This window comes from Triticum urartu, chromosome 2A, assembly GCF_056163025.1.
Source record: "Triticum urartu cultivar PI428250 chromosome 2A, HENAU_Tu73, whole genome shotgun sequence".
NCBI lineage: Eukaryota > Viridiplantae > Streptophyta > Magnoliopsida > Poales > Poaceae > Triticum > Triticum urartu.
Genome location: NC_141874.1, coordinates 122473764 through 122544287, shown reverse-complemented (window position 1 = coordinate 122544287; position 70524 = coordinate 122473764). Strand labels below are relative to the sequence as shown.

Below are 70524 nucleotides of genomic sequence, written 5' to 3'. Positions count from 1 at the left end.
TTAAATCTTTTATGGACACCGATACTTTCCGTAAGTTTAGCACTAAATATGGACTTGACTCTGAGATAGTAGCTTCTTTTTGTGAATCTTTTGCTACTTATGTTGATCTCCCTAAGGAGAAGTGGTTTAAATATCATCCTCTCATAGAAGTAAAAGTAGCTGCACCTATTAAAGTTGAAGAAAAGACTGTCACTTATAATGATCCTATTGTTCCTACTTCTTATATTGAGAAACCACCTTTCCCTGTTAGAATAAAGGATCATGCTAAAGCTTCAACTGTTGTTCGTAAAAGTAATATTAGAACTTATACACCTCCTGAGCAATTTAAAGTAGAACCTAACACTGCTATTGTTAAAGATCTCTTGTCTGATAATATTGATGGGCATGTTATTCAGTTCGAAGGTGAAACTGCTAGAATTGCTAAACCTTGTGATAAGGATAAACATAGACCTGTGGTAGGCGTGCCTGTTATTTCTGTTAAAATAGGAGATCATTGTTATCATGGCTTATGTGATATGGGTGCTAGTGCTAGTGTTATACCTCATGACTTATACAAATAAATTAAGAATGAAATTGCACCTGTTGAGTTCGAAGATATTGATGTTACTATTAGACTTGCTAATAGAGATACTATTGCACCAATTGGAATTGTTAGAGATGTTGAAGTCTTGTGTGGGAAAACTAAATATCCTGCTGATTTTCTTGTTCTTACTTCTCCGCAAGATAGCTTTTGTCCAATTATATTTGGTAGACCCTTCTTAAATACTGTCAATGCTACCATAGACTGCACTAAGAATATTGTTACTGTTGGCTTGGATGATATGGTTCATGAGTTTAATTTCTCTAAATTTAGTAAACAACATCGTGAGGAAGAATTACCTAGTAAGGATGAAATTATTGGTCTTGCTTCTATTGCCGTACCTCCTAGTGATCCTTTAGAACACTATTTGCTAGACCATGAAAATGATATGTTCATGAATGAAAGAAGGGAAACATATGAAGTATTCTTTAAACAGGAACCTATTCTGCATCACAATTTGCCTGTTGAAATTTTAGGAGATCCCCCTCCACCCAAGGGTGATCCCGTGTTTGAGCTTAAATCTTTGCCTGATAATCTTAAATATGCTTACCTTGATGAAAAGAAGATATATCCTGTTATTATTAGTGCTAACCTTTCAGAGCATGAAGAAGAAAGATTATTGAAAACTCTAAAGAAGCATCGTGCTGCTATTGGATATACTCTTGATGATCTTAAGGGCATTAGTCCCACTCTATGTCAGCATAAAATAAATTTGGAAGCAGATGCCAAACCAGTTCATGATCCTCAACGCCGTCTGAATCCTAAAATGAAAGAAGTGGTAAGAAAAGAAATACTAAAGCTTCTGGAGGCAGGTATAATCTATCCCGTTGCTGCTAGTGAGTGGGTAAGTCCTGTCCATTGTGTCCCTAAGAAGGGAGGTATTACTGTTGTTCCTAATGATAAAGATGAATTGATTCCACAAAGAATTATCACATGTTATAGGATGGTAATTGATTTCCGCAAATTAAATAAAGCTACTAAGAAAGATCATTACCCTTTACCTTTTATTGATCAAATGCTAGAAAGATTATGCAAACATACACACTATTGCTTTCTAGATGGTTATTCTAGTTTCTCTCAAATACCTGTGTCGGCTAGAGATCAATCAAAGACTACTTTTACATGCCCTTTTGGTACTTTTGCTTATAGACGTATGCCTTTTGGTTTATGTAATGCACCTGCTACCTTTCAAAGATGCATGATGGCTATATTCTCTGACTTTTGTGAAAAGATTTGTGAGGTTTTCATGGACGACTTTTCCGTCTATGGTTCCTCTTTTGATGATTGCTTGAGAAATCTTGATCGAGTTTTGCAGAGATGTGAAGAAACTAATCTTGTCTTGAATTGAGAAAAGTGCCACTTTATGGTTAATGAAGGTATTGTCTTGGGGCACAAAGTTTCTGAAAGAGGTATTAAAGTTGATAAAGCCAAGGTTGATGCTATTGAAAAGATGCCATGTCCCAAGGACATCAAAGGTATAAGAAGTTTCCTTGGTCACGCTGGATTTTATAGGAGTTTCATTAAGGACTTCTCAAAAATTTCTCGGCTTCTGACTAATTTATTGCAAAAAGATATATCATTTGTCTTTGATGATGATTGTGTAGAAGCATTTGAAATACTTAAGAAAGCATTAGTCTCTGCACCTGTTGTTCAGCCACCTGATTGGAACCTACCCTTTGAAATTATGTGTGATGCTAGTGATTATGTTGTAGGTGCTGTTCTAGGGCAAAGAGTTGATAAGAAATTAAATGTTATTCATTATGCTAGTAAGACTCTAGACAACGCTCAAAGAAATTATGCTACTACTGAAAAAGAACTCTTAGCAGTTGTATTTGCTTGTGATAAGTTCAGATCTTATATTGTTGATTCTAAAGTAACTATTCAAACTGATCATGCTGCTATTAAATATCTTATGGAAAAGAAAGATGCTATACCTAGACTTATTAGATGGGTTCTCTTGCTACAAGAATTTGATTTGCATATTGTTGATAGAAAGGGAGCTGAGAACCCCGTTGCAGACAACCTGTCTAGGTTAGAAAATATTCTTGATGACCCACTACCTATTAATGATAGCTTTCCTGATGAAAAATTAAATGTTATAATTACTTCTCGTAGTACTCCATGGTATGCTGATTATGCTAATTATATTGTTGCTAAATTTATACCACCTAGCTTCACATACCAACAAAAGAAAAAGTTCTTCTATGATTTAAGACATTACTTTTGGGATGACCCACATTTTTATAAAGGAGTAGATGGTGTTATTAGACGTTGTGTACCTGAGCATGAACAGGAACAGATCCTACACAAGTGTCACTCCGAGTCTTATGGAGGACACCATGCTGGAGATAGAACTGCACATAAGGTATTGCAATCTGGTTTCTATTGGCCTACTCTCTTCAAGGATGCCCGTAAGTTTGTCTTGTCTTGTGATGAATGTCAAAGAATTGGTAATATTAGTAGACGTCAAGAAATGCCTATGAATTATTCACTTGTTATTGAACCTTTTGATGTTTGGGGCTTTGATTATATGGGACCTTTTCCTGCCTCTAATGGATACACACATATTCTAGTTGCTGTTGATTACGTTACTAAGTGGGTAGAAGCTATTCCAACTAGTAGTGATGATCATAACACTTCTATTAAAATGCTTAAAGAAGTTATTTTCCCGAGGTTTGGAGTCCCTAGATATTTAATGATTGATGGTGGTTCACACTTTATTCATGGTGCTTTCTGTAAAATGCTTGCTAAATATGATGTTAATCATAGAATTGCATCTCCTTATCACCCACAGTCTAGTGGTCAAGTAGAGTTGAGCAATAGAGAGCTCAAATTAATTTTGCAAAAGAATGTTAATAGGTCTAGAAAGAATTGGTCTAAGAAACTTGATGATGCATTATGGGCTTATAGAACTGCATACAAAAATCCTATGGGTATGTCTCCGTATAAAATGGTTTATGGAAAAACATGTCACTTACCTCTCGAACTAGAACATAAGGCATATTGGGCTATTAAAGAGCTTAACTACGATTTTAAACTTGCCGGTGAGAAGAGGTTATTTGATATTAGCTCACTTGATGAATGGAGAACCCAAGCTTATGAGAATGCCAAGTTGTTTAAAGAAAAAGTTAAAAGATGGCATGACAAAAGGATACAAAAGCGTGAGTTTAATGTAGGTGATTATGTATTGCTATACAACTCTCATTTAAGATTTTTTGCAGGAAAACTTCTCTCTAAATGGGAAGGCCCCTATGTTATTGAAGAGGTCTATCGTTCCGGTGCCATAAAAATCAACAACTTCGAGGGCACAAATCCGAAGGTGGTAAACGGTCAAAGAATCAAACATTATATCTCAGGTAATCCCATAAATGTTGAAACCAATATTATTGAAATCGTAACCCCGGAGGAATACATAAGGGACACTTTTCGGAACGTTTCAGACTCCGAAAAGGAATAGGTATGTGGTACGGTAAGTAAACCGACTCCAAAACAATTTTTAAGGCAATATTTCTCCGTTTTGGAATATTTAGAAAAATAGAAAAAATAGTAGCAGTCCGGGAAGGACACGAGGGCCCCATGAGGGTGGTGGGCGCGCCCTACCCCCCTGGGCGCGCCCCCTACCCCGTGAGCACCTCGTGTGCCTTCCGGACTCCGTTTTCTTGCACGTTACACATTTTGGTCGGTAAAAATTCATTATATATTCTCCCGAAGGTTTTGACTCCCGTATCACGCAAACCTCCTTTGTTTTCGTTTCGAGCTATTTTCTATCAGGGTTTTCCAGGCTAGGCATCATGTCGTCTCCCTCCTCCAACAATGGTGACAATGATGCTTGGCTAATGAAGATGGATCTGAAGAGGGAAGAACCCACGAAGGTCAACAAGGATGAAAGGATCAAGAAGGCCACGGAGGATCAAGCTCCAGCAGTAGAAGACACCCTTCAAATTGATCATAACCTTCTTACCCCAACTGAGATTGAAGCTTTCAAGATGATTGAGTTAGCTCGTGTTCAAAACAAGTATCTCACACAAGAAAATATTTTGTTGAAGGAGCATATTTTGCACTCAAGGGCATTATTCGCAAGCTGGAGGACCTCTTACGCTTGATGTGCGATTATCCGTCACCTCCACCTTCTTCACCAACCAAGGAGATATAATCACATAGGTATGGGCACCCCCCTTGGCAACTGCCAAGCTTGGGGGAGGTGTCCTGGTATCGTATCACAATCACAACTCCTATCTTTACCGTTTTTTTAGTTCGATCCTATTAGTAGTAACTTGATCTAGTATAATAAAGTTTATGGCATGATCTAATTTTGAGTTTTGCTTTATGATCTCTCTCTGTAATCGAGTCCGTGAGCTATATATAATAAAGATTAGTGTTGAGTCAAGGGCTTGATTATTTTGCCATGATCTTGGGTGAATAAAAGAAAGAGAAAAAAGAATAAAAAGAAACAAAAAGTTCATATTGATCTTATTGAGAGTAATGACTTCACATAGAAAGAGTATGATGATTAAAAGTTGTTGGGAGTTGGCAGACATAGCTTTGGTCATTGTTGCAATTAATAGGAAGTAATAAGGAAATAGAGGTTTTCACATATAGATATATTATCATTGACATCTTTTATGATTGGGAGCACTCATTAAAATATGACATGCTAAAGAGTTGATGTTGGACAAGGAAGACAACGTAATGAGTTATGTATTTCTTATATCTGAGATAAAGTATGTTGTCATGGATCCTCTAACTTGTTGAGCTTGCCTTTCCCCCTCATGCTAGCCAAATTCTCAGCACCAAGTAGAAATACTACTTTTGCTTCCAAATACCCTTAAACCAGTTTTGCCATGAGAGTCCACCATATCTACCTATGGATTGAGTAAGATCCTTCAAGTAAGTTGTCATCGGTGCAAAGCAATAAAAATTGCTCTAAATATGTATGATTGATTGGTGTGGGAGAAATAAGCTTTATACGACCTTGTGATGTGGAAGTAATAAAAGCGACGGACTGCATAATAAAGGTTCATATCACAAGGGGCAATATAAAGTGACGTTCTTTCACATTGAGATTTTATATATCCAACCATAAAAGCGCATGGCAACCTCTGCTTCCCTCTGCGAAGGGCCTATCCTTTATTATTATCTTCTACCCTATGCAAGAGTCATGGTGATCTTCACCTTTTCTTTTTCATTTTATCCTTTGGCAAGCTCAGCATGTTGGAAAGAACATGATATATATATCTAATTGGATGTAGGGGAGCATGAACCATTATTGTTGACATTACCCTTGAGGTAAAAGGTTGTGGGGCAAAACTATAAGCCCCTATCTTTCTCGGTGTCCGATTAAAACTCCGTGACCACAAGTATCGCGTGAGTGTTAGCAATTATGGAGGACTAAATGATAGTTGAGTATGTGGACTTGCTTTTTAGCTCTGACATAGACTCTTTCCGATGTTATGATAAATTGCAATTGCTTCAATGACTGAGATTATAGTTTGTTGGAGCCCAATAAGGTTTATGATTTATACTTTTGCATTGTGAATAGATCATCACTTGAACATAAGTAATCATATGACAAAATCTATATATGTTGCTGTTATGAGAATAATCATGATGCCTTCATGTCCATATTTTATTTTTATCGAAACCTCTACCTCTAAACATGAGGACATATTTATTGTTATCGGCTTTTCTCTTGAGGACAAGCGAGGTCTAAGCTTGGGGGAGTTGATACGTCCATTTTGCATCATGCTTTTATATCGATATTTATCACATTATGGACTGTTATTTCACTTTATGTCACAATACTTATGGCTATTCTCTCTTATTTTACAAGGTTTACATAAGAAGGGAGAATGCCAGCAGCTGGAATTCTGGTCTAGAAAAGGAGCAAATATTAGAGACCTATTCTGCGTAACTCCAAAAGTCTTGAAACTCCACGGAACGTCTTAAAAGAAATAAATAAAAATCCACACCAAAGATGAAGGCCAGGGGGCCCACACCCTGCTCACGAGGGTGGGGGCGCCCCCCCCCCAGGGCGCGCCCCCCCTACCTCGTGGGCCCCCTGGTGGCTCTCCGACGCCCATCTTCTCCTATATGAGGTATTTCGATGAGAAAAAAATAGGGAGGAACTTTTCGGGATGAGACTCCGCCGCCATGAGGCGGAACCTTGGCGGATCCAATCTAGAGCTCCGGCAGAGCTATTCTGCCGGGGATACTTCCCTCCTGGAGGGGAAATCATCACCATCGTCATCACCAACGCTCCTCTCATCGGGAGAGGGCAATCTTCATCAACATCTTCACCAGCACCATCTCATCTCCAAACCCTAGTTCATCTCTTGTATCCAATTCTTGTCTCAAAGTCCGGGATTGGTGCTAGTAGGTTGCTAGTAGTGTTGATTACTCCTTGTAGTTGATGCTAGTTGGTTTAATTGGTGGAAGATCATATGTTCAGATCCTATATGCATATTATTACCCCTTTGATTATGAACATGAATATGCTTTGTGAGTAATTACGTTCGTTCCTGGGGACAAGGGAGAAGTCTTGCTATGAGTAGTCATGTGAATTTGGTATTCGTTTGATATTTTGATAAGATGTATGTTGTCTAGCCTCTAGTGGTGTTATGTGAACGTCGACTACATAACACTTCACCATTATTTGGGCCTAGAGGAAGGCATTGGGAAGTAATAAGTAGATGATGGGTTGCTAGAGTGACAGAAGCTTAAACCCTAGTTTATGCGTTGCTTCGTAAGGGGCTGATTTGGATCCATATGTTTCATGCTATGGTTAGGTTTACCTTAATACTTTTGTTGTAGTTGCGGATGCTTGCAATAGAGGTTAATCATAAGTGGGATGCTTGTTCAAGTAAGAATAGCGCCCAAGCACCGGTCCACCCACATATCAAATTATCAAAGTATCGAACGCGAATCATATGAACGTGATGAAAACTAGCTTGACGATAATTCCCATGTGTCCTCGGGAGCGCTTTCCTTTATATAAGAGTTTGTCTAGGCTTTTACTTTACTACAAAAAGGATTGGTCCATCTTTCTGCACCCTATTTACTTCTATTACTTGTTACCCGTTACAAATTACCTTATCACAAAACTACCTCTTACCGATAATTTCAGTGTTTGCAGAGAATACCTTACTGAAAACTGCTTATCATTTCCTTCTGCTCCTCGTTGGGTTCGACACTCTTACTTATCGAAAGGGCTACGATAGATCCCCTATACTTGTGGGTCATCAGCAGCCTATTCGGCCCTCAGCTCTTCGACCGCCTTTAGAGCGGCCGCATCACTATTCCTGGCTTGTTCCTTGGCTCGGGCAAGTTCCGCCTGAAGGGTCTCCACGGCGGCAGCTCCATCTGTAGTCACAACATATTAAAGATACTGGCATCATGCTCCTCTTACTATGTGTTGATCACCAGAGAAATCACATAACATGTGCCTCGTCGAGCCGCTTGTTGACAAGCACGATGTCGGCATCTGCCGCATCAAATTGCCGCTTCAGCTCGGCAAACTCACCAGTCCAGCTAGCCACCTGACCTTCGGCCACCTGCACATGAAGGCGGCCTGATTATTACCTGGGACTATGATCCTCTGTTTGCCGCTGTTCTCGACGGCAACCAGAGTCTTAGGGGCTACTATCTTTTTGCATAGGACACACCTAACGTGTGCGGTACTATCAAAAACATACACTATTTCACGTACCTCAAAGCCTTTCAGCAGACTCATAAAAGCTTCATGCAACCCGCTTTCGGCGGATGAAATCCTCTCAATCACCGTACCCATTAGCGTACGATGCGCTTCTGATATGGCCGCTTTCTCCAGAAGATCCTTCGGTGCGTCCGATCGCACACCGGACGGTTTTGGACTCTTTCTGTTGCTCTCTTTAGGAGCCGAATACCGAGGACTTCGGGTGGCCAAAGGATTACCCTCTGGCCTTGGCGAATCAAGATAAACCCTCCGCGACGACACTTCAGGGTTGCCCGCCTCCTGAGGCGGGGTGGCATGGGGAGGTGTTTCGCTCTCCATCATCTCCGGAAGAAGATCCCCCAAAGACGAACTCTGTCGAGAAGGGCTACGATCCGAACTACAAGATAGATCATGGTGATGCACAGCAACGGGAGGGGAGAGTATCGTCTACGTACACTCATAGACCGTAAGAGGAAGCGTTATGAGAACGCGGTTGATGTAGTCGTACGTCTTCACGATCCGACCGATCCAAGTACCGAACGCACAACACCTCCGAGTTCAGCACACGTTCATCTCGATGACGTCCCACGAACTCTGATCTAGCAGAGCTTCACGGGAGAGTTCCGTCAGCACGACGGCGTGATGACGGTGATGATGTTGCTACCGACGCAGGGCTTCGCCTAAGCACCGCTACGATATGATCGAGGTGGATTATGATGGAGGGGGACACCGCACACGGCTTGGAACAATCAACTTGTGTCTCCTAGGGTGCCCCCTGCCCCCGTATATAAAGGAGCAAGGGGGGAGGCCGGCCGGCCCTTGCAGGGCGCGCTAGGAGGAGGAGTCCTTCTCCTAGTAGGAGTAGGACTTCCCTTTCCTACTCCTACTAGGAGGGGGAAAGGAAGGAGGAGAGGGAGAAGGAAGGAGAGGGGGGAAAGGAGGAAAGGGGGGCCGGCCCCCTAGTCCAATTCGGTTTTAGCTAGGGGGCCGTGCGCCCTGCCTTGTCCTGCCTCCTCTCTTCCACCACTTGGCCCATGAGGCCCAATACTTCTTCCTCCGTATTCCCGTAACTCCCCGGTACTCCAAAAAATACCCGAATCACTCAGAACCTTTCCGATGTCCGAATATAGTCGTCCAATATATCGATCTTTACGTCTCGACCATTTAGAGACTCCTCGTCATGTCCCCGATCTCATCCGGGACTCCGAACTACCTTCGGTACATCAAATCACATAAACTCATAATACCGATCGTCACCGAATGTTAAGCGTGCGGACCCTACGGGTTCGAGAACTATGTAGACATGACCGAGACACGTCTCCGGTCAATAACCAATAGCGGAACCTGGATGTTCATATTGGCGCCTACATATTCTACGACGATCTTTATCGGTGAAACCGCATAACAACATACGTTGTTCCCTTTGTCATCGGTATGTTACTTGCCTGAGATTCGATCGTCGGTATCTCAATACCTAGCTCAATCTCGTTACTGGCAAGTCTCTTTACTCGTTCCGTAATGCATCATCCCACAACTAACTCATTAGTTGCTTTGCTTGCAAGGCTTATAGTGATGTGCATTACCGAGAGGGCAAGAGATACCTCTCCGACAATCGGAGTGACAAATCCTAATCTCGATCTATGCCAACTCAACAAGTACCATCGGAGACACATGTAGAGCACCTTTATAATCACCCAGTTATGTTGTGATGTTCGGTAGCACACAAAGTGTTCCTCCGGTAATCGGGAGTTGCATAATCTCATAGTCATAGGAACATGTATTAGTCATGAAGAAAGCAATAGCAGTAAACTAAAACGATCAAGTGCTAAGCTAACGGAATGGGTCAAGTCAATCACATCATTCTCTAATGATGTGATCCCGTTAATCAAATGATAACTCATGTCTATGGTTAGGAAACATAACCATCATTGATTTAACGAGCTAGTCAAGTAGAGGCAAACTAGTGACACTCTGTTTGTCTATATATTCACACATGTACTAAGTTTCCAGTTAATACAATTCTAGAATGAATAATAAACATTTATCATGATATAAGGAAATATAAATAACAACTTTATTATTGCATCTAGGGCATATTTGCTTCAATTTGGGCCTAAGGGAATGCATTGTGGAGTAGTTATTAGATGATGGGTTGCGAGAGTGACAGAAGCTTAAACCCTAGTTTATGCGCTATTCCATAAGGGACCGATTGGATCCAAAAGTTTAATGCTATGGTTAGAAATTATTCTTAATACTTTTCTCGTAGTTGCGGATGCTTGCAAGGGGGTTAATCATAAGTAGGAGGTTTGTTAAAGTAAGAACAACACCTAAGCACCGGTCCACCCACATATCAAATTATCAAAGTAGCAAACACAAATCAAACCAACATGGTGAAAGTGACTAGATTAAATTCACGTGTACCCTCAAGAACGCTCTGCTTATCATAAGAGACCGTTTTGGCCTGTCCTTTGCCTCAAAAGGATTGGGCTACCTTGCTGCACTTTTGTTACTATTACCGTTACTTGCTCGTTACAAATTATCTTGCTATCAAACTACTCGTTACTTATAATTTCAGTGCTTGCAGAGAATACCTTGCTGAAAGCCACTTGCCATTTCCTTCTGCTCCTTGTTGGGTTCGACATTCTTACTTATCGAAAGGACTATGATTGATCCCATATACTTGTGGGTCATCAGGAAGCAGGGATTTGTAGAGGTGCCAGAGCTCGAGCTTTAAAATAGAGATGAATATAATTTTGAGCGGCATGCTTTCATTGTCAATATAACAACCAAGAGATCTCACTATCTTCCATGCTAGATACATTATAGGCGGTTCCCAAACAGAATGGTAAAGTTTTTACTCCCCCTCCACCAACAAGCACACTCCACGGCTGGTCCGAAACAACAGGTACCGTCCATACCAACAACAGTCCTGGGGGAGCTTTGTTTGAAGTTATATTTTGATTTGATTTCAAGCATGGAACTGGGCATCCCAATTACCAGCCACTTTCTCGTGAATGACAAGTGAATAAGCACTCATCATGAGAATAACCCACCTAGCATGGAAGATATTGACAGCCCCCAGTCACTACATGAGCAATTCGGGCATACAAAACAGCTTATCATTTGAAGATTTAGAGTTTGGCACATGCAAATTTACTTGGAACGGGAGGTAAATAATGCATATTGGTAGGTATGGTGGACTCATATGGAACAACTTTGGGTTTATGGAAGTGGATGCACAAGCAGCATTCCTGCTTAGTACAAGTGAAGGCTAGCAAAAGATTGAGGAGCGACCAACTAGAGAGCGACAATGGTCATAAACATGCATTGAGATTAACTAACATTGATTGCAAGCATGAGTAGGATATAAATCACCATGAACATAAATATCATGGAGGCTATGTTCTTTTTGTTTCAACTACATGAGTGAACATGTGCCAAGTCAAGCCACTTAAATCATTCAAAGGAGGATACCATCCTATCATACTACATCACAACCATTTTAAAAAGCATGTTGGCACGCAAGGTAAACCATTATAAACTCCTAGCTAATTAAGCATGGCATGAGTAACTATAATCTCTAATTGTCACTGCAAACATATTTCATTCATAATGGGTTGAATCAAGAACGATGAACTAATCATATTTACAAAAAAAATAGGACGAGTTCATACCAGCTTTCCTCCATCTCAATCATTTCATCATATATCGTTATTATTGCATTTCACTTGCACGATCGAATGGTGTGAATAATAATAATAATAGTGAGCGTGCATTGGACTAAGCTGGAGTCTGCAAACATTTATTCAAAGGAGAAGACAAGGTAATATGGGCTCTTTGTTAGATCAATAATAATGCGTATGAGAGCCACTCAACATTTTCATCGTGGTCTTCTCCTTATGACCCAAAGAAAGGAAAATGAATTTCAAATAAACACACTGAAATATTTTTGGAGTTTTTGTTTTTCTGAAGAAAGTAAAACAAGAACGAGAAAAACTATTTACACGGGAAAGCTCCCAACAAGCAAAAGAAGAACGAGAAATATTTGGGTTTTCTTTTAATACTAGTACTAAATAAACTAAAAAGAAAAGCTGAAAAGAAGCTACAACTATTTATTTTTATTTTCTCAAAGTTTTTCAACCACATAAGAAGAAAGCGAGAAAAAAATAAACTAACATGGATGATACAATGAAAAAGTATGAACACCGACAACTGAAATGAGTGTGTGAGCATAAATGTAATGTCGGTGAGAAATACGTACTCCCCCAAGCTTAGGCTTTTGGCCTAAGTTGGTCTATGGCCATGGCTGGCCTAGCGGGTATCCAAAGTTGTAGTCGGGGTTGTATTGGGATGCGGCAGCTACTGCCTGAAGGGCTGCAGCGTGGAGGCGAGCGGCCTCCACCCCTCTCTCATACTCGTTCGTCTCCTCTCTGGTTATAAAGTATCTTTGTTTTACCTGAAAGTTAAAGAAGGCAGGAGCAGGAAGGGTAATATGGATAGCACGCTGCCTGTCAAAGATCAGTCGGTGCAGGAGGGATTGTTCGTTCCTCTCAAGAAACTGGTAGTGCACCATAGCATTATAATCAAGAAACGCGTGTGGTAACTCAATGTCATTCTCCCTTATGGGTACCCCAATATAATTAGCTAGATGGGTCGCATAAATCCCACAAAAGAAATCTCCATCCTTGGCATTAAGTTGTAACCTCGTCGCAATAATAGCCCCCAAGTTATATCGTTTATCACCCATTACCGCACACTTGAGGACACTAAGATCTGATGCGCAAAGGTGGATATGATCATGTTTACCATTAATGCATCTACCTATGAAGGGAGCAAAATAATGCATGGCAGGAAAGTGAATGCTCCCTATGGTGGCTTGTGTAATATTTCTAGTTTCTCCCACAGTGATGCTAGTAAGGAAATCATTATATTCAGTTTTGCGAGGCTCGCTAAGAATGCCCCGATGTGGGATTTTGCATGCATCGTTAAAACTTTCTAGGTCCATGGTATATGATTTATCACAGAGATCAAACAAAACAGAATGCGTGCTATGCTTGGATGTAAATTCAAACCTCCGCACAAAGGACTCAGCGAGGTGATAGTATTGCCTGCACTTATCTGTAACGAAGTCCTCAAGGTCAGCATTTTGTATGTACGCATCAAATTCCTCCTTGAAACCATCCTGAACCATGAATTCATCCAACGACCATTCACAAGGACGCACTTGAGCCTCCCTCGGTGGTTCGAAATCGGACTCGTGAATTGTGAGCCTAGGGGCTTTCTTACTCGAGGAACCACTTTGGTATATTCTCCTAAACATTTTTCTTCCTCTGAAAAATTTCTGAAATTTTTAGTAACTCAAAATAAAAGTGAACCAAATTCAACAAAATTGATAGCAACTGCCCCACAAGTACCTAGAGGCTATATCATGAATCAAAACTACTTGGGACCATATAATTTGATATGCAAGCTCAAGAACAAGGTCACCACAACAACAAAAATTTGCAATATATAAAGCACTAGAACAAAAACTAATTGGACCATTGGAGGAGTCACATACCAAAGAACAATCCCTCAAAACAGTTTTGCAAATGGAGCTTTGCACAAGGAGATCCAAAATGGCAGCAAGATGAGCAAGAACACGGGTTTGAGCAACGGGATGAATTTTTCTGGAGGAAGACAAAGTGGATGGGTACTGGAATAAGTGAGGGGGACCCACATGGGATCCATAGACAGGGGGCGCACCCAGGGGGGTAGGGCGCGCCCTCCACCTTTGTGGCCCCCTGGTGTGTTCTCAGTGCCAAAAATTCTCAAATATTCTATAAAAAATCATACTAAATTTTCAGGACATTTGGAGAACTTTTATTTTTCGAACATTTTTTATTGCACGAATAATTTAGAAAACAGACGAATAATACTATTTTTGCTTTATTTACTCTAGATTACAGAAAGTAAAAGCGGGTACAGAAAGTTGTGTTTTCAAAATCCATCCAACTCATGCCCATCAAAAGGAATCCATTAACAAGGTTGATCAAGTCTTATTAACAAACTTCTTCCGAATGACATGAAATAGGAGAATTTTCGAATAACATTAGGTTACCTCAACAGGGGTATGCATGTCCCCAACAATAAGAATATCATATTTCTTTTTGAAAGTAGGAAGAGGGAATTCAAAACCTCTAATAGTGATTGTTGAAATTTTTCCAATAGAATTGATACTATTCATTTGAGGTTGTTTCCTCGAAAAGTGTACTATATGCTCATTACCATTAACATGAAAAGTGACATTGCCCTTGTTGCAATCAATAACAGCCCCTGCAGTATTCAAAAAAGTTCTACCAAGGATGATCGACATACTGTCGTCCTGGGGAATATCAAGAATAACAAAGTCCGTTAAGATAGTAACATTTGCAACCACAACAGGCACATCCTCGCAAATACCGATGGTTATAGCAGTTGATTTATCAACCATTTGAAAAGAGATTTCATTAGGCGTCAACTTATTCAATTCAAGTCTACGATATAAAGAGAAAGGCATAACACTAACACCGGCTCCAAGATCACATAAAGCAGTTTTAACATAGTTCCTTTTAATAGAGCATGGTATAGTTGGTATTCCTGGATCTCCAAGTTTCTTTGGTATTCCACCCTTAAAAGTATAATTAGCAAGCATGGTGGAAATTTCAGCTTCCGGTATCTTTCTTTTATTTGTAACAATATCTTTCATATACTTAGCATAAGGAGACATTTTCAGAATATCAGTCAAACGCATACGCAAAAATACAGGTCTAAGAATTTCAACAAAGCGCTCAAAATCATCACCATCCTTTTTCTTAGATGGTTTAGGATGAAAGGGCATGGGTTTCTGAACCCATGGTTCTCTTTCTTTACCATGTTTCCTAGCAATGAAGTCTCTCTTATCATAACGTTGATTCTTAGATTGTGGGTTATCAAGATCAACATTAGGTTCTACCTCCACATCATTATCATTACTAGGTTGAACATCAACATGAACATCATCATTAATATTAGCACTAGGTTCATGTTCATCACCAGGTTGTGTCTCAGCATCAGAAATACAAATATCATTTGGATTCTCAGGTGTGTCTATAACATGTTCACTAGAAGCATGCAAAGTCCTATCACCTTTATTTTTCCTTTTTGAAGGACTAGGTGCATCAGTACTAATTCTCTGAGAATCTTGCTCAATTATCTTAGGATGGCCCTCAGGATACAAAGGTTCCTGGGTCATTTTACCTCCTCTAGTAATGACCCTAACAGCATTATCATTGTTCTTACTATTCAACTCATTCAACAATTCATTCTGAGCTTTAAGAACTTGTTCTACTTGAGTTTTCACCATGGAAGCATGCTTACTAATGATCTTGAGATCATTAACAGTTCTACTCATATAATCACCCAAGCAGTCAAGCATATAAGCACTACGTTTCAATTGTTTACTAACATAAGCATTGAAATTTTCTTGTTTAATAATAAAATTATCAAACTCATCCAAGCATTGACTAGTAGACTTATTATGCGGAATATCACCTTCATCAAATCCATAGAGAGAATTTACCTCTACTACCTGTGTCAGGGCATTAAGACCATGTATTTCTTCAATAGGTGGTAAATTCTTAATATCTTCAGCTTTAATACCTTTCTCTTTCATAGATTTATTTGCCTCTTGCATATCTTCATGACTGAGAAATAGAATACCTCTTTTCTTCAGAGTTGTCTTAGGAGTTGGTTCAGGAAGAGTCCAGTCATTATCATTACTCAATATATTATTCAAAAGCAGTTCAGCTTGCTCAACAGTTCGTTCCCTGAAAACACAACCAACCCAACTATCAGGTGGTCCCTGGAAGCATCGGCTAGTCCATTATAAAAGATATCAAGTATTTCATTTTTCTTGAGAGGATGATCAGGAAAAGCATTAAGTAATTGGAGAAACCTCCCCCAAGCTTGTGGGAGACTCTCTTCTTCAATTTGCACAAAGTTAAATATTTCCTTTAAAGCAACTTGTTTCTTATGTGCATGGAAATATTTTTCAGAGAAGTAGTGAATCATATCCTTGGGACTACGCACACAACCAGGAGCAAGATAATTAAACCATAACTTAGCATCACCCTTTAACGAGAAAGGAAACAACTTAAGAATATAGTAATAGTGAAATTTTTCCTCGTGAGGAAATAGGGTGGCTATATCATTCAGTTTAGTAAGGTGTGCCACAACAGTTTCAGATTCATAACCATCAAAAAGGATCAAATTCAACCAAAGTAATTAACTCAGGATCGACAGATAATTCATAATCCTTATCAGTAACAAAGAACGATGAAGTAGCAAACTTACGATCATATTGCATTCTAGCTATCAAAGATTTTTCTTTCCACTTGCATAATAATTTCTTAAGATCATCTCTATCCTTACAAGCAAGAAAGTCCCTAGCTACCTCTCCATCCATAACATAACCCTCAGGCATAACAGGCAATTCATATCTAGGAGAGCTAGGTCTAACAGGTGTCTCAAAGTGTTTAGTTTCAATAATTTCATCAGTTTTAGAAATATCATCACCTTTAGCATAATCAATAGTTCTAACTCCAGCAAGGTGTTCATCAAGTAATTCACCCAGTGGCACTGTTTTATCAAGCAAAGTAGTAGCATCATCAGCATCATTCATAGCAGAGGTAGCATCATCAATAACATGCGACATATCGGAATCAATAGCAGGTGTAGGTGTCGTGAGCTTACTCAAAACATAAGGTGAATCAAGTGCAGAGCTAGATGGCAGTTCCTTACCTCCCCTCGTAGTAGAGGAAAAATCTTGGTTCTAGTATCTTTCAGATTCCTCATAGTGATCAACAGATATAAATCCCATGTGACTCAGAGAATAGAGCTATGCTCCCCAGCAACGGCGCTAGAAAAAGGTCTTGATAACCCACAAGTATAGGGGATCGCAAAAGTTTTTGAGGGTAGAGTATTCAACCCAAATTTATTGACTCCACACAAGGGGAGCCAAAGAATATTCTCAAGTATTAAAAGCTGAGTTGTCAATTCAACCACACCTGAAAGACTTAATATCTGCAGGAAAGTATTTAGTAGCAAAGTAATATGGAAGTACCAGTAACAGTGGCAAAAGTAACAGTAGCAGTTTTGTAGTGATTGTAACAGCAGTAGCAATGAAAGTAACTTAGCAAAGATCAATATGTGAAAATCTCATAGGAAATGGATTGGCAATGATAATTGTGTCGGATGATATTCATCATGTAGCAGTCATAACCTAGGGTGACACAAAACTAGCTAGCTCCAATTCATCAATATAATGTAGGCATGTATTTCATATATAGGCATTCGTGCTTATGGAAAAGAACTTGCATGACATCTTTTGTCCTACCCTCCCATGTGTGACGCCCGGATAATTAGGCTACAGTAATCCCGCGTTAACGATGCCACGTCACCTCGGGTACTGTTGATAATCTCGCGTTAGTTCAAAACGGATTCAAATTCAAAATTAGAATTAAAGTTTTCAAAAGTCAAAACTAAAATGTTCGGAGCGTGGCAATAAATGTCTAGATATTTATGGTGAAAGAACCATGCTTTTATAAAAAAACCTACATATTTAAAATAAGAGGAAAACAGGAAAGAAAAATAAAGAAAAAAAGGGAAAGATAATAAGCAGAAAACAAAAAAGAAAAAAAAGAAACCCCCAAACCCCCGGGCCAACCGGCCCATCTGGCCCAGGCCGCCCCCACACTCCCCTTATCCCCCCGAAACCCTAACCCACAGCTAACCCCACGCACTCCCCCCTCTCCACTCTCCCCGATTCCCTTCTGGATCGGGGCAGCCACCGTGGCGCCCAGCGCCCTTTGCCTACCCTAGTGCTCCGCCATCGCCAGGCGCGCGCCGGCCCTCAACTCGCAGGTGACGACCTCATCCTCTCTGTTCTGGATCTGGGCGCCCCGAGCGCCCTGACGCCGTCGCCAACCACCGCCACCTCACCGACGCGGCCCGGCGCTGCCCCGCCGTCGCCCACCTCCACAACCTCCCTCTTGCGTGGATCCGGTCGGGGGCAATCGACGCCCCCGACGCCCTACACCGACGCGGGACCACCCCCGCCGGAGCCACCCCGCCACCTGCCGTCGTCGGCGCCGCCTCCCCGACTACGTCGCTCGTCCCCATCCTCCTCCTCGCCGGACACCATCGAGCCAAGCCGCCCTCTTCGCTACAACGAACGTGAGCATGCCTCGTGCTTCCTTTCTGCCCTCCTGTGGTGGCCGTGCCCCGCTCCTACCGCTGGTCGCCCCTGTCTCGCGTGTCGTCGCCTTCCGGACGCCTCCTCCGCCTGCGGCGTGCCGGCGCTCTGCCACTGGCTCGGTTGCGCCCGCAACCGCACCCGCTGGCGCCCAGCGCCCGTAGCCCCGTGCCCGCTTTGGCTCCCTTCGGGCCACTGACTGCTCGGGCCCAGCACCCTGGCCTTTAGAACAAAAAAAGAAAAAAAAATCAAAATCAAAATAATAAAATTAGTAAAATAAATAAATAATTAGTTGGTTAATCAATTGGTTAACTTAATTAAATTGGTTTAGTTAAACTAACTAATTAGTTAGCCTAATTAATGAAGTAATTAGTTAGGTGAGTCAATGACAAGGGGGCCCCACCCCCTGTTGACCAGTCAAGGGTTGACTGGTCAACCGGGACCCCCTGGCCCACCTGTCAGCCACTGGTACACTTCCGTGTACCCTGTGCTGGGTGCCCCTAGCAATTTAGTTTTTATTTTCGAATTAATAATAAATCCAGTAATTCCAAAAATCAATAAAACTTTAGAAAATCATATAAAATAAACTATAAGTTGGATGAAATTACTTTGTACATGAAAGTTGCTTAGAACAACGAGACAAATCCGAATACGCAACCCGTTCGTCAGCCACGCGTCCCTATCATAGCAAACCTGCAACATTTCACCTCCGGTTCATCTGTCTGAAAACGCGAAACCCCGGGGCTACTTTCCCGGATGTTTTCCCCCTTCGCCGGAATCACCTACTACTGCGTTACGACACACCTAGCACCGTTGTTTGCTTTGTCATGCATCGTCATGCATCTGTTTGAAATGAATTTACTGTTTCTCCCCCTCTTCTTCTCCGGTAGACCCCGAGACCGACGCGGATGCCCCTGAGTACGACTACATCGACGACGACCCCTCCTTCTTGCCAAAGCAAGCAGGCAAGCCCCCCCTTTGATCACCAGATATCGCCTACTCTTCTCTCTACTACTTGCATTAGAGTAGTGTAGCATGTTACTGCTTTCCGTTAATCCTATTCTGATGCATAGCATGTCATTGTTGCTACAACTGTTGATACCTTACCTGCAATCCTACATGCTTAGTATAGGTTGCTAGTACTTCATCAGTGGCCCTACATTCTTGTCAGTCTGCCATGCTATACTATCGGGGCGTGATCACGTCGGGTGTTGATCACGGGTAAATACATACATATATACATACTATACAGGTGGTGACTAAAGTCGGGTTGGCTCGTTGAGTACCCGCAAGTGATTCTGATGTGGGGGCTGAAGGGGCGGGTGGCTCCATCCAGGTAGTGGTGGGCCTGAGTTCCCGACGGCCCCCGACTGTTACTTTATGGCGGAGCGACAGGGCAGGTTGAGACCACCTAGGAGAGAGGTGGGCCTGGCCCTGGTCGGCGTTCGTGGTTACTTCACAATAACACGTTTAACGAGATCTGGGTATTTGATCTGAGTCTGGCTACTGGCCTATACGCACTAACCAACTACGCGGGGACAGTTATGGGCACTCGACGTCGTGGTATCAGCCGAAGCCTTCTTGACATCAGCGACTGAGCGGCGCGCGCAGAGTTGGACTGGAATGCCTGCTCTTGTATAAGGGAGGCTAGGTCTGCTCACCGGCCGCGTATGCAACGTGCGGGTGTGCAATGGGCGAAGGGCCCAGACCCCTGCGCCATAGGATTTAGACCGGCGTGCTGACCTCTCTGTTGAGCCTAGGTAGGGCTGCGACGTGTTGATCTTCCGAGTATGGGCATGACCTAGAAAAGTGTGTCCGGACAAAGGGGATCGAGCGTGTTGGGAAATGTGGTGCACCCCTGCAGGGAAGTTAATCTATTCGAATAGTCGTGATCTTCGGTAACATGACGACTTGGAGTTGTACCTTGACCTTATGACAACTAGAACCGGATACTTAATAAAACACACCCTTCCAAGTGCCAGATACAACCGGTGATCGCTCTCTCACAGGGCGACGAGGAGAGGATTGCCGGGTAGGATTATGCTACACGATGCTACTTGGTGAACTTACCCTCTACTCTCTTCTACATGCTGCAAGATGGAGGTGGCCAGAAGCGTAGTCTTCGACAGGACTAGCTATCCCCCTCTTATTCCGGCATTCTGCAGTTCAGTCCACATATGATACCCTTATTCCATTTGATACCAATGCATACATATGTAGTGTAGCTCCTTGCTTGCGAGTACTTTGGATGTCTACTCACGGTTGCTTTGCTCCCCCTTTTCCCCCTTTCTATACCCGATTGCTGCGACCAGACGATAAAGCCCAGGAGCTAGACGCCATCGTCGGTGATGACTCCTACTACACTGGAGGTGCCTACCTCTACGTGCAGCCCGCTGACGACGACCAGGAGTAGTTTAGGAGGATCCCAGGCAGGAGGCCTGCGCCTCTTTCGATTTGTATCCCAGTTTGTGCTAGCCTTCTTAAGGCAAACTTGTTTAACCTATGTATGTACTTAGATATTTGTTGCTTCCGTTGACTCGTCTATGATTGAGCTCTTGTATTCGAGCCTTCGAGGCCCCTGGCTTGTAATATGATGCTTGTATGACTTATTTTATTTGTAGAGTTGTGTTGTGATATCTTCCCGTGAGTCCCTGATCTTGATCGTACACGTTTGCGTGTATGATTAGTGTACGATTGAATCGGGGGCGTCACACCATGGCAGCGGGGTCCTAATAGAAACTAAGAGATATTAATGCCTCCTTTTAATAGAGAACCGGACCAAAGCATTAGCACTTAGTGAATACAAAACTCCTCAAACTACGGTAATCACCGGAGAATCCCAATTATTGTCACCTAGGGGTATGTGGATCATACTCGTAATAGGTGTCTACAACTTGCAAGATAGGATCAAGAACACAAATATATTCATGAAAACATAATAGGTTCAGATATGAAATCATGGCACTCGGACCCTAGTGACACACATTAAGCATAGCCAAGTCATAGCAACATCAATCTCAGAACATAGTGGATACTAGGGATCAAACCCTAACAAAACTAAGTCGATTACATGATAAATCTCATCCAACTCATCACCGTCTAGCAAGCCTACGATGGAATTACTCATGCACAGCGGTGAGCATCATGAAATTGGTGATGGAGGAAGGTTGGTGATGATGATGGCAACGAATCCCCCTCTCTGGAGCCTCGAACAGACTCCAGATCAGCCCTCCCGATGAAGAACGGGAGGCGGCGGCGGCGGTGGCTCCGTATCGTAAAACGCAATGAATCCTTCTTTATGTTTTTTCTCTTCGGATGTGAATATGTAGGGTTGGAGTTAGGGTCGGAGGAGGTCCAGGGGACCCACAAGGCAGGGGGTGTGCCCAGGGGGGTAGGGCGCGCCCTCCACCTTTGTGGTCTCCTAGTGGGTCCCCTCTGGTTGATTCTTTCGCCAGTATTTTTTATATATTCCAAAAAATATTCTCCGTAAATTTTCAGGTCAATCCGAGGACTTTTATTTCTACACAAAAATAACACCATGGCAATTCTGATGAAAACATCGTCAGCCCGGGTTAGTTCCATTTAAATCATGCAAATTAGAGTCCAAAACAAGGGCAAAAAGTTTGGAAAAGTAGATGCGATGGAGACTTATGAAGGCGCGATGGCTGGCGCGGAAGGATCAGCAGGACACGGGCGCGGCGGCAGGAGCTCGAGGCTAATGTCGACGAGCAGCCCAGGGCGGCAGCCCATCAGGTGTTTGAAGAAATGCTGGGATGGACATGCCCAAAATGCGTCTGCCCCGTGTTGGGCACACCGACTGACCCAAATGAAAAAGCAGATATAGATGTCCGTCAGCCGACCCAAACGGACAAAAAGCGAACAAAATCCGTGTCCATTTGAGTCACTGCGCTGCAGTTGCTCTTACTCCCCCACCATGGGAAGTCTTAGAGCATCTCTAGTCGCCCCCAACAGGCCCCCAGGGCGCCTTTTCACCGTCGGCGCCGAAAAAATGATCCAGCCCGCCCCTAGATCCTCGTTTTTTGCCGGTTTGGGCCGAAATTACAACCGACAAACCCAAGCCAAACCCAGCGCACCAGGGGTCGCCTGGGGGCACCGGCTTAAGCGAAAAGGCGCGTGGGCCCGCGCTGTCGGTGACACCGGCCAATTTTCCCGCTGTTTCCCCCCTTTCCCTCCATTTTCCATCACCAACCCCCTTCTCCCCCGTCGCTCCCGCCATTCTTCCCAGATCCGCCCGCCATGCCACCGAAGAAGTATGCGCCCCCTCGCCTAGCCACCAATTTCGCTCAGCCAAAGAAGAGGAAGCCGAGGGCGCCGATGCCAAGGCCCCGAGGCTTGACAAACGGCCAGTGGAAGGCCGACGTTGATCGTCGGGCGGTGGTCACCACCGATCAGCGGAACAGGCTCAACATGAAGAAGGTCGGGGACGCGGCGGTGGAGCAGGAGGAGGCATCTGACATGGGGATCACGAACCTTCCACCTCAACAGGCCGGCCAGTGCCCACAAGGCGCGTGGGGGAACCAACACAGTGTCGCGTCGCCAGCCAACTTCTCGCCTCCACTGTGGGGGTACGCGCCCTTGCTTGGGTACGTCGACGGCGACGCGCATGGCAGCTTCAACCCCAGCATCACCTTCCCGCATGGAGTGGCGCCGCACACGTCCCCCCGTCTTTAACCTCGACCAGTGCACTCCTTCCCCCGCGTTCACCGCCGGCCTCAACACCGAGTACAGCTACTCGCCGCCGACGTGCTTAGGATCGCCTACACCGTGGGCCCCTACCCTTCGCTCACGGCTCGGCGCCATAGTTCAACAGCACCGACGTCGACACGGATGAGATCATCACGAACAGCTCGGTCGACACCGCTTCATGCCCCGGGTTCCGCACGCAAGACAAAACGCTGGACACCGCCGTCGGCATGGAGGACAAGCACGACGATGTCGAGGAGGAGGTGGAGGAGGAAGAACCGGCGGAGCCAGCGCCCAAAGGGAGAAAGAAGAAGCGGGCGGCCAACGCCAGGCCAGGCGAGCCTCGCGTCAAGTGGACACCTAGGGAAGACGATTGCCTCGCCAAAGCATGGAAGACCGTCAGCATCGACCCGATCACCGGCGCGAATCAGAACCCGACACGTACTGGAGAAGGATTAAGACGGCGTTCGACAAGCGCAAGTTGGTCGACCCCTACTTCGCCAACATCCACATGGATCGCAGCGAGAAGGCCATGGCGAACCATTGGGCGACCATCCAGCATGCCTGCAACAAGTGGCATGGGATTCAAGAGGAGGTCATGGCTCGCCCGAAAAGCGGCACCAACTTCGAGCGTCAGGTATGGCCATCGCTCGTTGGCCCAGTTCTTCGCCGTGCACTTCGCCGACACTTGTTCTTTGACTGTGCAGATGGTTCGGATGTCCGACATGTTTCGCCTGGACAACAGGGACCAAGAGTTCAAGTTTCTTCATGTGTTCACCAAGATCGAGTCGTGCGAGAAATGGACAGAGTGCCGGCTTGCTCTCGCCAAGGCCAAGCACGGTGTCTACAACCCGGACGCGCCTGCCTCGGCGGCGGTAGAAGGGCGTCCTGATGGCAACAAAATAGGCAAGGTGGCGAGGGACACGGCACCCACTGCCGAATGGCTGCAACCGTCGATAGAACAGTGGTCGTCGACGCCAAGAGCAACGCCGCCAAGAGGGAGGAGAAATCTGAGGCGAGGTGTTCAGCAGTGATGACGAAGCAGGACGTCAAGCTCAACCTCCTCAGGACCAACGTCGCCCGAAGAAGAGGAACACCGACCTGGCGTTCCTGATGGGGGTAGACATGTCGACGATGGACGAGCAGGTGAAGGCGTGGTACCTGGTGGAGCGTGGCCTCATCTTGAACCAGATGTCGGGACCGGCGGCGACCACTGCCCCTACGCCCACGCCCGCGACTACGCCTACGCCAACGCCTACGCCAATGCCGAGCACTGAAGCTGTGCCCACAACGCCGACGCCGACACCGACCTCTCCCATCCCTGCGACAGAGGAGCCTGCCTTTTGAGTTCCATGTCTAAAAGAGAACTTTGAATTTTGTTGTGTTTGAGCGCCGAAACCTGGGGCGCAGCTGGAAACTCGATCCACCCAAGCCAAAAAAACCACCGGCGCAAACGCCCAAACCCCTTCGCCGGGTGCGCTGAGGGGCCAAACAGGTGGAGATGGCTCCTATATGCTGCTTAGGACTCCATGTCATCATCGCCGTGGCGGCCCTTCCGCTCAAACAGCGGAAATACTGTACGCACAGTGATCGGATAAGCTCTCCTATCTCTGGCAACGGGGGAGACGGAGAAATCAGAGCTGGCAATGGAGTCTACGCTAATCACGAGATTATCCCCCCTCCTCCCCTCTCCCTCCAAGTCCAGCCCCCTCTCCTCACCCCCCCTCGCCGGAGCGCGCCGCATCGCCTCCATTTCCTTCTCTTCCGTCAGCGTGTGTGGCGTCTTGCGTCCCCGCGGCGGCGTTACCTCGTCGGTCACCGCCGCAGCAGCGGCGCTCGGCGAGGCGGCAGAGCCCGGGTCTGAGGCCATATTGCTCAGTGTTCAGGTGCTCCTCTCGCCCCGACCACTAGTCTGAATTTCGAACATCCCGACTCTCCATTCTGTTATTATCTTCGATTTGCGCTAGAGGCCGAGAGGGTTAGGGCTCAGGCATGATGCGCTACTGTCTGGCTCTTACTTGCAGGGCATGATGTGCGACGGGTGCGCTGCGAGTGTGAAGCGGATTCTCGAGAGTCAAGTAGCCGTCTCTCTTTCACTTATTTACTACCGCAATTCTGCTTCATTTCCCTGGGGAAATCAGTTCTCCTGCATGGTTCGAATTTTATTTTTTTTATGTCTGATCAAACCAATGGGTAGTTCAGCACAATAGGACAGTGCTGAACTATGGTTAATCTTCTTTTGTTCATTGCAATAATTGATGCCTATGCTCATATAAATTTTACTGAAGAAAAAACGGGAATGGATGAAACTGAAACAAAAAGAAACACAACATCGAACTGAGTTTGTGCATAGAATGTAAGAGGAGCAATTCATTGATGAAGCTTAAGTAATAAACTAGAGGTTAGAGAATAGGGATTGCCCAGATAGGTGTCCTCTTTTGCCTGCCTTCAATCCGAGCATGACCTGAAACCATATGGGTCTTAAGTTTTCATCATAAAAGACCATAAAAGTTTTAGTTGCTAGTCTTTGTATATTTGAAATTTCTGCCAGTGGTTGAGGGGGACGCCTGATCAGAAAGTAATGAATTGATGGGAGAAAGAAATTATCTCTTCATTTTTGCAATGCATTTACAGATTAATTTCGATCATGGCAGCAATGACTGGGTAGAGAGGGCAGCTGCCCATATGCTGAAAGCAACCGCTGTCATCTTGCTGAGCAAGGAAATGTATGGTTGATGTGGCATTTTGGTAAAGCAATTATCTGTATACGGATGTTAACTATATTGACTTGTCTAGATGTTTTCTTCCTATCATTCCATATTCCTGAAACCCTTTCTGTTTCTACTATTTATTTATTTATTTGATCTTTTGCTGCTGCTCACCATGGGCCACTCTTAATCCCTTCTTCAGCCTGAGGTTACTTCTGCTACAGTTGATTATAAGGAAGCAAGGGCTGTCGTGTGGACAACTCCTGATGTCAAGGTGGCAGAAGATTGGCAGAAACAATGTGGAGAGAAACTTGCAAGTCATCTTGGTACTTGTGGATTTGAGTCTCGCCCACAAGGTAAACTAATTGCTCGAGTTATTGTGTGACCTGCTCCAGAAAATATGGAAGTCTAGAAGAAATAAAGATCTATTCCTTGTCTGCTTGTGAACTATCGTCCAGACACAGAAGCACGTCAAAATATTATCATGTGCATCTCATGTAAACATTTGGTCAGTAATGTACCAAATTGGTGCAGAAGTATCCTAATTCAGTACTACAGTAATGCAAATTCTGATAATCCTTACAGGAATGGACTATCACTAAATATAGGCTGTATACACATCAACCAGGACCAAACTCGCTATTGGGTGTCCTTGAGCATGTTCATATCAACATTGTTAATGCGCCATTATTTCTCCAGCTTTCTGAAATCGCAGTATCTACTATACTGTTATCAGCTGAACTAAAATTTAGTTTCTATCACAGGGTAAGGTGAAGCCTGATAAAGTCAACTCTGAGTCGTAACTGCTGCCGCAGATGAGCTATAAGCCCATGATGTTAACCAGCAGAGGGTACCTGATGCTCCATATTTGTGTGACTCAGTGTGAGCGTCTGTGAAAGTTGTCCTCTAGAGTTCTGGAAGTGAGATTATTATGTCATGTTCTTATCTCTAGTGTATAAGCAATGTAGCTTGCCTTGCTTGTGAACTTCAACTGGAACATTCCATCAAACAAATTGCAAGTGTCATTACTACTCCCTCCATTCACAAATATAAGATGTTTTTTTACATTTATCTGAATCTGATGTATATAGACAATTTTGGTGTGTTTGTTCATTAATTTCCGTCCGTATGTAGTCCATATTGAAATGTCAAAAATAGCTTACATTTGTGAACAGAGGGAGTATTAAGCCAATCAGTTTGACGAAATGTTGAATTCGTGGTATGTCCGGCTGAACTTAGAATGAAGTGTGTAACGTCATGAAGATATTACAATTGAAAATTTTGAGTTGCTTAGCAGACGGCATCATATTATTTGTTACTCTCTATAGTGTGTTTAATGGAAATGTAATCTTTTTTTACTTCAAAAGGTTGTATATGTTGTTGAGAAGTCATCATAGTGTGGCGATAAGAATTTGTGGGGCATGATTTCAGTCATAGTATAACTTCATCATCTCTTCGTTAATTTTATTGCAATTGGAGAGATATGTGCTTCTTCGGTCTGATCATGGGGAGAATTTTTCGCAAATTTACATGTCACAACATTATGTATATTGGTAAAGTTTCCAGAAAAATACAACTTCTTAGTTGAATGTTTTCATTCAAACCTTTTTTGTTAACAAATTCATGACAGCCTGTTTGTTAACATTTGGGATAGGGGAATGAGAGTTGCATAAAGGGGTTTGTGGAGGGATTAGACGCATCCAGGATGGAGCCCTGCGCATGAATTACCAGGTCCCTCGTGGGAAGGAAAAAATCAGTGTGAGTTGAGGGAGCCAACTCTCATTCCTTCAAAGAAAAGGCATCCTTTCCTTTCCTACTTCATTTCTAAGTGACATTGCCTCTAATCAATCAGTGGACTTTTAATCTTCTTAACTCTCAACTCATATTCACCATCAACTCTAGTAGATTTGCTAAAAGCTATATTTGAGGAAATTTTTGTTTTGCTTAGGGGATTAAGCGTCATCTAGCATATCCCCCACAACTCCTCAAGTATAACCATCTCCCTACCACCCCCCCCCTTACCACTTGTCTACAGCTTTCCTGCCCAACCCCGACACTACCATCGCTCGCCCCGCTAACGACAGACGTCGGACCTGAATCGCCGAAATGGATAGTCGCACCCTTGTCCACCCTCATCCAGGAGACCCACCATCGCCTGTGAATTTGGAGCCGCAAGGGCCAAAACGATGACACCAAGGGAACAATGTCTTTTGGTCACCGGCCGCTCCGCCGCCACCATCCTATCACTCTTGGCCCGTAGGCAAGCATGACCATCGGCCAATGTAGCAGACAACACGATTGCATTGGCGAAGAAGAAGGTTGTAGTCACCCCAACACCTCCCCATCCGCGTCCCCTAAAGTCGACGACTACTCCTCGGCCTCCTACAACCGAACGGCCCCTTCTCCACCCTGGTGGCTAAAGAGGAGACGGATTCAGGTGAGACAAGGAGTGAGGCCGACGTGCTCGAGGATATGCTCGCAAGGTAACTTTTTTTGTTGATTTGCAATTGCTCAATTGAATGATGCATGATTTGGTATTCATTGCTAGGTTTTTATTTGGTATTGTATTAAACAATTGAATGATGATGCGAACGATTTCATGGAACAATTGAATGCAAGCCACACACTCAGGCTCGAAGACATTGTAATGACCATGCCACATAGGTAAGTGATGGCAAGAAATGCCGAGATGGTGGAGGAGGTTGAGGAGGTGAATGGGTTGGGCACAAAACATTGAAGAGGAGGAGTAGGTTGTGCGACTACAGCACCAAGGAAGATAAAGCTTCGTGTGGAGCTCATATTAACATCTCTCTTGATGACACTGTCGGGGCGATAAAAAGGAGCGATTTTGGTGGAGTATCAAAGAGTACTACAATAGCAATGTGTTCGCCCCCTCCAACCGCACAATTGGGTTTATCACTCTCATCGTTGGAATGTGATCCAAGATCAATGCAAGACGTGTTTAGCTAGTCAACCTTGCGCCGCCAAGTGGCATCCCCAAGTATGAGTATGATCTCATCATACAACCTCTTAAAAAGTAAATGGACAAGAGAAATGCTCCAAAAGCATTTACTTTGCATCATTGCTACAATGAGCTTGTTGGAAATGATAAGTGGGGGAAGGAACTTTGAAACAACACCATGGAGGCAAAAGGCTCAACCCCCGAGTTAATGATGATGATGACTTTGTAGAGAACCATCCACTCCTCAAGTCCTGCTGGATGGAAATAAAAATGCAAAGCTGGCCAATAAGCATGGTGTTAGAGCATACAAGGAAGAGTTGATTGCGATGGTGGAGGTGAGAGGGTATTGGAGGCCGACCAAAAGGAAGAGAAGATGACTTTGTTTCACTGAGATGAATATGAGATAGGAGAATAAATTGAAGGCCAAGTTGGCGGCCAAGGAGAGAAATATGCACGTAGAAGAAAAAAAGACTCGAGATTGAGGAGCAAAGTCTTGCACTAGAGGTCGAGGAAAAAAAGAGAACAATTGGCGTTGAGGAGCGTAGGCTTGCATTGGACGTCGAGGAGCAAAGGAAACAAGAGGGTGGCCGAGGAACATGTCATCATGTGGATGTACGATAGCAATATGGACGATAAGTCAAGACAATATTGAGAGTTATCTCGTGGGGTCATCTTGGCTAAGTTTGATGATGGCAACAATGATGACAGGAGTGTGTGAGGTTGTTGTGAACTATGATGGCTTTTGGCCCACCATGTGTTTGATGGTTTTTGTTCCAAAAGCTATAATAATCTTTTGGCCCACCACATTTTGAAATCAGGAAAGGAATTTTGTTGGGGTTGCTCTAAAATTCCCATGAATGGAACACGTTGTGAAGGCTTGTGTGAGAATGTCAAAGTAAAAAATTAGGCAACATCCTCTTTCCCCGCCACTCTCCCGTCCCGATCCAATGACTCGTTCGACGGTGTTGCCGACAGGTGATGGCTATGAAAAGGTGCTCGGGCCTTCCTTGTGCATATTAGGGTAGTAGTAGTATTAGTTAGTCTTGGCTTCATGTCGTGGTCCGGCGATATGACGTGGGCATGCAAACCACTGGAGCTCTCGAGCAGGAGTAAATAGCATAAAACTACTAGTTTACAGGTTAGGGTTCCAAAAAACTACCAGTTTTTAAATTTTCTCAGAAAGCTACCAAACGCACGGTCCGCTGTTTCAAAAAACCCAAACCCGCGGTGACTAGCGATTTAACCGTTTTTCTGACGGATTGGGCCCATCTATCAGCCCACGTGGCCACGCGCGCTCACGGCGTGGCAGTTAACGGTCGTTAGCCGACGCGGTCCGGTCGGAACCAAAGTAGGCGGTCGGGCCACACACTCTCTCACTCCCCCTCCTCCCCCCTCCTCTCCCTCCAGTGACCTAGGTGGGCGATGGCGGCGGCGCAGCCAAATGTCGTCGGCGGTGAGCTATTGAGCCAAGGCGGCACCGGCCAGGAGGGCGGTGGACAGTCAGAGGTGGACAAATGGCTAGGTAGCTCGAGCTTCCCGGCGCAGCGGTCGCAGCAGCCATCACCGCCCGCGGCTCATGTGGATCCGGCGAGCTCAGATCCGGAAGTCCGCGCGGCCAGGGCAGTGGCGAAGCGCATCCACGCTGATCCAGCAGGCGGCCACCATTGGGCGTCGTCCTTTGGTGGAGTGAGGTAAACACTGGTCAATGTTTCTGGTTTGGGTCCTTTAGTTAAAATTTTTGGGTGCTTTAGTTCAAATTAGAACTAGAGATAGTAATTGTTTGTTCTTGGCATGCTACTGTATTTTATTGGTTAAGTCAGTGTAGAAGAAAGTGCATTTGGTTAGTTCATTTGGTCAGTGCATTCACTGTAATTAGAAGAAAGTTCAGTAATGTTCAGTGACTTAAAAAACGGTTGTTTGTCAATTTAATCCTACAGCTTAGATGAAGAGATTTGGGACTTGAGGCTACATTTCCAAGGAATAGATAATATGGAGAAAAAGTATTCAGTTTCCTCAGATATCAGTTATCTGACCATATTAGCATTGGTTGAGTTGGAGGGCTATGGCATGGATGCATTTCTGACATATGTAAAGGAAGAGGGAAAGGGGCTGGAGGGTGTGGAGGCCCTGGATAGTGAGGAGGCATTAGAGGAAATGCTTGACTTATTTGTTGATAATAAGGTACTGAACATCAGTGTCAGAAAAGCTACTGATCCAAGCCCAGCAGATGAGGAATAGATCCCCATTGATCATGTTGGTGATCCTGTTGTTTACAGAGTTTCACAAGAAGGTGTTTTGTACCCTGCCTCTAATGCTAGTTTGCCAGATTTAACCCTTGATGAGCCCTACATGAACACACAGCAAAGCAGCAATTTTAACAAAGGGAAAACAGTTGTGGAAGAAGAAGATGTAGAAGAAGAAGCAGATGAAGAAGAAGAAGATGTACCAGAGGAAGAAGATGAAGTTGAAGATGACAAATCATCTTCAGATTTTGAGTTCTTTAGGGGTGATTACAAATGGGAGAAAATTTCTTACAAAGCTTGGTGTAGGGGTGAAGATGAGGCTGGCACTGATACTGCAGAGCACTTTTGTGCAGCTAACTCAGAACCTTCTGAGTTTTGGGAGGAAGAACCAGTTGTTTCTGAAGATGAAGTAGTAGAGGATCCTGCTGTAACTACAAAAGCAGCCAAAAAGCTTAAGCCAGTTAGAAAACCTGGCCCAACTAGCAAGTCTCACAGTGAGCCTGAGCACATCAAGTTTGAAGATTATGTCCCTGAAGCTGATGAGTACTGTTTTCCAGGTGATTTTGGCATAAGTGATGAAGATGATGCACCAAGGCTGCCATCTGGAAGGAAGAGTAGGAAGAAGCAGAAGAAGGAGAGGATATGGTATGATCCATCAAGGCCTGATGCACATGAGTAGTTTGCAATGCATTTGTGCTTTGAAAATGTAGTTGAGTTCGGAGAAGCACTTAGAAATTTTCATGTGAGGACTCTTAGGAATTTTGAGTATCACAGAAATGATCCAACTAGGGTTATTGCTTGGTGCTCTGACAGAAAACATGGTTGTGAGTTTTACATAGTTGCCTCCAAGATAGCTCATGAGGCAACTTTCAGTATCAAGAAGATGAACCTGGATCACACTTGTGGAGCAAGTGGAGAGAACACAAAGGTGACAGTCAATTGGGTTGCTAAGGTTTGTGAGGATACAGTCAGATCCAACCCTGGAGCTGGTGTTGACACAATTATGTCATACACAAAGAAGAAGTTTGGTGTGCATGTGCCTAAAAGCTTGGCATATAGGGCAAGGAAGCAAGCAGCTGAGGTTGTGCAAGGAGATCACAAACTCCAGTATCACGGAATAAGGGACTACCTACAGTGTGTGCTAGATACTAACCCTGGCAGTAGGTGCATAGTAACAACACATGAGGACCCACTTAACCCAGCTCCTACCCCAAGGTTTCACTATATGTTTTACTGCTTGTTTGCATGCAAGGAGGGTTTTCTGAATGGATGCAGGCCATTTATAGGTAAGTATTCAGAAATTTATATGCTTTTTAAACATTGATGTACTTAGGCACTCATGTTATCATGTTAGCAGGTCTGGATGGTTGCTTCATCAAGCTAAGCACTGGTCAGCAGATATTGGCAGCTACAGGGAGGGATGGCAACAATAACATCTTCCCAATAGCTTTTGGTGTTGTTGATAAGGAAGAGATAGATAGTTGGACATGGTTTCTCACAAAGTTGAGAACAGTCATTGGAACTGGCAATAAGTTTGGCAAATACACAATTATGTCTGACAGGCAGAAGGTATTGTTCTGAACCTAGTCTTTACATTTGCCTTTACATTTGCCATGAGTAAAATGTTATTCAGTAGATGAGTAACACTTAAGATTACCTTACATTGAACAGGGATTGTTGAATGCAATAGATGATGTATTCCCTGACTCTCCACAAAGGTTTTGTCTTAGACATATTTATGCCAATTTCCAATCTGCTGGTTTCAGAGGAGAGGAACTTAAGAAACATTTAGATCAGGTTGCCTATTCCTTTACCAAACATGGACATGATTTAGGCATGGAGAATTTGAAAAAAGAAAGTTTAGAAGCTTGGCAGTGGTTGTCACAGATACCAGAGCATACCTGGGCTAGGTATAAAATGGACACTGTGTGCAAAACAGACCTGGTAGTAAACAACCTTAGTGAGGTGCCAGCTAAAAAGCACATAATATTCCCTGTGCCAGGTCCTGACCATTGGCCTCATACACCTGGTGATGATATTTCTCCACCTGTGTTTAGAGAAAAGAAAGGTAAAAAACAAACTGCCAGGAGGAAAGGCCTGTTTGAGGTGCCAGCTAAAAAGGATACTTCTAGGATTGGTACAGTGACATGCAGCAACTGCAAGAAGCAAGGGCACAGGATCAACAATTGTGGTGTCCCTTTGAAACCTAAGTTCCAGATGAGGCTGAACAAGCACCAGGTATGTCCATTCATTCCATTGTTACATTCATTGCATTGTTACATTCATTTCATTTGTAGGAAAATAGTTCTAACTAATATTGTTGTGTAGGAAAATAGAGCAAACTACTCTGAGGCTGGTTCTTCAATGGTTGCAACTGCACAAAGGCCACCAAGGGTACCTGTTGCCTCTGCACCTGCACCAACTCCTCCTCCAACAACAACTGAGTCAACACAGACAGCTTCTAGGTCAAGGAAGAGGGCAGCACCAGCTACAACAGCAGCACCACCACCTCTCAAGAAGAGCAGGACCAACACCTCTTCTGCAACAGTAGTACCACCTCCCAAGAAGAAGAAGACAACTATTTCTGGCAATGGATCAAGGTCTTCTCCAGCAAAGAACACCAGGTCATCAAGGTCTTCTCCAGCAAAGAACACCAGGTCAGCTGCTGCCAATAGAGCTGGCACTGGATCTTTCATTGCTCCTAGACAATCTGGTACAAGTGCTGTGCAGGATGGGTCAAAGAGGGTCAGGAAGCCATCTAATAGGCTGAAAGATTACTTTTATGCAAGTGGTAACTAGCTGAAGTTGTTGAACTCCAGGTGTTTGATACTGTTTGATTTGGTTTGTAATAACATTGCCTCACTAAGTACTTGATACTGCACTGTTTGATTTGGTTTGTAATATGGTACTGTATGTGTGGATGCTGCACTTGTTTGCAACTTCATTTCATCTGCAACTTTTATCTATATGTGGATTCAACACTTGATATACACCTTACAGATAGAAACATAGATAGAAAGATAGTCTCATAGATAGTCTCATAGATAGAAAGATATCTATCTGACCAAGTGCATTATATGGTACTGAGAGCACTGACCAAATGCATACATTTATTCAGAAACATCCACATGTTACATAGATAGATCTCTAGATAGATAGATAGTCTCATAGATTACATAGATAGATAGTCTCATAGATTACATCCAAGTCTCACAAAAACTACCAAAACTCTCTCTCAAATTGACTTACAGATAGAAAGATAGATAGCTAGATCAGTCATAGCGCTCAAAGAAACGGACCCACTTGGCCCTAGTTGCTGGATGAGGAGCCATGACTGCCCTAATCCTTGCCCACCTAATGATCTCCATGAATGATCTTCCCCTGCCTCCAGTGAAAACCAGCTCTAGTTCTTCATCATTGCACCTCTCCAGTACCTTGTTGGAGAGTCGGCGGTTGAACTCCTCTTGCTGCTCATCCTGGGCCGCCTCTAGGGCCCTCTGCCTGCGCCTCCTCCTCCTCCTCTGGGCATCTGCTGCTGTCCTAACCTCCACAGTCTCCCCCTCTTCCTCTGTGACATCTCCCATGTCAGGATCCATCTGTAGGGTTTCTTTTGGGTGGCGGCTGGTGGAGTCACTGGGAAAGGGTGGGGGTGGGGAGGGGTTTATATTGAGAGATGGATGGGGGGTTGGGTTTAGTAGGCCTAGGGTTGCATTTGGTCAGAGAGTAGTGGGCCACTAAGCCTAATTACCCACAGAAATAATATATGTACGCTAACAAATAACATATAAAAGATATAAGATCAAGTTGAACACTTAATAGCATAAAAGATCCACAACTTAGTAGCATAAGAGATCCATTTCCACTACTTAATAGCACAGGTGATCCATTACAACACTTAATACAATAGGTGATCCATTACAACTTAACAACATAGCAAATAAGGTTCTTACACTAGGTTAAACTTCACATTCCCCCAAAATGTACACCCATAATCACTTGAAGTCATGTCAGGCCACATCCTTATATAAAGGCCTTTGGATGTACTTACTTCACCAACATATCACAACAAGTTCAAGACTCAAGGATGGCCTTGATTTGCTCTAACTTCTCCTTGCTGCCATACCCTTCTTTTAGCAGCTCAGCAACAACAAGCTCAAGCTTTGCCTTCTCCTTCTTAAGAACATCTCTATAAACTTCAACATCCTTCATAGCCTTCCTAGTGTTCCTGATGATATCAGCTTGGCTCTGCAAAATGCACCTCTGCTCTTTTGCAAGTTTGAGATTTTCCATCTGCACCTCCAACATGGCTTTCTCCTCTAGCTCCTTCTTCTTCTTCTCAAGTTCTTCCTCCTCCACTTGTTTCTGGTACACCTGCTTGTCCACCCTACCATCCTGCCAATCAAACATCTTGGATACATCATCAACAAGCTTGGTGTACTCAATGCAAAGCTTGTCATTTTCAGTCCTGAGCTTGGCTAATTCCCTTTCATGCTAACTCTTAAGCCTGGCCAACTCCTTCTCAAACTTTTCCTTGTCATTTACCCTTCCAAAGTTCTGCTCATGGAACATCTCCCATAGCTTGCCCAAACAACTCTGAAGAACAGTTGGCCAAGGCCCATCAACCCACTCTACAACACCACAATTCACACCATTTTCCTGCATTTGTAAATGTGATAAGTTATTACAAAAGGACTAGTACCTTATTTCAATTCCATGATTAACTTGATAAACTTAAGATTTTCTAACTATTAATAACATAAATGAGATATGATAAGTTATTACAATGCCATGATTAAGTTTCCAAAGTGACAAAAATACATATGTGTCTGTCATATCAAACAAACTGCTGCATCATATCAAACATCACTGAACACCCATAGCAGAAAACTTAATTGGCATCTAACCTGGACTGGGCAGCCATAGAAACGCCTCCCTGTTACAGGCCCTTCAAAAGCAACACGCTTAATAGGCCTCAGTTGGTGCAGAATGCACTTGGGATGAGCAAGCTCAAGTTGGCCACAGAAAAGGGGCTCCACAGTGGTGTCTGGTTCCTCCTACAACCATAATAACCAACAAACACTGGTTTCAATCTGCACTCAATACCAGAATCAACTTGCACTGTTCATTAAATCCCCAAATCAGCATGAACCCTAACATTGTACAGAGATGAACTCTAGGTTACCTCAATCCTACAATCAAACCCCACCCTCACTAATCAAGAACAGTATCACACACACAACAACAACACTACACTAAGCAACATCCATGGCTGAAGCCTAAGCTACTAGCACCTAACCCTAACCCTAACCCTAGGTGGCAAAGAACTTACCATAAGTCCCATGTCCATGCTGACAACCTCGCACTCCTCCTCCGAGCTGGTTTCCTCGTCGTTCCAGGAAGGCATTGCGGCAAGAAGGTCGACGACCACCGGCCTCGAAGACGACGCACGGCGGCGAGCTCGTACTGGAGCAGGGGTCTGGGAGCAGGGGAGTGAGCGAGCACGAGAGAGTGAGCGAGCGTGTGATCCCGACCGACCGAGCGGGTATATTTACCCCAGTTCCGACCGGGCCGGTCGGCTAACGGCCGTCAACTGCCGCGCCGTGAGCGCGCGTGGCCACGTGGGCTGACAGATGGGCCCAGGCAGTCAGAAAAACGGTTAAATCGCTAGTCACCGCGGGTTTGGGTTTTTTGAAACAGCGGACCGCGTGTTTGGTAGCTTTCTAAGAAAAATTAAAAACTGGTAGTTTTTTGAAACCTTAGCCTGTAAATTAGTAGTTTTATGCTATTTACTCTCTCGAGTAGTGTCTAGTGGTGCCGGTTCTGGTCGTCTTCTTCCTTCCCCCATGGTGGGGGAGAGTGGAAGGTGCCGGATCTGGCAAGATCGCCTTGGATAAGCTTGTTCAGTGCGATGGTGTTCCCTGATCTGGAGGACATCCATCTGCTGCTGCTTGTTTTATCAGGCTACCATGATGGTGGACGAGGAGCAGGGTAGGCGCAGAAAACTGAAGCCTGCAAGTCAGGTTTGAGCTTATCAGAAGAGGTCTCTTTGGTGGAGCAACGATGCCCACAGATGGATGTCGGTCTTCGCAAGTGCTTTTGCTTCTTCTGGCTGAATGGTGGCTGACTCCATTCTTCCCGGCTTGCGTGCCTGATGGGAGGCAGTTCCAACAACAGTTTAAAGGCCATGACGAGCAAGTGATGCTTCCATGATGATTTCGTCGCGCCAGGTGGTTCGTCCCGGCGACGGCGAGGTTCAAATCGGGCAGCGGCTGTCAAGGACCCAATCACGTTTCTTGCTTTCAGCTCGAGGTCTTCCTTGTAGAAGTTAAGGACTTAGTTGTAATGTTTTTATTTGGGTCCTGTTTTTTTAACTGAGTACAATCGAAGCCATTCACATACACGAGCATACACTCACCCTTATGAATGCACGCATGCACACCCTACCCCTATGAGAACCTCCGAGAGACTGAGCCGGCACATCATCTTAAGATTTGACGAAGTTGCCACAAACTCCTTGACAGAAACGTCTCCTCTGACTGAACGCACATCACTGAATTAAATTCAGAAAAATGCGAGCACCAATGTCAAGTCTAGGACTTGAACTTTGGTGTACTAGGGATACAACTGTCCTGTTGCAATTTGTGCTTTGATGTTTATCCAATGAAGTCTGGGGCTTTTGGAACCCTCTTTCTGTTCAATAAAATGTACATGGAGAAAATCTGCTTTTTTGTAGGGGTATATCTAAGCTTTATTAATCATAGTCCACATGAAGTGGTATACAACAAGGATCATGGGGATGGATAAACCAAAGATGTCGCCCTTGATCAAGAGTGTTTCAAAACTTAGCTAACCTATCTGCATCAGTGTTTGATGCCCGACCTTCAAAAATAAACTTATATTTAATTAAACTAGCTCGCTGCTTAATCTCACTAGTGATACAAATACAACCATAAGTGCTACTAATCCCACTTTCAATGTCGTTCACCACCTGCTTAGAGTCGAGGCAATTATAACATTTTGAATCATCAAGTCTTCTGCCAGAGCCAAAACTTCTCTGCATGCCATCGCCTCGAGCATGGTTACAACGATGATTCCTCAGACAACCAGAAAGGAGCTAGGAAAGATTTTTTTTTGAGACAAACTGCAAAGCTTTATTAGATCGTCACAATGTTTACAGGGACGAAATCAAGTTCGTTGGGCTGGCCTAACCAAGCATGGCGGCAAGTCCCGAGAGATAAAGCGTGCTTTGCCAGTTTGTGAGCCTCGATATTCGAGCTCCTAAACTCATGAATAATATTACAAGTTTCAAAAGACGATTTATTGCATAATCTCCTGCACAATTGCACCGTAGCTCCCTTTATATTGCTGATGGATATCGTCGACGGCCACCTTGCAATCCGATGCCACATGGATCCTTCGGACGTAGAGATCATCGGATAAAGCCAGTGCCTCCCTGATAGCAAGTGTCTCCAGAATGCCGGGATCTGACAAGTTGGGGAAAACCACCACCGATGCTCCCATGAAAACACCATCTCGATCTCTGCAGACAGCTGCCACTACTCCAAGCGATCGTCCCACCGCTGCATCTACATTGAGTTTTACTAGCCCATCCGGAGGTGCCAACCAATGATTTGGGCGGCGTTGGGGCGGCCCCCTTCCGACCACTCCAGGCTGTTGTAATGATTTTAGTTTTGCTATGTGTGATGTAACAAAGCTGTTGATAGCAAAGGGTGTTTGGAAAATATCCTCATACATGGACTTTCTTCGTGAACTCCACAACGCCCATAGGGTGACCAAAAAAGCAAGGAAATCCTCTTGGTTGAGAGCTTCATACATTACGAACAACCACCTCTTTGGGTTTTCCTCTCTGCAAGTACTCAGTTTATCCAAAACAGCTTCCGTTGAGAGTGCCCAAGTGCTCCTCGAGACCGAGCAGTCCACCAAGGCATGTCGCCAAGTATCAACAGCCCCGCAAAGGCAACAAGCCCTGGAAGATGACATGTTTCTATGGTGGAGAAGTGCAGTTGTGGGAATAGAATTTCCAGCGAGCCTCCACAAGAAAATTTTCAGCTTGGAGGGAACCCTGATCCGCCAAAGATCAGTCCAGCCTTGGTCAGCACCCTGGGAGTCGGAGGAGCCCCCCTGCTCATACAGCCATGCCTCTCGGCCTAGCTTTGTCCGTTGAATCATCCGGTACGCTGAACGCACTGAAAAGATACCCTTTCGATCCTCTGACCAAGCCCAAAAGTCATCTATCTGTCTTGTGCAAAGAGGAATTTGTAAGATGGCCTCTGCGTCTATTGGTATAAACAACGAATGCACCAAGTTCTCGTTCCAGGTAGACGAGGTATGGTCGATCAGCTCAGCCACCTTCCTCGGTGGATCAAGGATCAAACAAGCAATGGGCCTTCTCGCATGTGATCTCGGCAACCAGTTGTCCTCCCAGATATTGGTTGATTCCCCATCTCCAATCCTACGCACCAAACCTTGAACCATAATGCCCCGGCCATCAAGAATGGCTCGCCAGATCTGCGAGGGGTGTGGTCCCAAGGTTGCACCGAAGATATCTGTATCAGGATGATAGACTGCTTTCAGGATCCTCGCGCTCAACGACAGGGGTTTTTGCAACATACGCCAGGACTGCCGAGCTAAGAGGGCCAACTTAAAGATCTCCATGTCTCGAAAACCAAGGCCTCCAATGTTCTTTGGTAATGTCATCACGTCCCAAGCCACCCAGCTAGGCTTCCGCTTTCCTTGTTTGCTCCCCCACCAGAATTGTCTGATTAGCGAAGTAACACTTTCGCATAGTCCCCGAGGGAGACGGAAGCATGCCATAGAGTATACTGGAATTGCTTGAGCAACCGCCTTGATTAGTACTTCTTTCCCTGCGGATGATAAGAGTTTTTCCATCCAACCTTTCACCTTTTCCCAAACACGATCCCGCAAGTACTTGAAAGTCCCATTCTTCGAGTGTCCGACCTCCGTTGGCATACCCAGGTACCTGTCACTGAGTGACTCATTTTGCACATTCAAAATATTCTTCATATCATCTCTAACCTGTTGCGGGCAGCCTTTGCTGAAAAAGATTGATGACTTATCGTGATTTATCCTCTGTCCGATGCCAAATAGTATGTGTCCAGTAGGTTTGATACCGCTACTGCCCCCTCATTCCCTGACTTAAAAAGCAGCAGGCTGTCATCGGCGAAAATAAGGTGGTTCACGGCGGGAGCCATAGGTGCCACCTTTAACCCTAAAATGTTTGATGACGAAGAACTGGTTTTCAGGAGGCACGAAAGGCCCTCCGCTGCAATTAAGAAAAGGTAAGGGGATATCGGATCTCCCTGCCTTATACCTCTGCTTGGTACAAACTGATCAAGCTTTTCTCCATTAAACAGTACTGAAAAGGAAACATACCGCACCATGCTCATGACAGTGTTTATCCAGGGGACGACAAACCCTAGCTTTCCCATTATGGCCTCCAAATAGTCCCACTCCAGCCTGTCATACGCTTTCATCATATCAAGCTTAAATAGCACAATAATTGTTAGCCTTCGCTTTACTGCGCTTCATGAAATGAAGACACTCATAAGCACTTATAATATTATCTGTTATGAGTCTGCCTGGGACGAAAGTCGACTGCTCCTCAGATATGATATCTGGTAGAATTTGCTTCAGCCTTTTTGCAATGACCTTGGATGCAATTTTGTATAGGACATTGCAGAGGCTAATAGGCCTAAATTGTGACAAGATGGAAGGGTTTGTTACCTTGGGAATCAGAACAAGGATGGTGTCGTTTATGCTCTCCGGAGTTTCTTCCCCTCTCACAATCCTCAAAACATCATATGTCACCTCTGCACCACATAACTCCCAGTGTCTTTGATAGAAGTGTGCCGGAAAACCGTCAAGACCAGGCGCCTTTGTTGGGAACATTTGAAACAAGGCTGCCTTAACCTCCTCATTTGAGTAGGGGGCACACAACATGTCATTCATCTCTGCCGACACTTTAGTTGGGACGCAATTTAAAACTCTCTCCAGATTGCTCACCCCCTCCGATGTATATAGAGTCTTATAGAAGTCATTTACCATCGCCTTCAACTCCTCCGGATCATCTGTAATTACCCCCAGCGAGTTTTGTAAAGCCTTGATCATATTCTTCTTTCGACGGATACTCGCCCTTAAGTGAAAAAATTTGGTGTTCCTATCACCCGATGTGAGCCACTCCACCCTTGATCTCTGCCTCCACATAATTTCCTCCCTGTGATATAGCTCCACAAGCTTCTCGTTGATTTTGAGCTCAACATGTGTTGGCGCAGTACGGCTTGCGTCTGACCTGAGCTGTTTGATCTCCTCGCAAACACTCCCGAAAAGTGTCTTTGTTCCATCGGCCCAAATCCTGTGACACCGCTGAGAGTTTGGCTCTGAGCTCTTCTACCCTGGTGGTGGCTCCGTGCGTTGCCCATGCCTCGGTAATCTTACTGCTCCAGGAATCATGGCCCTCCCACATGACCTCATATTTAAATGGGCTAGAACTCTGGCTTCTCCTCTGATCTGTGTTCGTTCTTGCTAATATCGGGCTGTGATCTGATGTGGCAGCCACCAGATGTGTTAGATCAGCCAAAGGAAAATGTGCGTGCCACTCAGCCGACACCAGGGCTCTGTCGAGGCGCACCCTCGTGAAAGTACCTCCAGTTACCTTCTTTTCAAAAGTCCATGGAATACCAAAATAGCCAATGTCCAGCAACATGCAAACATCAACGACATCTCGAAAGGCTTGTATCTGCGCACTGCTATGTTGCCTGACTCCCACATGCTCATCTGGATGTAACACTTCATTAAAATCACCCACGCAGAGCCATGAGAGACTGCTCAAAGTACTGATGTTTTTTAAAGTGTCCCATGTCTTGTACCTCAGGTGGGTTTGAGCTTCGTCGTATACTACAGTTAATCTACAAGGGTCATCGCCCGGTTCAAAGACCGAGCAATCAAGATGGTAATCAGAGTAACCCAAAATCTCAATATTTATTGCATTGTTCCAAAACAAACCGATACATCCACTTCTACCACGACCGCTAACAGCATAACCATTATCATAACCAAGTGTTCCTGCTAAAGCTTCTACCCTAGAGCCTTCCAACTGGGTTTCTACGATACAAAACAGAGTAGGGAAAATTTCCTCGCGAAATCGCGAAGTTCACGAATCATCGTGGCTTTGCCCACGCCACGACAGTTCCAGCAAAGAACACTCATTGGGCTCGGCGGTGCCCGTCACTCGGGCCCGCCAACTTTGGATCTATCTTGCTAAGCAACATGGACTTCACCACTGAAACTTTCTCCGTCTCTGTCCCCACCTTTGCTCTCTTTGTTTCCTGTGTATAACTCGGGCTTGATGGCACCCTTGGGGGAGGCAGTGCAAGCATCTTCCCTTGTATCCCCTCTAGGGATTGTTCAGATTCCTTCAGGATCGTCTCCGGTCTCAGATTCACGGGTGGTTCAGACCCCCTTTTCCTGACCCTTTCATCGTCCAGCATCTCCAAGTCCTGCTGAGAGTATTCAGCTTCGGCCCCATCATGCTGAGAGCTTGAGCCCCCGCTTCTCCCAGTTCGTCCTCCTCTGTGCCCCCCTGCGTCCACGGCCACCTCCGGGACCGCTTCCGTTCCTCATGAACCAATTTTGCCCTGAGCTCCTTAAAGACAAGAGCCGATGGAGGGTGAATGCCTGTACCATGTTCCTTGTAGAGATGGCCTAGCATGCCGCATACCGCACACCAATCCGGTAGCTTTTCATATTTGACCTTGTAGATTTGCCTCTCGCCTCCCCTGATCATAGATACAACGTTCTTAGGCGGCTTGGTGACGTTTATCCTGACCCACACACGGTAGAAGTTTCCCGTGAAATCGTGCAACTGAGCTTCAGTGAAGAGGACCTCTCCCACCTTGGCTGCAAGGGAAGGAACCAGGTGGGCGTAGAGGAGCGGTACATCATGAATCTGGATCCATATCTCGATTGAGTCCAACCTGACAGTCGATGGCTTCGTCACCCCATCATATTCCTTGAGAATTACTGCATCACCTCTGAAGTGCCACGGTCCCTCATGCATGACCCTCTCCCAATCCCCTAGGCAGGAAAATTGGATAGTGTAGAGGTTCTCCTCTAAAGGCTTGAACTTAGCTTCTTGTGCGAGATCCCATGCCGCTCTCATGTTCTTGAAGAACCAAACTGACTGTAGGGTTTATCGGAATTAACCCTAGCGAGAGCAATCCACCTAGCCGCCTCCTGCCGGACGTCTTTCTCATCGAAGATCACGTCGTCCAGGTCGTCCTCCTTCAGCCCTAGCTCTTCCATCATCCTTGCGACGTCGCTGATCCCCTCCGTAAGCGGAGATCCATCTGCCGCCATGTCGAAACCCTAACCCGAGTTTAAAGATCGGGTTTCTGCAGTCGCCCTATGCCCCCATCCTCCGAAAACAGCCAAGGCCCTCGGCCAGGAGACACCGAGAGGCCCTCCCGCGGTCCAGGAGAAGTAGCTGCGGAGGGGTCGCGGGCGGGGAAGATCAAAACTCGACGGCGGCGACAATCGCCCCCGAGAAAGCAAAACCCTAACTAGAGGGAAAACTATACTCGAAGCTGTTCTGTTAGCCACAAGAAAGCTAGGAAAGATAAACAGACTAACAGAGGCAGGATCGGGTCGGCCTTTATGGCAAACAAAAGGAGGATTGGGCCGGCCTGTTTTTTTTTTTGAGATAATAGTCCGGCCTGGTATCAAGATCGCTTTAAAACAGGCCGAACGGTTAGGCCCACGTACCCTCCGCCGTGCCGCGTGCGTGTGAGCCCTAGAAGGATCGGCACCTTCTTGTGGCCACCCAACCCACCCTCGCGTTCCCCCCACATCTCGTCGCTCGTCGTTTCCCCCAATCCGCTCGCCTCGCCTCCCCCCGCGCCGCCTCCTGCTCCGGCTCCGGCGAGATGTCTCGCTTCGGGCGCTCCGGCCCGCCGCCGATCCGCGACACCTACTCCCTCCTCGTCCTCAACATCACCTTCCGTAAGTTTCCCCTTCGCATCTCCTCTGCGCACCCTTCTCCCCGAGGTGCGCCTCCAATAGGCGGCTGCTCTAATCCTCCCCGTGCGTGTCGCGCAGGTACGACGGCCGATGACCTTTTCCCGCTCTTCGACAAGTACGGCGAGGTCGTCGACATCTACATCCCCAGGGACCGCAGGTAGGCAAAAAAAAAAGACAAAAAACCCTAGGTTCTTCGTATGCTGGTTTGGCAGTTGGTCTGTGTTCGTGTGTAGATTGGGTGGGTGTCCTGTAGGGCTGCGGAGTGTGCACACGGAAATTTTAGGGTTGTGGGATTTGATTCATGTTGTTTGTACACCTGCACACGGAATTTTTAGGGTTTTGGGAGTTGTTTCATGTTGTTTGCACATCCATTTTCTGCAGGACTGGCGACTCGCGAGGGTTTGCCTTCGTGAGGTACAAGTATGAGGACGAGGCGCAGAAGGCAGTTGATCGCCTGGACGGTGGGTTCCTCTCCTCCATGCGAATTGGAAAATTCTGTGGTACATGTTGTTTTAGGATTGGATTCAACTTCATTTTGTTGGTTATCTTCCAGGGAGGTTGGTGGACGGGAGGGAGATGATGGTGCAGTTTGCCAAGTACGGGCCAAATGCTGAGCGGATGTAAGATAAAACGTCTTTCCTGACTACTGGCATAATTATTGAGGAAATCTTGATATTGACACTTACTCCCTCGGTTCACATATATAAGATGTTTGGATATTTCAATATGGACTACATACGAACTGAAATGAGTGAACACACACGCTAAAATGTGTCTATATACATCCCATCCATAAAAGAAAGTTACAAAATCTTATATTTGTGTACGGAGGCACTATTTTTAAGCCAATGCCGATGTCTTGATATTTAGGCATGGACCGGTTATTTGCTAGATGTAAACTTCCTGGTTGGATGTGTTAGGCACTACATACCCTATGTCTAGTGCAACAGTAGATTACTCGGTACTAGAGCAAAGGAATCGATGGTTTTGAAGATTTTGCTACATTTGGATGCCATGAATTATCTTTGATTATGAACCATCATTCCCAAAGTGTTAGGTTACATCAGTATGGTGCGGTATTAGGTTACTCAATACTAGAGCAATTATGATGTTGTCTTAATTACACAATTTGCTGATCTTAACATATTAGCTCTTATTACGTACCAGGTTACAACTTGCGTGAATATGTGATGCTCTGTCTAGGAATCATTTTCTTGTAATTTTCTGTTGGCAATGGTAATCAGCAAGAAGTGGGCATGCGCTAACCATAATACTACCTGATATAGTTTATTTCTCATACATTGTTTTCTCTATAGTGAGAAAAGTAAGCTATGCATATTTTGTCAGGATATACACTATGTAGTCAGAATTGATTATTCCAAGAAGTTCATGAAAATTGCTCTATGTAAAAGAATGAACTAGCACCTATCATAAAGCTGTTCTGTTTGTTAGTGTTGAAGCCGATGACCTAATATTCTTTTGCCTGAACTTTGCAGTCAGAAAGGGCGAATCATGGAAACGGTCCCGAAGCCAAGGGGTCGTTCCAGAAGCCGCAGTCCAAGACGGGGGTATTTTTTTCCTAGATATATATACATGTTATCATATATTTCTTCGTTGTCGTTTTCCCACTTAGTATATTGTACATTTCATTTACCATGCACATGTGTATAGCCCTTTCGGAGGGAACTTTGGCTTGTGCACAAGCCCCATATGCCTGCTTATCTGGTTTGGGATTCAATTGAAGCACATTATTAAGAAAGAAAGAAAGAAAGAAAGAAAGAAGGCAAGAGAAATAGGGCTGTAGTTCAGTAGTTGTGTAAGTAATGGAGGTTCCAGTAAGTTCTTCAGCATCAAACTATGGACATGCCATGGTTGTCGACTTTGCTGACTGCTACAATGTCTATTGGTCACGTCGATGGACGAAGCCATGTTCCTAATGATAAGATTATCTATCAAAGTGGGATTCAATTCAGATTTCCTCCGTTCTTGTTGCTCTTTTTTTTCACAATGCCAAAAAATCACGTGCATACCTCATCTGCAGGTACCGTGATGATCATCGGGGCAGAGATTCTAGAAGGCGAAGTCGGAGTCGGAGTGGAGATAGATATGGACGTGACAGGTACAGAGAGAGGGATCATCATCGTCATAGCAGGAGTCGTAGCACTAGTCCTGATGATTATAAGAGGCGTGGCAGAGACAGGTATACACATCCAGATAATCATTGTTGTTTTATGCTGGGTTATATACCGTACATTCATCTTTAATTATATGTTTTTTGGCTGCACATAGAAGTCCTAGTCGTAGCAGGAGCCGCAGCTACAGTCCTGATGATGACAGGAAGGGTGGCAGAGACAGGTATGCACATCCGGGAATCATCTCTTTTGTTCCGTTTTACTGAATTTAACTGATGCCCTTTATTATTGCAGTTTGTCGCCCGCACGCAGAAGCACTAGTCGCTCCCCTCGCAAGACGCCACCTCCTCTCAAGACACCACCTCCTCGCGAGGGGTCTCCTGCTAAGCGCAATGATGATCGGTCTCCTGTTAGGCGCAATGATGACCGTTCTCCTGTTAGGCGCAATGATGACCGTTCTCCTGTTAGGCGCAATGATGACCGGTCTCCAGGCTCTCGTAGCCCTTCAACATGAGCTGAATGTCAAACAACTGAGGTCTCTAAACTGTTCAAATTATATATGTCATCACAGTTGATACCCTAGCACGCGATAACATGACTTGTGCTTCTGTCTACAGGATCAATGGAACAGAGCTGCTCATATTGGAGGCTGTTCAGTTGCTTTATCATGAACAATCTGCAGTTACAATTGCAAATTAAAAATGTTGTGGTGCTTGACATCGGTGACTACTTCAGGCTACAGATGCTGCTTTGTGGATGTCTGGATACTTGTTAGAACTATATGTACTACTTCACCTTCTTCCAATTCAATCTTGTCTATTAGCACCAAGTATTACTATTTCCTTTCCAGTGTTGGGCACTTACTATAAATGGTAATTTGCACCTTTCTAGTTACATGATGTGGTGAAGAGGTGCTGGTTGATAAAGGCTGAACACACAAGTTGCTTGCTGTTGCCGTTGATATTGTTTGTGCTGTATCCCTTAATGATGATGATGCTGGTGATGGAGATGATGATGGTGATGCTGGTGGGGGTTGATGATGGTGGTGATCATTTTGCTGCATGCACTCTTGTTATGCTGACAAGTAAGGTTCAAATGATCCAGCTGAGGTTCACTGCTTAAGCTGTTCATCAATAATAAAGTATTAAACAACTCTGGTCCATGTTACTGCATGCTAGGATTTGAAAAAATTGGTTTCTTAGTTGAGTCTCTGCTCATGATTTATGTTATGCAACCACAACATATCTTTACAAAAGTGTGGTAGCAACAGACATTTGGGTGTTCTTTGTTGTTAGTTCTGGCCTAAATAAATTCTGATATGATGATAAGAGTCTTGAAAGATAAGTGGAACTTAAAAGTTAGTACAGTACCTTTCTATACCATTTAGAAGTCTATTATGTAAAGACTACATAGCAATGCAAATACTCTTAATGTGCTGACCAAGTCAATTTTTAGTATCTTAGGATTTTGTGTGGTTTATAGAGTTCAGAATGTTTGGCAGTTGATGTTCCAAGTTTACAGTCACTGTAAGCATGTGGTAGCATCTTGACTTGTAACCAGTTTGTGAGACTTCGTTTCTTCATATTATGACTCTTATACGGCTTTTTTTTTAAAAAACTTTACAACTCTTAACATCCTTTCGCAATAGAAGGTGTGGTAGGTGTTTTCAATTGCAGACTGAATTATGTCAGCTCCAAGGCCTGCTGCCCTGTAGATGTATCATGCGAATGCTGACTTAGGATCATGTGGTGATGGCGGCCCTATGGAAAGAACCTACGCTCCATGATTGATGTATATATTTCCGAAGTGTAATGTATGGTAACTTTGTAGTGATGTTCATTTGGTACACAATTGAAAATTCCTTGAAAAGAACTTGCGCTGATTTGGTTTGATTGTACCATGGGCTACTTTGCTCATTGACGAGTGCTTGTTGCTTGTTTGGATATCCAATTCGAAGTATTTACCTGGCATATTTCGGATCTGCGCTTTCAGTGTACAGAGCTACCTGGCAAAATCGTATACTTGCTGTCACGGTGAACAACAGGCAGCGATGACTGCACACAACAGGTCACAGAATGTTCACGAACATTTTTCAGTTGTCCCGAAAGTGTCAACCGACATCCCTGATTAGTCTGAAAAGCAAAAGATGCCTAGCGGCACCCTCCATTTTCGCTCATATAAAACACGCTGGCTGAGTGGGGTTCGGGGTGCCAGAGGTGATGGATTTGTTCAGGAGAGCAGAGGCTCCCATAATTCGACAAAATATGCATAATGTAGTATTAGGGCTTCTCCAGCATGGTTTACCAAATGGACATCTCAAAATGTCCGTGGACAGCCAACCGTACGGAGGCAACCGTGTCCCTCAAACACCGCATTCCTAAATATTTGTTTTTTTAAAGATTTCAAATAGACTATCATATATGGATGTACATAGACATATTTTAGAGTGTAAATTTACTCATTTTACTTCGCAGGTAGTCATTTGTTGAAATCTTTAGAAAGATAAATATTTAGAAACGGAGGGAGTAGATTTTTATTGAATTTTGGATACTTTTTAAACAGCGGAAGTCCCTAAAAAAACTAATTTACTCTTTGTCGGAGGTAAGGTCGACGACCATCGCACCAGACGGTCCAGCCTCCTCGTCGTTGGGGGCCACCGTGGTTTGCATCTTCGTCGTGCTGCTTTGATGCCTCCTCATCCTCAGCCGCTAGACCGCATTTTGTTGACGCGGAGTTGCCTCGCGGTGGACCGCTTTGTATGGAGGCGAGAAACGCCCGGTTCACGTCGACAATTCCTGGGGCCGCCTCAACCATGGTCGCGACGGCAATGCAAGCCGAGCCTCCACCAAGTGATGCTCCTCCAGGAGTGCCACCCAACACCAACGCCCCATCAACAACCATCGCCTCCTTCGCTGCAGGCTGTTCTGGCTCTTTGACCTCCACCATAGTCATGGGGTTGCCCCTCCCACTCCTTCGAGCTAGGCACTCCGGAGCCGAGCTCAAAGGTGCCCACATCAAATGTGGGCCTAGCACCAAGTGTCCACAGACAAACCACAGAGACAACCATTGTGATGGCGAACAACAGGCACAAATGTGATCTAGGGGTGGTCGGACGACATCTCGAACAGTTGGAGAAGTGACTCAAAGCTAGGGTTTTGAAGTAAATAACAGGGGCAAGGCACAGAGGGGCAAAGGCATGAGTGCAGGCAGCCAGAGTAGGCTTCTCAGGCGGCGCGTCGGGATGAATGCAGGTAGGGAATCCTGACAGCGACAACCATGAATCCTTTGTTCGGAACAACAATAATTTTAGGAGCTTTTGGCATAGGCTTCGGTGCATAATAACAGCAACCTGGGCACTTGTCATGCATAAAACTAAACTAACACAGCTTGCAATGTCTCGTCGAAGTAGAAATGTGCGATGAACTAGTTCAGCTTACAATGTCTCCAGGTTGTACAAAAGCGTTCGACGAATCGCTTGAGGATGCATAACACTGGCGGCAGTTTAATCAGCAGACATTACAGGTGCAACTATATGTAAAAGCACGGCCCCAGGATCACGACTGCATCAACTTCAAGCCTGCTCAGGGGCGCTTCGGGGGGAAATACTGCACGTTGTTGTCTTGGCACATCCCCTGGAATGACCAGAAGAGAAATTATTAGGTCAAGACATCAGAGTTGCGTCGCAACAGTCACAATTCTTGCAAGAATGAAGGCATGCAGTTTTTACCTGATACTCCTCTGGAAGTTCCTCTGAGACAGCCAGAGTATAGCACCCTGGAATGAACCTCCCTGCAGATTGAGAAACAAACATAAGCAGATGGTTTCAGTTAACCGTTACAACGCAACACTTTGTTTAGCATAAGTCGTGCGGTTATGACACAAAAGCAGACATGGTCCTCCGGCAAAGTCCATTTCAAAGGGCTGCCAGAGTAATGGCTAGCACCACCATGGACCATTGGCATTAATTTCTCTGTTCTGCTTGACTAAAAGCTTTCACATGATATGGAAGGACATAATACTGGCGCGGTGGTAATAACTGGTTGAAGTTCTTAGTAGGGGACTTCTTTTAACAAGGAGACTGCCTAGATTCGTGATGATAGTAACATCATACATATACTCGACAAAAAAGAAATATCTTCCTTGATATTGTTTCATGATGCAGAATTCAGATTATGGCCATCCCACTCAACTATTAGGATTCTTGTTGACAAATCCTACGGGCTAGAGCCATAGGCTCGATCGTTCCCACTACTTCTTGAATGGTTAGGTCTGAATCCTGTAGTGGAGCTTTCCAAAAAAACTTTCCGAACAAATTCACAGTTCTATTAACTCAAGCGACTCTTTACTGTTGCTCCATTTTTTTTTACTTTCGCTTCAAGTTAAGATTTCTATTTATTTTATTTCTATTATATTGATGGTTCATCACATTGCCTTCTATGATGCAATTCATAGACAATACATATTGGAACCCTATTTCTTACTTTTTTTTTATCATCCCTCCCTTTATCCACATCTCTTTAGTTTCTTCACAACCTAGAATCTCATTACTTTCTAGAGAATTCTAACGAATTTCATATAAAAAATCAAGACCATAATTTGATTCAAATTTGCACTAATGCAATCCTCAGCCAGTTCCTTTCATTTACATTTTGTTGGCATGATTTTTACATTGTGAAACAATGTCAAGGAAGTAATTTTCTAGAGTTCATCTTTTTTACTAGAAACATACAAAAAATTGTTTAAGTATTGGATGACAGTACCAACATGCATTACTTAAATAAAGAAGGCTTCAGCACGCAAACAACGGAAAAGATATGCACTTGGGTTAACAAGCATGCAATCGGACAGTTTAAATAAAGATTCCAATGTCAAATCTAAAATGTTACAAATACAAGCTTAACACAACAATTATTGTCCTATGAGATAATCCACTGATAATTTCCTTGCTATAACAAGGACTCAAGAACCCAGCCCTGGAATTAAACAAGCTAGGAGTGGATCTTGGCAAATATTTCAGTTCAGTTTTCTGATCCTTCACAAGTGGTAACCACATACAGGTCAAATAGATATATTTTATAAGGAAAGAATGCCAACACACTCAGGTGGATCCTTAATAACGAATTTAAGTACTACTAGCAACCATAATATTTTTAGAGAAGGGGAGTAAGAAGACAATGAACCATAAACAGTATAAGGTATATGCAGTACTCATCTGGACACCCCACCTAGTAGTGATTATAGACCTAAACGATTAGTATATGGTAGCTAGGAGAGCTTTCCAGTAAATGGTCTAACCTGTTCCTTTTTAGTACTCTATAAAAATGTATATCATAAGTTCATAACTAGGCTCGAAATGTAAATGTGCAATAGCATAAAGTAAACCAAACTGGATAGAGAAAGTACCCTGAAGACAAAAATAAGCAAATGCTGTGTGATAACTATTTAACTACACACTCACCAATTCTCAACCAACGAGCAGCCCAACTCCTATTGGGATCCATCAGCGATATTATTCTGCAAGCCAAAATTTGTGCAATAAATTCAGAAAGAGGAAGCACTGGGCTGCATAAATAATATATATTTAAGGGCATACGATCTTTCTGAGATCAGAAACAGCACATTCTTATGAATATATAAATGTTTTCATGAATTATTCACCAAAATCACCCAAAGAATTGAAGTAATCAACAAGAGGGGTGGAATTTATTTAGAGAAAAATAACAAGCATTGCATTTATTTCTTCCTCTTATCTGTTTGTCAGTCAATTTGCAGCCCGTGAAAGCACTAGATATATTCTTTATCACAAAAAGAGATTACAAAAACATGGATTCAGTGCATCTCCACCAGAGAATTAACCACTGAGCAACACTAGCCAGAAGAACTACAAGACTGCAGTGCAGAATAGAGTTACCCAGTGAAGTTGGCGGTGGTGCAGCTGACCACGTTGTCGCGATCTTTGTCCATGTCCAGGAAGGGGCAATTCTCGCAGCCATTCTCCCTGAACTGCACATCCCATGCAGCAATCAGACACAGTAGATGTTAAACATCAGCAAACAACAATAACATTCAGCCACGCTGCTTGTGCCACCAAATCGGACAATATTTCTCACTGCAGAATTTATAAGAAACACAGGCACGCGATCCAAATCGAGAACATGTGGCTAAACCCTACCATCCGACAGCGTACTAAAAGAATAAGGCGCCCTAGTTTGACACGCAGATATAGATTCAATTAACCGAAAGGGGGGTCGAAACCCTAGGTCCAGACGGACGGGTAGCGATGGGGGCGGCGGCGGCGGCGGGTAGGTACCTGGTCGTAGGTCTTGACGAGGCGGCAGCGGAGGCATGCGCGGAGCTCGTGGCCGAAGCTGTTCGGGATCTGCGCGTGCTCAACCCCGCCGTCGTCCATCATCCCGCCGCCGCCGCCCCTCATCCTTGCTTGCCCTCGCCTCCTCTCCTCGCCTCGCCTTGCCTGCTATTCGCTTATGTCCTCTCTCGCTCGTTCCCTCGCTCGTTCCGTTCTAGAGCTCTCTCGTATCTTCTCCTTTTCTTTTTCCTGTTTTTCGGGTATTTGTGTTTTCTCAACTTTTCAGCTTGGGCCTTGTATGTGATGTTTGGGCGCATACGATCCAACGGTTGTTGGGTTTGCCGACCTTCCAGAGCCCGCTGGACTGGACTAAGTAATACTCACTCCTTTCTAAGGCTTGTCTCAACTTTTTTGTTTTTTCACTTACAGAATGCCTTGGTTGATGAGATTTGAGATTTGAGCCCTATAAATCGGAAGGGAGGGAGTAGGACAGCAAAGAACGAACTAAGGCCTCATTCGGTTCATAGGATATAAGAAAATCATCTTGTCTCAAAAAGAGAGAGAAGAAAATCATCTTCTTTGTCTAAAAAAAAGAAAGAAAAGAAAATCATCTTCTAGCCCTAAAAAAAGTAATCATATTTTTAAGAAAATAAGAAAATCATAAGAATAGAAAAATCATAGGAAATGAGGTGATATGTATTTCAATTTCTGCATGGAAAGAGAGGTTGTTTGATGCATTCCTTTAAGATATGAAGGTCTCTATCCTACATACCCCGTAAAAAAAGTCTTTATCCTGCATAAAAATAGGAATCCATTTCTATAAACCAAAGAGCTCTAAAGATATATTTCCGTTGAAAATCCTATCCTATAGATTTTCTCTAAAATTCCTACAAACTAAAATAGGCCTAAAGGATTTCACAAAACTAGACCGTGTCAGTCCTTTATAAATATCCATGCCAGATGTGTAGTAGGTAGGGGAGCTCTTGTGGAAAGCGAACTTTTGGCTCTCGGGTGCGCACACACCCTATATGTGCAGTATTTTTATAATTCTAGGAAAATTAAAAAAAATCGGAATCTTTTTTCGAAATAAGATCAAGTATTATACTTGTATACAAAGTTTGGACAAGGAAGCATTCCTGTTGACTTCCGGGTGAAAAGAACAAATTTATGATGACAATATAGCGTGAATAATATTTGTATATAGTGTTTTTGATGAATCTTTGACCTGGGATACAATGAAAGTCATTCTGGTGAATCTTTTTATATGAGCATAATATTGGATAATGTTTGATTCCACAAAACCTTTCGATTATTTGACTTTTTTAATTACTAAATTACTTTTTAATATAGGGTTGCAATAACACGCGAGAGCACAAGTGTATTTCCTAGCTCTTGTGGCCATACAACAAAATCGCTTGATTTCAACAAAAAAATTCAAATGAATCATAACACTGACAGCACAAAGAGGCAAACACATGGAACGTACTAAAACTACGGAGACAACAATGAAGAAACACATTGCAATAAGATATTCAGTCATTTCCAACAGATCCGAGAATCATCACAACATGTTGCTCATGTATATATGCACAAAGATCATACACACTTGTGACATGTTGAAACACCTTACACAACATATAAAAGTTCCTGGATTCGCTAACATTTCACCGTCAACAATGGAGATGCCGACCTTTATTGATTCATGCTCGGCCACAAATTCGGCTTGCTGAAGCCCCACGGCAACCCTAGACCCATTCCATATAATCCGAAACCATTTTAGTGGTGTCAACAAAAAATGGTGATGGAATTTTACTGACAAATGTCAATGTTGACAAGATCTAAGCTAGTTATCTGCATAAAAAACTGATTATCAAGGATATCTATGAGTGTCAAAAATTGGTCACTATTATCCCACCTAACTTCTAACTCCTTTTTATCCTTCATATTTTTCACGTGTTAAAAAGGCGAGTGCCATCTTTTCAATGGACAACAACAATATTACTACATCATGCTGATCAACCCACGGAATTGTTTGAGTCATTGACTTGGGTGTGAATTTATTGTAGGCATGAGTAGTGAACAATTATCATCCCAATGAGTGTATTTAAATGAAAATCCTTCCACCAGTGCCATTAATTGCAATCCATTCTTCATACCTTTACTGAGCTTGTCTTGGGTATGATGATTTTATATATAATTTCCCCTCTTCTACCTAATTGTATTTTTTGTTCCTTTTAGAGAAAGGGAAAAGGAGACAAGGTGTACAATTACTTTTTCCTTCCTTCAAAGCACTTGTTTTTAACCCCTTCTGCATAAGATAGTCTATTGGAAAACAATAGAAATAATGATCTTATAGCAGGTTTGGAAGGATAAATTATATGCTACCTAATGCAGTGACGGTCCTAAACCACTTCGAGATGCATGTGTTTTGCTTACATAACCCGTTGGGTCAAATTTTATCTTTTTTTTACCAAGGATATTGTCAAAGTCAAACTATCTTGGTCAATAGGGTTGTACTTGCCATGAGAACGTCTTATAACATTGATCTTTGAGTCACTGTACCTCTCAGCTGGATACTAGCCGTATAGTGTTTCGTCGGGGTCCCTTGTGTTCGTGTCAGGCATCGAAGGAAAGAAGGTTAAGTGATAATGGTGGTAGTGCATGGGAATGAAGTCTCCATGGCATGTTCGTTGAGGACTGTATCCAAGATTTAGGCAGAAGAGGGGTCCATAAGGCAATACTTACAACGAAAAGTAACAGAACAACAAATAATCACAAATTCAGAAAAAATTAAATAAAAATCTATATCCATTGTAGGTTCGTTGAGAATCGTATCCAAGATTTAGGCAGAAGGAGGGGGGGGGGATAAGGCAATAATCAAAAATAAAAGTAACAAAACAACAAATAATCACAAATATCTTGATCATACAGTGTACTTGTTGTGAAATAACTATATGTATTGATTCAATGTGATCGCGTGAACCATGATGCATCTGATGCTTGGTACGTTCAGTCATTTTTCTTGAACTTGGGTGTGAGCATATAGGGGGGCTAGGTGTTCACTAAAAAGTCTCGCTCATTTAATCTGTATCTGGTCAACCTTTTGACATAGTTCATATGTCTTGTAATAGCATTCCTTTCCAGTATATTCCTTGTGTGCAACGGTATGAGCATAAGATGTTTAACGAAATATATTGTATGCGGTAATGTATATTGTCTATGGTACTTTCTAGTTTCTACGAAAATGCATGAACTTACTAATGAGGGTAGAGGGAACTAGCAATTACAAATTTTGCAGGTTCCTTTAAACCCAAAACACAATGTGCTAAAGATTTTCAGAAAGGACATTCGACCTATACAATACATGCAACTAGATGTCTATCGGCTTGGACACTCGAGTTGTCGACTGGTACACTCCAAGCCCTATGCAACAAGTGTCTATCGGCTCGGAGACTTGGAGTTGTCGATTGGTAGACTCCGAGCCCTCTAGTCATATATTTTAAGGTTTTGACTTGGACACTAGAAGATTGTCCAGATTTTTAAAACGTAAGAATAGAAGAAAAAATATAGAAACACGGTAGTGTGTCATCTTCATCACCACAAGATTGCAGATATATTAGATTGTGTATGAAAACACAAAAGATTCTTCACATGTGGTTTGAGGAGATTGAAATCCTTCAAATTGTTTCTGAATCCTTTCAATCAAAGAGTCTTTTGGACGCTAGAAGCTCTAGAAGCACTAGAATGCTCTTAACTCCGGGTTGTCACTTCAATCACTCGACCATTTCAAGCTCTTCAACTGGAGTGATGAAGCTGTGTACCTAGGGTAGGGTCATGGACCTGTCCAAACTGACCTACCCAAGGACATCTCCAGAAGAAATCATCTTTCAATCGACTTGAAGGCGTCTCACTCGACAGACTTGAAGATACTCGACCAAGAAGCAATCACTCGACCAAGACCAAGCCACTCGACGGTTAGGTGGACTAAAGGCACTCCGCATGCTAACGGTCGGTTATTAAGTAGCTTTTATGGTCATCATAGCACTTTATTACTAGCGTTATCGGTAACGCCCTGCCTTAATGTACATTGAACCCTTTGTAACGTGGGTCGGCTGGGGTCCTGGCGCACTCTATATAAGCCACCCCCCTCCTCCGAGACAAGGGTTCGCACCCCTGTAATTCATACTCTCATAATCCAGTCGACCGCCTCCGGGCTCCGAGATGTAGGGCTATTACTTCCTCCGAGAAGGGCCTGAACTCGTAAACCTTGCGTTCTTACAACTCCTCCATAGCTAAGATCTTGCCTCTTCATACTTACCCCCCTACACTACTGTCAGACTTGGAACCACGACAGTTGGCGCCCACCGTGGGGCAGGTGTTTTAGCGTTTGTTGGAGGAGTTGCGACCTTCTCCGACCCGAATCATCATGGTTTTCAGCGGAGTTTTGGTGGAGGGCCGCGAGATCCGTCTCGGTGCGCTCACGTTCATCGTCGACGACTCTGCTTGGCTCCAGGAGGCTCCGCTCGACGTGGACGCACTCCCTGTTCGCGGGGCAATGCACTTTAGCGCGTGCATCCGCGGCGTTCTCCTGCGGCAACCGTCGACCCCCTACCGGTCGGCTCCTGTGTTGTCCTCCCTCCCTGTTTCCCGCCGGCGCAAGCGCTCCAGTCGGTCGAGACTTTAGCGATGGGTGAGACACGCGGTGGCATGTCAGTCGGCCACCCCTCAAGTCGCGGTGATCGAGCCCGACGAATCCCTCTACGGCCTGTTCGACTGGCTCCGCAGAGACCGCATCTGACTGCGACAGCAGCGATCCGGCGGCGGAGGTTCTGATGGTCGATGGACCGCCCAGTCCTCCAAGTTTTCCCCGCACCGACGGAGGCGCGGGTGGAGGCGACCCGTCGCGTCCCCATGAGGAGTATCTTCCCGAGCCTCTCATGTCGCTGCAGAGAGAAGAACTTCGCCGCCGGAACGTGGTGCACTGCACACTCCTATCGTTGGAGAAACCCCCGAGGCTCGCGCCTTGGAAGACGCGCGCCTGGCAAACTTGGCCGAGCACACTCGACTGGAGAACCTCCAGCGAGCACTCGACGAGCGTGCGCGACAACGGGTTCTCGAATCCAGTCGACGTTAGCTCTTCCCACCCCCGCAGGTATATCGAACTCCGATTCAGAATTTAGCAGCTGCGGCCCGTATTGCGGAGTTGATTCAGCCTTCCCAGTCGAAGGCTGGCAGAGGCTTGCTGCAGATCCGAGCGTTACTCCGGGCAGCAGTAGACCAGAATTCCGCTGTTTCTCAGTCGCGGAACAGGATTCACAGCAGATCCGTTGCCGCGGACACAGTCCAGTCGGCTCACAGCCCGAGATCGCCCCCGAGGCGTGAGGGACATGGAGACTCGCGTGACCAGTATGGGAACCATGAGCAGTATGATCACCGAGTCGATCGTGACGGTCGACGTCGAGTGCCCACGCCTCCCCCGAGGAGCGGGTCGTATGTGCCTCACCAGCAGGATGACAGGCGCCCTCATAGTGGTGGGCGAAGGATTCCAGTCGACCCCAGAGGGCCAGGCTTTGATGCGAGATCCATTCTCGTCCAAGGTTTGGTCGACAGGAACAGGGCTCACCGAGAAGGTCACGACAGAGATGCACCTACCAGCAGCAGAGTACATGTTTCGGGGCCAGAGTGCTTTAGTAGAGCCATCAGGGCCGCTGTGATTCCTCCCAACTTCAGATTGGCGACTGGAGTCAGTAAGTTCACTGGCGAGTCCAAGCCCGATACTTGGCTTGAGGACTACCGAGTGGCCGTCCAGATTGGCGGCGACAATGATGAAGTGGCCATGAAGCACCTGCCTCTCATGTTGGAGGGCTCGGCCAGAGCGTGGCTGAACCAGTTAGCGCCTAGCAGCATTTACACTTGGGAAGATCTCTCCCGAGTGTTCGTCACCACATTTGAAGGCACATGCAAGCGACCGGCAGGGCTGACGGAACTGCGGTCTTGCGTGCAGAAGCCGAATGAAACTTTGAGGGATTACATCCAGAGGTGGATCACGTTACATCACTCGGTGGAGAATGTACCTGACCACCAAGCAGTTTGTGCCTTCAAGGAAGGCGTCAAGTACAGAGAACTGAATTTGAAATTCGGTCGAACCGGAGATATGTCCCTGAATCGGATGATGGAGATTGCCACCAAGTACGCTAATGGTGAAGATGAGGATCGACTCAGGAGTGGCAAGCTCAAGTCAGTCGCCCAAAAAACCGGAGGAAATTCCAATCGGAAACAGAAGCGGAAAGCCGAGCCAGCGGCTCCCGGGGAAGCCTTGGCTTTAACCCAAGGAAAGTTTAAAGGGAAACCTAAAGGACCTTGGAACCCCAAAAAGGTTAAAGACCAGGACGGAAATGATGTGTTGGACTTACCATGTCTCGTCCACACAAAGAAATATGAAGAGGGTAATTTCATTTACCCGAAACATACCACTCGACAGTGTCGACTCTTGATCCAGCAATTCCAGGGCAAGCAGCCCAAAGGTAAGGAAAAGGAGTCGGACAAGGTTGAGGACAAGGAAGACAGTGACGACGGATACCCTCAGGTCAATTCCACTCTGATGATTTTTGCCAATGTTGAAAGCAGAAGTCGACTGAAAGTTATTAATCGAGAGGTGAATATGGTCGCTCCGGCGACACCTAGTTACCTGAAATGGTCTCAGACTGCCATAACATTCGACCAATCCGACCACCCAACGCACATCGCCACCCCTGGGAGGCAAGCTTTGGTGGTCGACCCAGTTGTTGAAGGCACTCGACTGACCAAAGTCCTGACGGATGGTGGCAGTGGTTTGAACATATTGTATGTTGAGACGTTGAAAGGGATGGGCATTCCGATGTCCAGACTCAGTGCCAGCAACATGAGTTTCCATGGAGTCATTCCTGGGAAGAAGGCTGAATCACTCGGCCAGATTTCTCTTGATGTGGTTTTCGGTGATTCCAAAAATTACCGCAAAGAAAAATTGACATTTGAAGTTGTAGACTTCCAGAGTGCCTACCATGCTATTTTGGGGAGGCCGGCTTATGCACGCTTCATGGCTCGACCATGTTACGTGTACCTCAAATTGAAGATGCCTGGCCCCAAAGGTGTGATCACTATTACGGGCAATCGGAAGAATGTTTTCAGAAAGGTTCGAAGATCGCTGATGCTCAGATGGCAGTGGTGGAGTTGCAGGAATACCAAAAGACTGCAGACCCGAGTGATTTGTTGCGAGCCAAGAAGCCCGCTACAGAGTCAGCTTTTCAGTCGACTGGCGATACGAAGACAGCTCACATCCACCCGACTGACCCCAGCGCTGCTCCAACTCATATCTCGACAACACTCAACTCCAAATAGGAAGAAGCGCTCATCCAGTTCCTCCGTGAGAACTAGGACATCTTCGCATGGAAGCCTTCTGACATGCCGGGTGTTCCCAGGGGGCTGGCTGAGCACCGCCTACGAGTCGACTCAAAAGTGAAACCTGTCAAAGAACATCTCCGACGGTCCGCCGTCCAGAAGAGAAAGGCCATTGGCGAAGAGGTGGCTCGGCTCTTAGCAGCAGAGTTCATCCGAGAAATCTACCACTCTGAGTGGCTCACCAATGTTGTCATGGTCCCCAAGAAGGACAAGTCACTTTGCATGTGCATTGACTTTAAACATATCAATCGGGCCTGCCCGAAAGACCATTTTCCTCTCCCCTGCATCGACCAGATAGTCGACTCGACTGCGGATTGTGAGCGACTGTCTTTTTTAGATGCCTATTCCGGGTACCATCAGATCCGTCTGTATGGGCCTGACGAGATCAAAACAGCTTTCATCACTCCATTCGGGTGCTTCTGTTATGTTACCATGCCATTCGGCCTCAAGAATGCCGGAGCCACATTCATGAGGATGATTCAGAAGTGTTTGCTCACCCAAATTAGTCGGAATGTGGAGGCGTACATGGATGATATTGTGGTCAAGTCACAGAAGGGTTCCGACCTGCTGACTGACCTTGCTGAAACCTTTGCCAACCTCAGAAGGTTTGATATCAAGCTTAATCCATCAAAATGCACATTCGGGGTTCCTGGCGGAAAGTTACTCGGTTTTCTCGTTTCCGAACGGGGAATCAACGCCAATCCAGAAAAAGTCAGTACTATACTCCGAATGAAAAGTCCTGTGCGAGTGCACGATGTGCAGAAGCTTACTGGTTGCTTGGCCGCCCTAAGTCGATTCATATCTCGTCTCGGTGAAAAGGCATTGCCTCTTTACCGATTGATGAAGAAGTCTGACAAGTTCGAGTGGACTCCTGAAGCTGACACAGCGTTCGCAGAGCTCAAAGCTCTGCTCTCCACCCAGCCGGTGCTTGCTGCCCCAATCAGCAAGGAGCCTTTGCTGCTTTACATTGCAGCCACAGGACAAGTCGTCAGTACGGTACTTACGGTCGAGCGGGAAGAAGAAGGGAAAACCTTCAAAGTTCAGCGCCCAGTGTATTATATTTCTGAAGTCTTGACCCCATCGAAGCAAAGATATCCTCATTATCAGAAGCTCGTATATGGGATTTATATGACCACAAAGAAAGTTGCCCACTACTTCTCTGATCATTCCATTACAGTCGTCAGCGACGCTCCGTTGTCAGAGATCTTGCATAACAGGGACGCAACTGGTCGAGTGGCAAAATAGGCGATTGAACTCCTTCCTCTAGATATCAAGTTTGAGGCAAAGAAAGCTATCAAGTCCCAGGCAATCGCGGATTTCGTCGCCGAGTGGATTGAACAACAACTGCCGACTCAGGTTCACTCGGAGCATTGGACCATGTTCTTCGACGGTTCCAAGATGCTAAATGGTTCCGGCGCCGGAGTGGTGTTGGTCTCCCCCAGAGGAGATAAACTCAGATATGTTCTTCAAATCCACTTTGATTCCTCTAACAACGAGGCAGAATACGACGCACTTTTATATGGGTTGCGCATGGCCATTTCACTCGGCGTCCGTCGCCTCATGGTCTATGGCGACTCAGATTTGGTGGTTAATCAAGTGATGAAGGAATGGGACGTCAGAAGTCCAGCCATGACTGGTTATTGCAATGCAGTGAGAAAGCTGGAGAAGAAATTCGAGGGGTTAGAGCTTCATCACATGCCCCGACTGAAAAATCAAGCAGCTGATGATCTGGCAAAAATAGGTTCCAAAAGAGAAGCCATTCCCAGCAATGTGTTTTTGGAACACATCCACACACCATCAGTCCAGGAGGATCCCTTCACTGAAGAGGCCCCGCAGCCAAAAAGCGCCACGGATCCGACTGAAGTTGAAGTTCCAGCTGTAGTCGACCTGATCATGGAAGTCTTGGTTATCACTCCCGTCTGGACAGAACCGTACATCGCGTACATCCTAAGGAAAGAACTCCCAGAAGACGAAGAAGAGGCTCGACAGATCGTCCGTCGATTCAAGGCCTTTACAGTCATAAAGGGACAGTTATATAGAGAAAGCGTGACTGGGGTCGGCCAGAAGTGTATTACACCAGAAGAAGGTCAGATGATCCTTAACGATATCCACTCGGGGACCTGTGGTCATCATGCGTCCTCTCGGACCATTGTGGCTAAAGCATACCGAGCGGGGTTCTACTGGCCAAGAGCCAATGAGATGGCAAAAGAGATAGTCGACAAATGTGAAGGATGTCAGTATTACTCCAATATGCCGCACAAGCCCGCGTCAGCCCTGAAAACCATTCCACTCGTCTGGCCCTTCGCTGTTTGGGGGCTGGACATGGTTGGACCACTGAGAACAGGCAGGAGCGGCTTCACTCATGTGCTGGTAGCAGTCGACAAGTTCACCAAATGGATTGAAGCCAAGCCTATCAAGAATCTTGATGCTTGCACCGCTATCAGTTTCATCAGAGAGTTGATATTCAGATATGGAGTTCCACACAACATCATCATCGACAACGGGTCAAACTTCGATTCCGACAAATTCAGGGCCTTTTGTGCCTCTCAGGGCACTCGAGTCGACTATGCTTCGGTCGCTCACCCCCAGTCAAATGGGCAAGAAGAAAGGGCGAACAGCCTGATTCTCAAAGGACCGAAACCCCGATTGATGCGCGATCTCAAGCAGGCAGCAGGTGCATGGGTCGACGAGCTTCCATCAGTCCTTTGGGAATTAAGAACAACCCCGAATCGATCAACCGGAAGAACCCCATTCTTTCTGGTCTACGGAGCCGAGGCAGTCTTACCGAGTGACCTGCTTCACAATGCTCCCCGAGTCGAGCTCTACTCTGAAAATGAAGCAGAACAAGCCCGGCAGGACGCAGTCGACCTCCTAGAAGAAGAAAGAGAAATGGCCTTGATTCGATCGACCATCTATCAGCAAGACTTGCGTCGATTCCATGCCAGAAACGTGAAGAGCCGAGCCTTCCAAGAAGGAGACTTAGTCCTCCGAGTGGATCAGCAGAAACCACACAAGCTCGCTCCTACTTGGGAAGGCCCCTTCATAGTCACCAGAGTCCTCCACAATGGAGCATACCACCTCTACAATGTCGATCGCCAGATTGATGAGCCACGAGCCTGGAATGCGGAGCTACTCCGCCCCTTTTATACTTGAGTTATCATTCAGATAAGATGTAATAAGAAAAAACTCATGTAGTTTATTTATCAAAGACAAGAGCATTATAATTTTCCCAGTGATTATTATTGTTTTTGTTTACGTAAGAAATCCCCTAGTGGGTGGCTTAGCTGCGAATCCGCTTCGCCTAAGTTTATAAAAACGATTTCCTACCGAGTGGCGAGCCAGCCTCCCACTCGGAGTCTTAGCTGCGAATCGGTTTCGCCTAAGTTTGAAAAAAAATCCTACCGAGTGGAGAGCAGCCCTCCCACTCGGGGGCTTAGCTGCAGTCCAGTACTCGCCTAAGTTCTCTCGCTTGAGGACTTAGCTGCAGTCAGGCACTCGCCTAAGTTTGAAAAAATCCTACCGAGTGGAGAGCAGCCCTCCCACTCGGGGGCTTAGCTGCAGTCCAGTACTCGCCTAAGTTCTCTCTCTTGAGGACTTAGCTGCAGTCAGGCACTCGTCTAAGTTTGAAAAAATCCTACCGAGTGGAGAGCAACCCTCCCACTCGGGGGCTTAGCTGCAGTCCATTACTCGCCTAAGTTCTCTCTCTTGAGGACTTAGCCGCAGTCAGGCACTCGCCTAAGTTTGAAAAAATCCTATCGAGTGGAGAGCAGCCCTCCCACTCGGGGGCTTAGCTGCAGTCCAGTACTCGCCTAAGTTCTCTCGCTTGAAGACTTAGCTGCAGTCAGGCACTCGCCTAAGTTTGAAAAAATCCTACCGAGTGGAGAGCAGCCCTCCCACTCGGGGGCTTAGCTGCAGTCGAGTACTCGCCTAAGTTCTCTCGCTTGAGGACTTAGCTGCAGTCAGGCACTCGCCTAAGTTTGAAAAAATCCTACCGAGTGGAGAGCAGCCCTCCCACTCGGGGGCTTAGCTGCAGTCCAGTACTCGCCTAAGTTCTCTCTCTTGAGGACTCAGCTGCAGTCAGGCACTCGCCTAAGTTTGAAAAAAAATCCTACCAAGTGGAGAGCAGCCCTCCCACTCGGGGGCTTAGCTGCAGTCCAGTACTCGCCTAAGTTCTCTCTCTTGAGGACTCAGCTGCAGTCAGGCACTCGCCTAAGTTTGAAAAAAATCCTACCGAGTGGAGAGCAGCCCTCCTACTCGGGGGCTTAGCTGCAGTCCAGTACTCGCCTAAGTTCTCTCACTTGAGGACTCAGCTGCAGTCAGGCACTCGCCTAAGTTTGAAAAATCCTACCGAGTGGAGAGCAGTCCTCTCACTCGGGGGCTTAGCTGCAGTACGGTACTTGCCTAAGTTTTCTCATTTGAAGACTTAACCACTGTCAGGCACTCGCCTAAGTACAAAAACACATCCTGCCCTGCAGTAACAAGCAGCAGGTCGACGGCCGCCTCCTCCTTGGAGAGCTTCGCCACAAATACAACGTGCACTCCATCCTGCCCTGCAGTAACAAGCTGCAGGTCAACGGCCGCCTCCTCCTTGGAGAGCTTCGCCACAAATACAACATGCACCCCATCCCGCTCTGCAGTAACGAGGTGCAGGTCGACTGCTACCTTTCCCTTCGGAGGCGCGCCACAAGTACAAAAAGTTGTCTCAAAAGAAGAACTATTTCCACTCGACGGGGGATTCATAAAGATATTCAACGATAAACCGAGTTCAGATAAATCCTAAAGGGTCCGGACCACAGGAGGAGGGCTGACAGGCTCGATGAACTCGTCCAGGTCGACGCCATCGGCAATCCGAGTGGCGGCAGCAATGAAAGTCTCCATAAAAGTTCGGAAGTCGTGCTTCTGGGTGTTGGCGACCTTGATTGTGGCTAGCTTATCTTGTCGCACCTCCTTGCAGTGGACACGAACCAAAGACAGAGCCACATCAGCGCCACACCGAGCAGAAGACTTCTTCCACTCCTGCACTCGATCAGGGATTCCGTTAAGTCGAGTCATCAGAGACTCAAGATCGTTTTGGAGTGTGGCCTCTGGCCAAAGTGCCGGGTCGATCCGTGACATGGCGACCTTCAGTCGAGCCAAGTAGTCCACGGCACCGTCGATGCGAGATTCCAGTCGAAGCAGATTCATGGCAGTTTCATCTTTCACGGGAGAGTTGATTGGATCCAAACCTGGTTCGATCCACCCAGTCTCCTCTTCAAAGTTCTGGCAAAACTCTGCATTCATGATCCAAGGATAAGTCAATTTTCGTGCACTGAGTCGACAAAAAAAAATCAGTCGGAACAGAATGTGCACCTTCAAGCTTGATGAACAACTTCTTGGCAAGACTTCTCAGATAGCTCTCCAGATCATCCCTCCTGCGAGCAATGCTTTCCATTTTCTCGCCCTGGACGAGATTCGCCTTCGTCCAGCGCGAGCACTCCTTGTTGGAGTCATTCAGAGCAGACTTCAGCCTGGTATTCTCTTCTTCCAACTGGCCGACCGAAGCCAGCTTCTGTTCGGCCAGAGCGACTCTGTCGTCAGCTTCCTTTCGGGCAGCAGCCAGATCCTGGTCCTTCTTTGCCAGAGCTTCTCTCAGCTTTTCTGCAAAGAAATGGTGCTTGATTCAGAAAGAGCAGAAGGGTACTCAAGCCCAAGGCAAACCAGTCGACAAACTCGTCTTACCATTGGCACCATCCTTAGCCTTTTGCAGCTCTGTCTTGGCCAGCTCCAAGTCAAGGCTCAGTTGGATCTGATGTTTCTCCAAATCAGCAAAGCGAGCTCCCAGATCACAAGATTTCTGCAATCAAAGAGAAGTTATTTTACAGCGAAAAACAACAAAGGCAATAAATACTAAGACTACGGTCGACTGCCCGCAGTCCACCATAGTCTCGGGGACTACACCCAGTGGGTGCACTTTGTGTGCCCCCACCGGTTCTGATCCCACTCGACCGGTCCGCCGAAGTCGAGTCCAAAAAAAAGAAGGCAGAAAGAGAGGAAGTAGAACTCAGACTACAGTCGACTGCCAGCAGTCCACCGTAGTCTCGGGGACTACACCCAGTGGGTGCACTTTGCGTGCCCCCACCGGTTTTGATCCCACTCGACCAGATCGAGTGGAAGAGACAAACTACCAGTTTGGTTTATACATTCGAAAAAATACAACGACTATAGTCGACTGCCAGCAGTCCACGGTAGTCTCGGGGACTACACCCAATGGGTGCACTCAGCGTGCCCGCACCGGTTCAAAAATTTCAATCGACGCACCCAGTGGGTGTACAGATGCAAAGATTTTCCGGAAAGAGTCTTCAGATAGCATATCCTAACAGAATAAGCAGTGACCAATTAACCCGAACATTGCTTTGGAGGGCCGAGCTGGCGTCGTAGGCAGCCTGACTGGCGTCCCACACCACCCTCATCTTCTCCATCATGATGCCTGCTTGACGTATGGCTTCCTTGGCAGCATTTGCTTTGTCCTCCGGGACATGATGGGTCGCAAAAACTGAAGGTGGGTCGACAGGAGCCTGAGCAGTCAATGAAGAGGGCAAGGCACTCGACAGTGGCACAACAAAGGTAACAGAACCCCGATTGGCGTCGCTAGTATCCTGAACGACTAGTTCCGTCCTTGGCGTCGACTGTGGCGCCTCGCTTGTAGGAGCCTGCCTACTCTTCCTCGTCAAAGGCCTCTCGGGCTCTTCATCATCATCAGGGAGGTCAATAATGTTGGGAGCTATGCAAAGTTCAATTGCCAAAACCACATCACCCAATGATGCACATTGCAGTTGAATCGACCAAACAAAGACAGTATGGTGGAAATCATACCTGGACTAGAAGTAACCGCATCCTCCATCACCTCATCATCGTCCCTGTAAGCTGAGGTCCCTGAAGTGGCAGCGCTGATAGTTCCAAAGTCCGTCCGGTTAAAACAAGAAAAACAAACAGCGTGAAGCGTCGAGTGAATACGAAAGGAGACACTCACGCGGAAGCAACGAGGATGTCAATCTTAATCTTCGGCAACGCCTTCTGAGTCTTCAGCTCTGCAACTTTGGGGTGCTTTGGCACTTTCTCAGTCGGGGTTGGTGAAGAGACCCGAGGACGCTTCGAAGACTGACCAGCCTGAGCAGTTACCTTTTCATGGGCACTCGGTCGTTCTTGGTCGAGCTTGGATCACCTCTCCTGGCGAGGAGGTGACTCGACTTCTTCTCTATCACTTGAGTCGTCGCTTCCTCCACCCCCTTCACCGTCAGAAGTCCACTCGCCACTGTCTCCGCCGCTCGCCTCGCCTTCCAGAGCTTGCTCTTGCTCTCCGTTGGGCATCGAATACATTTCAATAATGGCCTGAAAGAAAGCAGGGAGAACAAAGTCAGTCGACGCAGTGTATGCAGGAGTGAATTCAAATTACAAAGCAAAAACTCAGAATCAAACCTTCTCTGGTGCATGAGACTGGTCGAATGGAGGGACTCTCCTGGCTCCCCTGGGGTTGTCCTTGTTCCCGGTAATGCCCGACAACCACTTCTCCAGGGTGTCGTCGTCAACCTCCTCCGGGTGGATCCGAGTGGAGTCTTCAAGACCCGAATGCATCCACATCGGATGGTCTCGGGCTTGAAGAGGCTGGATGCGCCACTGAAGGAAGACCTCCAAGAGATCCATACCGGTGACCCCATCACAGATAAGCTGGACCACTCGATCGACCAGCACCCTCATCTGCGCCTTCTCCTCCGGGAGCACCTTCAAAGGGGAGGGTTTCCTCACTCGGTCCATGGTAAAGGAAGGGAGGCCAGTCGACTGCCCTGGCGTCGACTGGTCCTTACAGTAAAACCAGGTCGACTACCATCCCGGACTGAGTCGGGAAGAATCATGGCCGGAAAAGAACTTTTCCCTCTCATCTGGATACCAAGACCCCCACACATCTGAATCACTTGCGTCCTCTCGTCACTCGGGTTAGCCTTTTTCACCGTCTAGAAGCGACAAGTGAAAATGTGCTTGAAAAGACCCCAGTGAGGCCGGCAACCCAGGAAGTTCTCACACAAAGAAATGAAAGCGGCGAGATAAACGATTGTATTGGGAGTAAAGTGGTGGAGTTGTGCCCCAAAGAAGTTCAGAAACCCTCGAAAGAAAGGGTGAGGAGGCAAGGAAAATCCACAGTCGACGTGGGTGGCAAGAAGAACACGCTCACCCTCCCGAGGTTGCGGCTCAGATTCCTTCCCCGGAAGCCGCGCCGTGTCATAGGGGATCAGCCCCCCTTCGGCCAGGTCGTCGAGGTCTTCTTGGGTGATCCTCGAGTGGATCCAGCCCTTCGGCAGGCCGGTTTGCGAGGAAGATCCGCCCCAGCTGGTCGCCTTCCCCTTCGACCTCGCAGTCGCCTTCTTTGCCCGCTCCAGAGCCGCCGTCCTCTCCTTCCCCATTGTCACCGGCGAGACGCGTACGGAGCGGTGGTGCTGGGGCGAGAGCGAGCGCAGCGGAGGGGCGTGGAGAGGAGAAGAGGTAATGGGAACGCACTGTTCGGGAGACTCCGGTCCAACGCCTTATATGAGGCCGCTTCCGAGTGGCTGACGGGTAGGCCCAGGCGGCTCTGTCAAATCCCGTAACAATCGCGCGCGCGATACGTGGCGAAAATGGTGACGCGGGAATCGAGGCGGCTCCGCTCTATCCCATCCGATTACTGCGGCCTCCCCTGTCCCGCGCGCTTCCCAAAATTCGGATCCCACGAAATCCGTGGACAGCAGAACAACTTGTCAAACCAAAGATCTCCTCCGCACCGTCACTCGGAGCCTTTCGAGTAAAGAAACTCACTCGACGAAGAATTAAGAATGGATCAAGGCGACTGGAAAGGAAGCCGTTGTCAACACTCGGATTCATTGACCCGAAACAAGGTATGCTCGCGGCATGAAAAACGAGTCGGAAAAATGCTCAAACCCTGTCCCACTCAAACCTCGATCCATTCGGGGGCTAATGATGAAGCTGTGTACCTAGGGTAGGGTCATGGAGCTGTCCAAACTGACCTACCCAAGGACATCTCCAGAAGAAATCATCTTTCAATCGACTTGAAGGCGTCTCACTCGACAGACTTGAAGATACTCGACCAAGAAGCAATCACTCGACCAAGACCAAGCCACTCGACGGTTAGGTGGCCTAAAGGCACTCCGCATGCTAACGGTCGGTTATTAAGTAGCTTTTATGGTCATCATAGCACTTTATTACTAGCGTTACCAGTAACGCCCTGCCTTAATGTACATTGAACCCTTTGTAACATGGGCCGGCTGGGGTCCTGGCGCACTCTATATAAGCCACCCCCCTCCTCCGAGACAAGGGTTCGCACCCCTATAATTCATACTCTCATAATCCAGTCGACCGCCTCCGGGCTCCGAGACGTAGGGCTATTACTTCCTTCGAGAAGGGCCTGAACTCGTAAACCTTGCGTTCTTACAACTCCTCCATAGCTAAGATCTTGCCTCTCCATACTTACCCCCCTACACTACTGTTAGACTTGGAACCACGACATGGAGTGCTTTGCTATTTTCCCTTGTGATTCTAGTTTTGCTCCCATGTTGGAGGGGCCGAATCAGGAACATGCCACCTACTGATTTCATCACATGTGCAATGCTTAATTGACCAAAATAACAACATAAATAACCTTTTATTTCTTAAAGTCAAGCTCCATGACTTTGCTAATTCATACTACTAATTCATGTCTTCAGAGTTTACGCATGTCATCTCTGATCACTGTAATAGGGAGAGTAATCAAGTAGCTCATGAACTAGCTAAGGCTGGTCATAGTGGGGAGTAATTTAGACTAGTGTCATGTATATGACACTAGCCTAAGTTACTATCTTCATAATGCAAAGTAACATAATAGTATTATCTTAGATTGCTTCATTTATTAGCTTGTAGACTCATCGTGTCTTGAAAAGCGCTATGTTACAGTAACATATTATGTTACCACCTCTCATTAATTACTTGCCACATAAGCAACAATTTTTTTGGAGTGCGCTATGTTACTAGCTAAGTTACTCCCACTATGACTAACCTAAGGCTGGTTGTAATGTGGAGTATCATATACTATTATCATGCATATGATACTAGTGTATAATACCACCTCCCTAATGCATAGTATCATATATTAGTATCATGTAGTACTTTATTTATTGCCATGCATGACACAAAGTAGTATAACATTTATTATGATACGGTATCATGATATGATACTACACCCTCTTTTTCTTCATTTAATGCTATGCCACCTCATCAAAATTACCTAGTTGGCATGCATGATACTAGTTATGATACCACCATTACAATCAGCCTAAATTAGCTAGATTCTCTTCCTAATCACTGGATGGACTCTGCCCCCGAGGGCCTCATCCCCATGCTTGTAAACGATGCTACAATTCTTATAATTGTGTCGATTCCTCTTACTGAAAAT

General features: G+C 45.5%; 4 protein-coding genes and 2 pseudogenes across 6 annotated transcripts; 4 read left to right on the top strand and 2 right to left on the bottom strand.

The window, feature by feature from the left end:
- Positions 1-24749: 24749 nt before the first annotated feature.
- LOC125536203 (copper-transporting ATPase PAA1, chloroplastic) lies at positions 24750-27005 on the top strand. Of its 2 annotated transcripts, XM_048699380.2 has the most exons (4): positions 24753-25112; positions 25251-25304; positions 26137-26290; positions 26699-27005. In XM_048699380.2, the coding sequence occupies exons 1-4, from the start codon at positions 24873-24875 to the stop codon at positions 26701-26703; spliced, it is 453 nt and encodes a 150-aa protein (XP_048555337.2). In that variant the 5' UTR covers positions 24753-24872; the 3' UTR covers positions 26704-27005. The 2 variants fall into 2 exon arrangements, with proteins under 2 accessions (XP_048555338.2, XP_048555337.2); XM_048699381.2 differs by lacking the exon at positions 25251-25304 and having other exon boundaries at positions 24750-25112.
- A 3689-nt stretch (positions 27006-30694) lies between these two features.
- On the top strand, positions 30695-31818 carry LOC147984224 (uncharacterized; annotated as a pseudogene).
- A 1538-nt stretch (positions 31819-33356) lies between these two features.
- Positions 33357-33951, top strand: LOC147984223 (uncharacterized). Its single transcript, XM_087539712.1, has 2 exons — positions 33357-33377; positions 33468-33951. The coding sequence occupies exons 1-2, from the start codon at positions 33357-33359 to the stop codon at positions 33936-33938; spliced, it is 492 nt and encodes a 163-aa protein (XP_087395838.1). The 3' UTR covers positions 33939-33951.
- A 1259-nt stretch (positions 33952-35210) lies between these two features.
- Positions 35211-36543, bottom strand: LOC147984222 (uncharacterized; annotated as a pseudogene).
- A 7474-nt stretch (positions 36544-44017) lies between these two features.
- SC35 (serine/arginine-rich splicing factor-like protein, putative) lies at positions 44018-47334 on the top strand. 2 transcript variants are annotated; one of them, XR_007294934.2, is made up of 10 exons: positions 44018-44177; positions 44274-44352; positions 44577-44656; positions 44749-44815; positions 45692-45763; positions 46237-46395; positions 46485-46550; positions 46622-46862; positions 46945-47110; positions 47219-47334. XR_007294934.2 is itself a non-coding variant. In XM_048699376.2 (9 exons), exons 1-8 carry the CDS (start codon positions 44102-44104, stop codon positions 46839-46841), a joined length of 819 nt encoding a protein of 272 aa, XP_048555333.2. In that variant the 5' UTR covers positions 44019-44101; the 3' UTR covers positions 46842-46862; positions 46945-47334. The 2 variants fall into 2 exon arrangements, 1 of the variants encoding a protein (XP_048555333.2); XM_048699376.2 differs by having other exon boundaries at positions 44019-44177; positions 46945-47334.
- Positions 47335-49720: 2386 nt separating this feature from the next.
- On the bottom strand, positions 49721-52881 carry LOC125536202 (transcription elongation factor SPT4 homolog 1). Its single transcript, XM_048699378.2, has 5 exons — positions 52638-52881; positions 52239-52330; positions 51786-51841; positions 50055-50116; positions 49721-49959 (listed from the first exon to the last, which is right to left on the bottom strand). Exons 1-5 carry the CDS (start codon positions 52758-52760, stop codon positions 49909-49911), a joined length of 384 nt encoding a protein of 127 aa, XP_048555335.1. The 5' UTR covers positions 52761-52881; the 3' UTR covers positions 49721-49908.
- Between the last annotated feature and the right edge of the window lie 17643 nt (positions 52882-70524).

What these genes read in the sequence shown, in the direction of transcription:
- LOC147984223 (XM_087539712.1), top strand. Translation starts at nt 33,357, where the DNA reads ATGAGGCTGAACAAGCACCAG. An exon ending in TGAGGCTGAACAAGCACCAG is followed by an intron (nt 33,378 to 33,467) that starts GTATGTCCATTC and finishes ATTGTTGTGTAG; the next exon opens with GAAAATAGAGCAAACTACTC.
- LOC125536203 (XM_048699380.2), top strand. Translation starts at nt 24,873, where the DNA reads ATGGAGTCTACGCTAATCACGAGATTATCCCCCCTCCTCCCCTCTCCC. An exon ending in CCATATTGCTCAGTGTTCAG is followed by an intron (nt 25,113 to 25,250) that starts GTGCTCCTCTCG and finishes TCTTACTTGCAG; the next exon opens with GGCATGATGTGCGACGGGTG. An exon ending in AGCGGATTCTCGAGAGTCAA is followed by an intron (nt 25,305 to 26,136) that starts GTAGCCGTCTCT and finishes TCCCTTCTTCAG; the next exon opens with CCTGAGGTTACTTCTGCTAC.
- LOC125536202 (XM_048699378.2), bottom strand. Translation starts at nt 52,760, where the DNA reads ATGAGGGGCGGCGGCGGCGGGATGATGGACGACGGCGGGGTTGAGCAC. An exon ending in TCGTCAAGACCTACGACCAG is followed by an intron (nt 52,331 to 52,637) that starts GTACCTACCCGC and finishes TGGGATGTGCAG; the next exon opens with TTCAGGGAGAATGGCTGCGA. An exon ending in AACTTCCAGAGGAGTATCAG is followed by an intron (nt 49,960 to 50,054) that starts GTAAAAACTGCA and finishes TGGTCATTCCAG; the next exon opens with GGGATGTGCCAAGACAACAA.
- SC35 (XM_048699376.2), top strand. Translation starts at nt 44,102, where the DNA reads ATGTCTCGCTTCGGGCGCTCCGGCCCGCCGCCGATCCGCGACACCTAC. An exon ending in GGGCCAAATGCTGAGCGGAT is followed by an intron (nt 44,816 to 45,691) that starts GTAAGATAAAAC and finishes TGAACTTTGCAG; the next exon opens with TCAGAAAGGGCGAATCATGG. An exon ending in AGGAAGGGTGGCAGAGACAG is followed by an intron (nt 46,551 to 46,621) that starts GTATGCACATCC and finishes TTATTATTGCAG; the next exon opens with TTTGTCGCCCGCACGCAGAA.